Source organism: Rhodamnia argentea, chromosome 10 (genome assembly GCF_020921035.1).
Source record: "Rhodamnia argentea isolate NSW1041297 chromosome 10, ASM2092103v1, whole genome shotgun sequence".
In the NCBI taxonomy this organism is placed as follows: Eukaryota; Viridiplantae; Streptophyta; class Magnoliopsida; order Myrtales; family Myrtaceae; genus Rhodamnia; species Rhodamnia argentea.
The window spans coordinates 22,757,812-22,828,286 of NC_063159.1; the positions used below are offsets into that span (position 1 = coordinate 22,757,812).

A 70,475-nucleotide genomic window follows, 5' to 3' on the forward strand; every position below is an offset into this window, starting at 1 on the left:
CTAGAACACTTAGCTAGGAGATCGAAATAGGAAACCTTAAACTAGGAAATACCTAATTAGGAAACAACTCAAATTAGAAAACATCCTTTCAGCCTTTGATTTAGCTTAAGGAACCTTTATTCTTCAACTTTATAAAAATTCCATCTTCAATGCCTTCGTAGGACGACTAGATTACGGTGTGGCCAAAATTTCCCTTGGGTTGTATAAATATGAATAATCTTCAATGGAATTTGGTGCTTCCACATCATCCACCCAAAGTTGATGGAAATTTGTTCTCAAATTTGACAAGCTTTCATCTTCAAGATAGGGAGGAAGGTTTCCAACATTGAAAGTAGCTGAGACATCATAGTCACTAGGGTGATCAAGCTTCTAAGGATTGTCTTCAATTCTTTCAAGCACTTGAAACAGACCATCAGCTCTAGGTATGAGTTTGTTTTTCCTTCTAGAAGGACCTATCCTTCTGTAAATGTATCCATACAAGGTCAAATGGTTGAAAGTAAGTCTCTTTCCTATGTTTGTTAGCTTTTTTCTTGCAAGACCCATTGGCTTTCTTAAATTTAGAATGAATCTGCTTGGGAAGCTTCTTCAGCTTTATAGTTAACTTGAAGTTATATGGAATGAGAATCAAGTTGATAGGCATTGTTGGGGCTAACAATACAACTTAGAGGAGGTAAATAGGTTGAATGAGAACTACGAAGAACTTTTGCGGAATTTAACAAGTTCAACTTCACTAGCAATAGAAATAGATTAATGCAATCGGGTGCAGTGCTGATGAGCAGACACTTGCAATAATGAACATGTATGTAAAAATAAAGAAATAGAAGATCGTACAATGAGATTTATAATGGTTCGGCTCTATTCCCAAGCCTACGTCTACTTTCCATAGCTAATAGCCCAACAAGGCAGAAATCTATTAGTATTCTTCAATGCAGGTTACAACTAGTAAGTGTTGCTCCTATCAACTCATAGATCACACTATTAGGACAACCACTACTCTTACACTTGTGCACCTGACTTTATCACGATTACAACTCAGTAGCACCTCACACACATTACCAGCAGCACACAATCACTACTAACCAAAAATTAGAACAAAGAAGAACACTCAAAGTAATAGACTAGATTTGTTCATTTCCACCCAACCCTACTACTTCTTTTGGAATGAATATATAGCCATCCAACCTTAGATGCATTTTTTAGAAACAAACAAATCTAGCCACTTCTTCTCTTGAACAAAGAAGAACACTCAAAGCAATAGACTAGATTTGTTCGTTTCCACCCAAACCCATCGCTTCTTTTGGATTGGATATATAGGCATCCAACCTAAGCTTATAGAACTAGAAGATTATCAATAAAGTCCTAAACCTATTGAACTTGTGTCAATTTAGTCCTAAACTTTTCAATTTGACCAATTTAGTCCTAAACCTTTTGACGACTTACCGATGTAGTCCATCTTGTCGCTTTTAGCAGAAAATTAATGACATGGATGTCGGACGTCCTATATGGCACGGCCGGCGCTAACATGAATAATATTTGAAAATCTTATACAATTTTTATTTATTTTTTTCCAGTGGCCAATCACCAGCTGCAGGCTACCATGAGTTTGGGATGCGAAATTTTAGGTCATTTACTGATATACAACCGCCTTTTATAACACCCCTCATGTGACCCCGGAAGTTGGGGTGCTCATTCAAAGGACAACATATAGACATTCGGAAGAAATTCAAAGAAGCATCAATAGCTCTCAACAAATATGAAGACTCTTGATTTTTCAAATATTCAAAGAACTTGAAGTGAAGAAAGCAAAGAACTCGAAGATATTCAAAGAACGTAAAGAAAAGTTTTCGTCAAGGTTCATTGAATTTCTCTTGGATCAAGTTCCAAAAGGGAAAATTGTCAAAAAAATAAAATCTTAAATATCAGTCCTAAACTTTTTAATTTTGTCAATTGAGTTCTAAACCTTTCACGTTTGCCAATTGAGTTCATACGATAAATTTTGGCCGAAAATCGCTGACGTAGATGCCAATTGTCCTACGTGGTACCGCCGGCACTAATGTGGATTATTTTTTGAATTTTTTATTGATATTTTTATTTTTCCTTTTTTCTATTTTTGTTTTCTTTTTTACCTTCTTCTTTTTTTTTCCTTTTTCCCTTCAAGGGCCTTAAGGGTCGTGCTTGTCTAGGGGTGCAAGGGCCGTCCTTCATCAAATCGGGTGAGGGTTGCCCTCGCCAATCTAGGCAAGGGTAGCCCTTCACTAGATCAGGTGAAGGCGGCGAGGGCCGCCTAGGTGAGGGCCACCATCGCCCGAGGCTAGTGACCTCTATCAACCAATAGCGAGGCTCGACAATGGCCGGCAAAGGGAAAAAGATAAAATAAAAATAAAAATAAAAATAAAAAATGGACAAAAAAAGTAAAAAGGAAAATTGAAAAAGAAAAATAATAAATAATAATAAATTCAAAAAATTAATAAAAATTATCATCATCAATGCCGGTTGTGCCACATAGAATAGTCAATATCCACGTCAATGATTTCCGGCCAAAATTGGCCGAATGGATTCAATTGGCAAAACGTGAAAATATTTAGTGCTTAAATTGGCAAAATTAAAAGGTTTAGCATTGAATTGAAAGAAAGTACAACAAATTTAGAACTTTTTAGACAATTTTCCAATTTCGGAGCCCCATAGATTTCGAGAAATCAAGTTTTTCCATTATTTGATTTGAGATCAACCGTGAAAGCACTTGAATTAATGTTTCTAGGAAGTAAGGAATCATAGTTACTTGAGACTAAAGTTCAAAAATTAGAGATTACACTCACTACTCCGATACATGAAAAGTTTACACTTCAAATATATTTGTGTGAACGTACCTCACTAACAAAAGGTTCAAGCTACATTCTTGTTTTGATGCGGGAGCGTCCGACTAATTGGTACAATCCTTAAGTTTTGACTTGATTTCATTGGAAAGCTCAACACAATCGTCATTCATTAAAACCCAGGATGAGTTTAGTCACAACTTGCTTCAATGGTTGAAAATAAAATTACCAATGTGACGACCAATATGCCAACTAAAGAGTTGTTGATTAAGTTTTGTTTCACCAAGACTAGTTGCCGCTTTCGATGCTAACCAACAACATATTAATGGGAGACTTTTCTGAGCCATTTCCATTGTTATTTGGTGACCTCACAAGATAGTTATTTCTTGATCTAGGCTAGTGGATGAATTTTGGAAAATGAACCACAAGGCTGAAGAGTTAAGATTACAAGTTTCCATGTCTTTAATGTTTTTCTAGTTCCTAGGATTTTAATTGCTTTATGTTTCCCATGTCTTTAATATTTATAGAGTCCCCATGTCTCTTTAATATATGTCTAGTCCCCATGTCTTAGTCCCTCTATAGATAGAGGAAGATTTCTCTATTGTAACTCAGATTGGTGAATGAATGAGAATTCCTCTTCATGAGTAGAATTGTTTACCTTCGATTTCTTTAGCCTTGGAAAGTGGAGTCTTCCGTGATAGTGAGCCAAAAGCCATTTAGTCTCGATGGGTGGTTATCTTTAGACCTTGGCGATTATCCTTTAGACTTTGGAAGTGAGCTTCATATCCTAAATTACGATCTTTATTTTTAGCTGGTGGTGCGTGCCATATGCCAAGGTGGTGATCGTACTCTATCATTCCATATCCTTCGTGCTGTTCACATCATTCCATCTCGATCGATACACCCATCTACGCACTGTCCTTTTACGTCTTACTCCATCGCTATCTATTCCAATCACAGACACCCATCTATGCACTGTCCTTTTACGTCTTACTTCATCTCTATCTATTCCAATCACATAATCCACAGAGAAATCCCATCGACGAAATCACTTGCCCATGCACGCATCACAGTTTTCCACGAGTCATTGTCCAAAAATACAGAGATATAGAAAGTTTGCAATGCTGTACGTTCAATAATGAAATGGACAAACAGAGCGTCCGATGCCGCTTTCTTGTATACCTGGTCCAGGCTAAAGTGATTGCGATGTTTGGCCTTCAGTTGGAGACCCAAGGAATAATCCCTTGCGTGGGAATCAAAAGATACATCAAACTTATGTTATTCCATGACCCATGTCATGTTCTTATATAGAAAGTAGCGTGATAAAGTATAAGTAGAGAGTGAAACATTCGAGGAATATAACTATCACATGACACTCTTGGGTATCTCATCAAGCTTCTTTCCGTATCATGTTTATCGACCCAAAAAGAGCCTTTTATTATGAATAAATATGTTGAGTTTATCCCGCATCAGTTATGAAAATAGTTATAATCAATTTATAAATTTGAGGAAAAGTGTCACGCTTTAAGCTAGCTTTTGGTAGCAAAGCCAAACCCAACAGTCACTTCAAGAGGGTCATCACTACTCCGACCTAAGCCCGATGTATGAGGGGTAAATTGCTTGGGTTTATCCCACATCGATTGTGGAAATGGCTGGTAATCAGTTTATAGGTGTGATGGAAAGTCCCACCTTTTTTAGCAAATTTTTGGGGTAAGAAAGGTTCAAGACCATCCAATAGAATATATCAGGGCCATGTGATGGTAGAAAAAATAAGTAGCACCGAATATAGAGAGTCGAAGTGCATGTAATTCGTTGGATCATTTGGATCTCATGGGAGACCCAAAAGATCCAACGGATCACATGTTTTGGACCTACTTTTCATAAGTGCAAGTAATAATATCTCGTTATATGGAAGTGAATGGACAGGGGGACACGACTGAACATCAGTGCAATCGGGCGGGCGGCTTGTGGAAATGAATGGACAAATCTATTTGGATTCATGCTGGTGATGTCTTCCAAGATTGAAGTGGACGTGGCACAACTTGTCCGACACCACAACACCGACGGGACGAACTGGAATAATAATTGCTACGCTTGGCCCGACCAATTAAAGAAGACCGCGACCGGATGTGGTCGACCAGGAGCTCAGGTCATCGACGCAATCGAAATTTTGCAGATCGTGGCAAGATCTTCATGTGGTGTTATTAGTTAAAGCTTCTGAAGAGACGATCGTTGATTTTTCTTTTTTCATTCTTTTTCGTTTCTCATTTTAAATAGACTTACTTCGACTGGTGATGTCAAGCTATATCACTTTCATTGCAAAGATGGACAAAAAAGAAATCACGGCTAGAATTAGGCACATAAACATAATGAAATAAAGAGTATAGGTGAGAAAGATATATCGAAACACAAGGTTTATCTTAGTTTACTCTTAAACTAGAGCTACATCAAGCGGAGAATTTTAGTATAATTTGTTGTTGGAATACACATAACATGTATAGCCAAATAAATCATAAACACAGCAAAAATAAAACCCATACATGTATCTCTAAAAGCTCTGTTCATGTGTTTCAATCAAAAATCATATTAATCAAAGAGGGTTAACGGACTACCTATCGTAGCGTGCTTGAAACAAGTTGGTTAAGATGTTTTTTAGTTCGAGCCCAACAAGTGTCGGACCTATAATTCATGCACACCATCAATCATACGTCGAACGAAGAAATGAACTCGCGGATAGTCATCACAATTGTTTGTGCTAGCAATCTCGTGAAAATAACTATAAGCGCTCTTAATCTTTTGATCACAAGAGCAAGAATAAAGAAAACAATTTTCTGTTCTCTCGCTCGCCAAAACACACTTGAGACTGAATAACTTTATTTGTCTCTCGTACGCTGTCAAAATTAGCTCACTAAAAAAAACTCTGTCTCACAATTACCTGCGACCGCACATATGCACGATCAGCAACGGTTGCTAATCGTGCATGTGTGCTGCATGGTCAGCGGTTTTTGACCGTGTAGAATACGCACATGCACACAGTCTGACCGTGTGCATTTTGGGAACATCGGTATGTGTCCATTTTGAACGTACATATGCATCATATGTATATACGTCCATAACCAAAAAATAGAATTAAATTAAATCCCATTTAATTTAATTTCTGTTTGACTCAATTCTATAATTCGTAATTACAAACATATTTGCAATATTGTCTCTCCTGTTTAACGTCATCTTAAAATTAATTCCTTGTAATTTTCTTGTCATTTTTTCCCCTCTACCTAATAAAAATTAAATTAAATTAAAATTAATTTTTAAAAAAAAATAACAAAAAATTTAGAAAATCCTAAAAAAATAGAAAAAGCTTAGATTATGCTAGTTTGACCTTATTTTCATAAAGTTGGGCCTAAATTTCATAAATTTCATAGATTTCACTCTCCTACAAAGAATATTGCAGAGGATGAGGGCATCCAACATGCATACTAGTAGCCGTGCGTCACAAGATGTTTCTATGTGTTTAGAAAACGCAACATTTAAAGAACTTTAAACATCACGTATTAAAATTTGTATTTCATTCATGACATGCTAAAAAATAATGTATTTTAAATTATTTGAGTGTCCACTGAAAATTAGTCTTTAATTTAGAATGAAATTTTATAAATTAACTGCATAGTTATTTGACTTAAATGAAAAAAATAGGGAAAGAATCATTTTTTTTTAAACATAAATTTTGTGCAGTTATCAAACACGTTCTGATTCTCTAAAACTCATTCAGTAACAAAATCAAAAAATTCATTTGAACCAGAATCGGTTTTTCTGGATCAGAATGAGAATCGGAGAATGAGAATGGTTACCATGCAAGCCCTAGTACTCCCAAGTGAATTGATTGTCTCAATCAACCTCCAAGTCTTATAAGCCATGATTCATTTCTAGCAATATTTCATGGCTACCCGGACAATGTAAATGTTTTAAGAACATAATGAATTTGTCAGCTTTGATTACAGTATAATTCAACTCTTCTATCTTACTATGTCATAATCAAACAAAGACCATGAACTATTTATCAAGCCACCAACTCGATCATACATACAAATCTAATCGGCCTGCATTTTATCCAAGACATGAAAAGTTCATTCTCGGTTATAATCCTAGCCGAGGATTTCAATGCAGTGCCATGATTTGATCGCATAGGATATCATTATTTTATCTTGCTTGCAACAAGGAGACAATTCCATTTTACGCACACGCGTAGCTTCGTATATGAATGAACTATGACCATCAAGTACAGAGACAAATCATTGAACCGACAAAACGTACACATGTGAACCATAAACATCCAACACACAAGTCAACACTGTGCTTTAGGTCTAAGGATTATTCACACAAGACCAGAGCATGAATAATGAGACATTGGCCATGCTAAAAATCTTCCATGTTGTTAATCGTTCTATGCGTATCACATTCAGTGAACTTGTCTGATACAAGCACCTGTGTTCTAACTCGGGCATCACAATATCCAATTACTAGTGACTCATCATTCTCTTAAGTATCCATTACTTAAGGGTGAAGTTAAGAACACATCGGTCTTAACTGAAACATTAATATCTACTCAATGATCCATTGACTAGGAACAGTTTAAAGATTTAATTTAGCTGTGAACCTGTCACTCATATTCCCGATAACTAATCTTATGGAATCATTCATATATATATAATTGGATATATGAATAAACACGTCTTTGTCATTAACTAAAAGAGAAACTAAAAATATAATTGAAATTCCTAACATATAGCTTTTAGCACTTCCCGTATCTCTATTACAATTCTCAATTATAAAAGAAAGATTATATATAGACAGCACAAGAAAACCCAAGGGGCTGAGAAAGCTTTAACCCATTCAGTATTTATTCATGTGTTCAAACACAAATTACTAATAAAACATTGATCGAAACTATAAAGATTCTTTGGCGGCTTAAAGACTCTACCTCTTATGGTTCCGTCCAAGGCGGCCTTCTCGAACTCCCGCCCGCTTACCGGGGAGCGAGATCTCATATTTTCCAGTCAATGTGGATATGAACCACACCCAATAATCACATGATCTTGGAGAGGAGAAGCTCCAGAAGGGCATAAGCTTTCCGGTTGTTGGCGAGTGGTTCATACTCCCTAACAATAGAAAAACATGTGGGTCTCATAGGGTTTTTGGTTTAAGCCCATATTTTTTTTCAGTCGCCCACAGCCATTAATAAAGGATTCCTCGAAAAGTTAAGAATTAACTACTGCTATATATACTTTTTTTTCGTTTGTAATTGAGTAATGTAATAACAGATGCAATGTACTAATTACCGTAAAATCTTCTACTAGACATAACCTAGTTTAAGGGTGAATTAAGATAAAAGTCTGTTGTTTTGGTTTCTCTTTCTCATTACGTTTTACTTTATTGTGATTGAGTGTCGGATTCTAGAAATGACGATTGTTCTCTAGAGAGAGAGAGAGTGGGGGAGGATAAGGATGCTGGTGATTAAGCTGCTTTTATCTTCGCTTCCTAGGTCAATTTTTATTTGAGACGATGATGTTGACTGACCTTGATGATGGTGATTGAGCTCTGTGTCTTCTCGTACGAGGTTAGCTTTGCGAGAGGAGATAGACACGATCACCCCCACCTCCGAGCTGCTAGATACTGTTTGTGATTTGAGGCTCTTTTTGTCTTCTCTTCTTAAGAAAATGGTATGTTTTCCTCCGATCATGAATTACAAGTTATGCATCGTACCCACATCTAAACCTAATCAAAATCAAACTTGGTAATGTCTATGCACTTGTGATCTACACATCATAGACATGGTTAGAGAAATACTCCTCCCATGAAGATTTGAGGAAAATATAAATCACTAAAAGTACATGTTTCGATTAATTCTTGCCATGTGATTGATATGGCTCATCGGATTGCTCATTAGATAAAGAGAAAGGAGAAAGACGTAAAACAAGAAAAAGGCTCCAAAACTTTGATATATTGAACTTGAAATGGGAAGAATGTCAAAAAAGTCCTAAACTTATTGTGTTGACGCCAATTCAGTCAAAAACTTTTTCATTGTGTCGATTTAGTCATAAACCTTTTGTATTTGTGCCAATTGAGTCAATCCGGATAATTTTGATTGGAAATCGTTAATATGGACGCTAGTGGTCCTACGGGACGGGGCCGACGCAGACGTATATATTTTATATAATTTCTTAGTAATTGTTGATAATTTTTTATTTTCATTACTCTTTCTTTTTAATTTGAAGGCCAGCAACCCAGGCAAGGGCTTGCAAACCTTTGTTGTGGCTCACCAAATTTGGCCTAGACGAGGATGCCGCGGCCCTCACGGGGCCTAGGCGAGGGTAGGACACCCTCGACCGGGGCTAGGTGAGGCCATCAATTAAAAAAAAAGTAAAGAAAAGAAAAGGAAAGGAAAAAATTAAATATATATTAAAAATTAAATAAAAATATACACGTTGACGCAAACCGTACCACATAGAACAACCGACATCCACGTCGGTGATTCTCGATCGAAACCGGCTAGATGGACTCAATTAGTACAAATACGAATGGTTTAGGACTAAATTGACACAATTAAAATGTTTATGACTAAATTGGTACCAATTTAATAAATCTATCACTTTTTTTTACACTTTGCCCAACTTGAAACATCTTAGCAAATATACTCACCAAGTATCTTTTTCATTCTAGCACAAAATACAAGCTCGCTGATACTGAAGAGATCGATGCCAAGTCAAAATTAGAGCAGACACAAGATGCAAGACCTGGTGCGGTTGCATATATGAATCAAGCCCGAGATTTTTGTAACCTATTTATTAGTTAGATTAAATTTGAATTTCACTTAAGTTGATGTGCCCCTACAAAATAAAAACAAAAACTGAGAAACACCGGCCATGTTTTGTGAAACAAAAGTGGTCCGATATTTTGTTTGAAAGTGAAAGCAATCTTGAAAACACGCCATCCGTCGACCTAGTCACGGCCGGTTCCGGTTCAGGAACCGGTCGTTGGAAATTCCGGTTCCGGTTCCGATTCCGGTTCCGGGCCAGTTCCTGTTCCGATTCGGAACCGAAGATTCCGGTTCGGAACCGGCGGTTCATTACGGTTCCTTTTTTAATATTAATTTTTAAAATAATAAATAATAAAATAATAAATTATAAATTATAAATTATAAATTATAAAATACAATTAAATTGTACATTGTAATAAAATATGGGGGGGAAAAAAAAGAGGAGGAATGGGCTTGAACTTAATGAATTATCATTAAGCGCCTACATATCTTCTTGGGGATATAAGAATCAAAGCCCATGTCGTTCTTTTACCTTTGAGAACCCCACCTCATCGTCAATCGTCGCTACCCATTGTGGTACCCGTGGTGGTGGTATCTCTAATATCATCGCTAAAAAATTGGTATTCACGATCTAGCTCTTGGTGTCGATATTTCGCCCTCGTCCAATCGTCGACACAAGCTTGAGCTTCAATAGAGTCCGGGCTTAATCTTGAACGGCGAGAGTCCAAAATTAATCCTCCAGCACTAAATGCTTGTTCAACTGCAACCGTTGAAGAAGAGGTTGCTAATACGTGACGAGCGATGAGGGCGAGAACTGGATAATCGCTTTGGTGACTCTTCCACCACTTCGGGATTTCGAAATCTGTACTATGTTTCGCATCACGAAACTCAAATTGAGTGGTTAAATATTTTTCTAATTCGGAAATACTACCTGTTGCCCCTTTTTATTTTTTTTGCCTACTCTTAAGCATATTATACCCTCTACTAAGTGAACTACCACATTCGCTACGTGAGACAGTAGATTGTAAAGATCCGGAATCACTTAAACCATATCTACTACAAAATTCTCCATATAATGCCACTATAGATTCTTTAACACGTCCTAGTATATTTGAAATATCTATTGAATTTTCGAAATGTAAACAATCATGATAATACACGTTCAAATAATCTAGTAAACCGTCTAATTTAATACGTAGATCAAAAACAATACCGACTAAATAGACAAGAGGAATTTGCAAATAATAATACAACCATTTTTCTCGCATTACTAAAATAGTTCGAGCTAATTCGGTACCATTTTCATATTCACTAAAAACACTACCAATATTAACACACTCTATTAAAAATAAATGCGTAGTAGGATAATAAATACCAGATAAAATCTAAGTAGCATCATTAAAAATTTTCAAAAAATCTAAAAATTTTTTGCAAACGTCCCAATGTTGAGGAAGTAAAGTAATTTCGGGAATATTTTGTGAAATAAACATACATAATAAATCTTTATAATCAAAAGTTTGCCGAAGCAACTCAGACGTAGAATTCCAACGAGTTGGAATATCTTTTGGAAATCTTCTTGCCCTTCTCCCATTTTGTTTACAAAATTTTCCCCATGATTTCATAAAATGGGGACGACTCCATAAAAATTTAATTACACCCTTTATTGGGGCGAGAGAAGTGTCAAGAGTTCATAAACCATCTTGTACACATAAATTTAAAACATGACAAGCACATCTAATGTGAAAAAATTGTCCGCCAAAAGTGGGTTTGCAAATATTTTCTAATTCGGGAATAGAAGCGGTATTTGCGGCGGCATTATCAAAACCAATTGAAAATACTTTATTTATCAAATTATATTCTTCTAAAACTTGCCTAATTATTCTATAAATATTATGAGCCGAATGTCTTTCATCAAAAACTCGGAATGCAATAAGTCTTTTTTGCATCGTCCAATAGTCACCTATCCAATGACACGTGACACCCATATAAGAATGAATTTACCAAGGATCACTCCAAATATCGCTACCTATATGCACACGTCCATTGAATTCCGCAAAAAATTTTGCTAAAGATTTTTTTCCTTTTTTATAAAGATAAAAAAGTTCGCGTTTAAGAGTATTTTTTGGAATAGTTGGCGCTTGCGGAACCAACGCAGTATTTATCAAATATTTCATATTAAAATTTTCACCAGTATTAAACGGAGCATGATCAAGGGCAACATATTCAGCTAATGTTTGTTTATAAAGTGCATCAGTATAACGAAATATAGGATGAGGATTAGAAGTGGCGTACCCGGAAATTTGTTGTTGCGTATTGTCGATCCCCGCTTGCGTTGGATGTTTTTTCGTCAAATGCCGACGGAATGTTCCGTACCCGTCTCCTTTCGTAAATTTATATGTTTGCGACCAATATTTATATTTTATATTATTCTTACCTTCGCCTTCATCACGTACCTTGTCGAAGTGTAAGCACAAATCGGATGTGTTATCTTGGCCCTTCCGTTCCGGCTCATTTGCCGTTGACGTTTCTTCGACACCGGTGGGAGGATGAAGACTTTCTTGTATTTGGATGTGCTCGACGTTCGGAATCGGGACATAGTTGATATTATCGTCATTGTCTTCCCAACATGCATACTCACGAGGATCATATTCAGGAATGGGATGATCGGAATCTCCCATAGTCATCTTGCCATTGTCGGTATTTCTGCTTCCACTTGCCATTTTTTAAGAGAATTAATCGGAAATCCGATTGAGAGAATTGAGTCGGGATTGAGAGAATTGGGAGAATTTGAGCGATTTAGAGAATTTGAGAGAATTTGAGAGATTGTTCAGAGAATTTGTAACAAAAATGAAAGGGGGAGCATATGTATTTATAGGCAAGAATTATTTTTATTTTTATTTTTTTCCCAACAGCCAAATTGGCCGTGCAACGGCTAAAGAGTCGTTGGTGGGGGGGAGGGGAAGGGGGGGTGGGCCCGGGCCGTTGGGCTCTCTGCAGGTCTGCCCCACGGGCCACGGCCCCCCCTTTTTTTTCCCCCCGGTTCCCACGGTTATGGAACCGTGGGCCCCGTCAACGGGCCGGTTCCGGACCCACGGGCCCAAATGGCATTGTCTACGTCGACCTCTAATTTCTATTTTTTGAATTTTGAAATGACAAGTAGTGTTTTTGAGTTTTTCCCGAACATCGAAAGTTAGGTTAGGCCAAAAGTAAAAGACGAAGGAGGTCTCAACTGGACTAGGCACAAAAATCAAGCCGAGTGAACGGTTATTATTTAAAGGAAAAAAAAAACTTTTGACCTTTTCCGTTTCAATTTGTCGTCCGACACTGCATAGAAGGCCAACCCTAATTGCTCTAATTTTTACTAATCCAAGAAGACGCCGTTTGGACCGACGTGAAACTTCATCTCCAAAAAACTGTCTCCTTGGATATGAAATTTCAAAGAAAAACTAGAGCAATAATGTGATAATGCCGCATCACTAAGGGTAATTTTGGACGAACTTAACGGAGGCCGATATGAGACTCAAGTACAAGTTTGTGATTTTTTTATGAGATAAATATAAATTTATGATAGAATTGAGACTAAACTAATTAAAAGTTGAGAATTTTTTATGAGATTAAAAAAGAAAATTAAGATTGGCTTTTTGTATTAGACTTAAAGTTGGGGATTTTCTTAAGGTCTAGCTTTTAAAAAAGACTGACAGCACGTGCCCGGCACCGTTGACTGAATCACGGAAAAATGTCATCACCCTTTTCACTTCTACTCCACGGCCGACGGGACACTTAAAACGTCTGGATTCATTCCATTTTTTACCTATTGGTCCTAGTATCATAGGCAACTGAGCGGCCGCATCCTAATTATTAGACCGGCCTACTGTAATAGTTCCATAAACACTTAGCGAAGATATGGCAAACAAATAAAGTAGTAGGTGACTATAACCTTTTACCTATACAATGAGACAACCCAAAATCGAACTCGAAGAAGACGACTTCTTACTAGTTTCAAGAAATCAAGCTATAATGACAATACTTGATATTTCCTCGTGACGAGATAGAAATGAAATCAACACGAAAGTTTCAAAGTTGAAGTTTGACTTCTAAGACTTGGAAGTGAATTAATTACTTTTTAAGTAGAAGATGGAAGAGAGACTATTAGGCTTCTTGAGATCCATTGTTTGTTGGCAGCAATCTTAACCTTCACATCACTGATGAAATCATTCAAGTTCTTCTCCGACGACCCATTGGGGCCCAATGCATCATCCAGAGCCTTCCTCACCTCTCCCACCTTCCTCCGCAGCTCGTCGGCCGAGCCACCGATCATCAACCGCCTAATCTTCTGACCGACCTCCTCTCTCGTGACCGCCTTCTTGTCCCTCAGGTTGACCCCGATTCCCCAGTCGTCGACCACCAATTTCCGATTCGTGAATTGGTCGGTCAACAGGGGGAAGCACAACATCGGTAAGCAGCACCATATGCTCTCCAATATCGAGTTCCACCCGCAATGCGTCAAGAAACCCCCGATCGCTGAGTGCGACAATACTTCGATTTGGCAACACCATGGTACGACCAGTCCTTTGCCCTTGATCTGGTCACCGAACCCGGGAGGCAACGGCTCCGATTCGTCTGAGCTCACTATGTCCGGACGAAGCACCCAAATGAAGCTCACTTCGCTAAGCAAAAGCCCAGAAGCTATCTCCCAAATGTCCTGCTTACTAGCATGAGCGTAGCTTCCAAATGAGACGTACAGAACCGACCCGCTTGGCTTGGCGCTGAGCCACTCGGTGCAATCCGACTCGGACCAGAGGCTCGTGGCCACAGGGCTCTTGGCGAACCCGGTCGGGAATATGGGGCCGATTGCATAAACCGGTTGTTTCTTTTGCAAGGCCGATAGGGTATCCGGCTCTAGCTCTTGGACCGTGTTACAAATGATCACGTCCGCTTTCTTCACGTCCTGGAAGGCCTTGTATATAATCCTGTGGACCACCGTCCATGTATTGGCGGCTTGGAGGTACGATGTTAAGTCCTTCGGTTCGATCGACCGGACGCCCGGCACATAATCGATGGTGTCTTCACGATTATCTAATGATCAAATCTGATTAATAATATATGAAAGAATACTTAAAATTCGTTTTCATCTGATAGCTTCAACTTTTAGAACATGTGACAATAATCTCTTAAAATCTCGCATGGTATCAGAGCAAAAGGTTTTGAGTTTAAATTTTTTACCTCCCCAATTAAATATGTCTACGTATAGTACTAGACAAAATACTAGACTAAGCATGAAAGGAACAGATAAAATACTTAAAACTGGCAAAAGATCAAAATAAACGTGAGGGGGGAACTCATAACTTGACCAATGTGGGGAGTGCATCCTTACCATCATCACCAGTCGAGGTACACAAAAGTCAACCTAAACAACTCCTGACCGTTATACCAAAATAATACTTGCGTTAGTATGTACCTTGAGCACCAAAATGACCGTTAACTCGTAGAAGGTCCAAATGATAATAAAGACTGAGCACCAAAGCTGGTTCGGTCCAAAAGGAGATATTCACAAGATTGTACTTCTCGCAGATCATTGACGACCACACATAGAAGGTGTCGACTATCAAGCAGCTCACCGGCCGCTCTGATGCGGCCAATCTCCCGACGAGTTCATCCACGTGGGCCGACATCACGTGTAGGACACCCTCCATGAATTGGTCGTGGTGGAGCGACCGGTCGAACCCTAGGGGAAAGCCGTCGCTGACCGTCGCGTACTGTATGTCGAGGCCGGATTCCCGGGCTCCCACGAAGATGTCCTCGGCTTCAGGGTCGTGGTCGTGGTGGTGGGATTTGGCTATTTGGTGGTGAACGTATTGGGTGTTGACGAAGGTGATGGCGAAGCCCTTTGATGCAAGTTTCATGGCGAGATGGACGAAAGGGATGACGTGGCCTTGGAGAGGGTAGGGCATCATGAGGGCATGAGGCTTTTGGTGATTATTCTCCATTTCTAGTTCTCTGTAGAGAGAGAGAGGGAGGGAGGGAAAGGGAGGATGTGCTAATACATAGCTGAGAAGTGAGGGATGAGGGTCATATATAATAAAGGAAATTACAACTCTGTAGAGAAGTCACAGATAAGAACAGGATGGGATCTTAGACGTTGGGAGCTAATAAGCTGATGGGATAATAACGCAAATAGTTTCTAAACTTTTAGCTTAATATGTAATATGGTCATCGAACTTTTAATTTGCTCAATATGATCTATGAACTTTAATTCAATACATAATTTCGTCCCTCAATTTTTAACTATGGAAATCGATCTTTTAACTTTTGATAAATATTCAAACTAGTCTCTAGATAATATGAAAATAAATAATATTATCCTTTCATTAATTTATATTTAAAGATAATATTATATATTTTTATATAGTTTAGGTATTAGTTTCAATTAAAAATTACATAACGAACAAATTAAAAGTTAAGTAAGGACAGGATAAAGTTCTTTGTCATTTTTTTCAAGTGAATTGATGATGATGATGATGATGATGATGAAAGGAGGAGGAGGAGGTGCTTTGGTATTCTGACCTTATCCTCAACGTTTCTTGGGGACGGTCCCCAATCAACACGTAAGAACGTTACTTTTCTACCGACTAAGTCAATTCTACGTGGGTTGCCTTCAAAGCAGAAGGCGCACTAGACCCTACTAGACAATACAAACTTGTCTTCAATGATTGATTTTGTCCATTATATTATTCACAGAATTAGAAAAAACAAAAAAGATTGGGCCAAGAGATATGGACGTACAGTTACTATTTATAGTTTCAGATTTTCACTAAGATGGTGAGTTTCCGGGCATGCCCATCATCTTCCCGTCTTCCTTGCTTTTTTTTTTTTTTCCCCTTCTTCTTTTTTGGGGCCTACCTACTCTTCCTACTTGAGGTGCCCATAAATTCTAGATCATGAATTTACCATCGCAAGCATGTAATATATGACAAAGGAGATAATTAAGCATAATACTTAAACTTTAACTCAATATGTAATGTGATGCTCGAACTTTAAATTTATTTAAATAAGGCTCCTGAAAATTTTATTTAAATAAGGTTCCTGAATTTTAGCCCAATGTGCAATGTCATCCGGAAAATTTTAATTTGCTCAATGTGGTCTATGGGTACATGTTTAATTTTGTCTCTGGACCGTATGAAAATATTCAATGTTGTCCTAAATACAAATGATGGCTTCCCGAGAGAGCTTCGCCATTTTCTCTCGCCTTTATTCTCCCAATACATGCTCCCTTTCAACTGTTCGAAAAAAAAAAAAAAAAATGTGTGGGTCGTGTTTAGAAATTTTATAGTAGGATTATTTTCAATAAGCGAGACCAAGGGAGAGTAAGGAAGAGTAGAGAGAGACATAAAGGTTTTTCGCATTTTATGTTTTTATCTTAGTGAGTAAGAATCTAAGATTTTGTTTGTTTTGTGAAAAATATTCTTTTTATCATTTTCATTTAGTAAAATGAGTCGACTGAAAAACTCTTCATAGTCAACAGAAAATCAATACTTAAATTCTAGCAATATATGGCTACATATTGGCATTTGAACCAGAGATCTCGATGTTTGGATATGTGAACCTTAACGCCCATGTACGAATCCTCGATGGCCGAACCCGGGTCCATAGAGACCGGGCTCAAGTCCATAGAGGCCGAGCTTAAGTCCATAGAAGCCAAGCTCGAGACTCTAGTATCTATACCCAGGTCCTCAAGACCATGCCCGAGATGCTGGTGCCTATGTCCGAGTCCATGGCAGCTATTCTTGACTACCCGATTGTTGGCCTAGGTCCATTAAGATTGGGATTGGTTCCTCGTTGGCAAGGCCCGAGTCCACAATGAATGGGCCCGAGTCCCTTGAGGTCGGGCCTAAGACCCCGGTACCCATGACCAAGTACCCAATTATAGGGCCCAAGTCACCATCACTCGGACTCGGGTCCATAGAGGGCATGCCCTAGAACTTCGTCCGACACCCGGGCTTGGGACCTAGTTTGGCGCTTAGGTTTGGGTCCACAGAGGCCTCGGTGCTCGTGCCTGGATCCTTGACAACCATGCTCAAGTACACAACTCTCGCACCAAAGTTGCTGATGCCCGAGCTCAAGTCTAGGTCAAGGTTGGTTCCTAAGCGATCGGACCAAAGTCCCTCAAGGTCGGGCCAAGACCTCGATGTCTATGTCGGGGTTCCCGGTGCCCATGTGTAGGCCCTCGGCACCCATGCTTGGATACCTAGCTCCCCCGTACAAGTCACCGGCTCCCGAGCCTAGTTCTACAAAGGCCGGGCTTAGATCTCTTGAGGTTGGACCCAAGACCGCATGTGCTCGAGTCCTCGACAACTGGTATCCATAATATCACACAAAAAAGTGTTGATCTCTATAGAAAAATAAACTCAAGTCTTCCTATTTAAACCACAAACAATAATTTCCAATTCATTTTTAGATTATGGTCAAATACTAGAAAATATTGTCATTTCCTTGTAAAACGATTGCTTGCCAATTATTTGGTGAAACAAGCCTAAAAGTTGATCGGGACCCGTCGCTAGTGAATGGGGAGGAGGGAAGTTTTCTGTGAAATGAATTAGAAGCAAATACAGCCCTTATGGCCTTACCTTAATGGTCTTGATTATGAAAGGTTGGATGCAACTAATACCGGAAAAAGTGAGGGGCCCAAATCCTAAGGAGGCCAAGATCCAACATACGACTAAATTGGAAAAGAAAAAAACAAAGAAAAAAGCCCATGAAATTAGTAACCATAGCAAATTAGGAAAGAACATTGAATGGTAATAGAACATCGAACGAGACTCCTGCAATTGATGATTTCAATTGGGCTGTGTAGTTACGACCATCTTCTAATAATCAAATTATTTCTCTTTCCCTTGTGAAAGGGAAAGAGAAGAAATCCATCTTTTCAGGAAGGCAATAACTCTTGCCATCATGGACAGATTCCTCGTTTGCCACCATTGACATTATCCACAAAGTGGCAATGGAGACGACCGCATTACTTCAAAAAAGCAACCACCAAATCATGGTCTCTAAAATCTTGTCTGTCGGCATTGCAAATTTGCTTGAAACAGTTCTCATCCTTTAGTTACACCAGTTACAGGAACACGGAACGAAGCAAAACTAACAATTGTCCACATTGGTTGAGATTAACAATGTACAGAGAACGCTGCCAAAAAAAAATTAATAGTTAGATACAGAGGTCACGAACATTCGCTCGTGTCTATTTTTGTACAACTGAGCGAGTCATCTGTGAGGAAAATTTCTGCACATCGCTTAACTTCTCAAGACTAGCATCAGCACCTCGAGTCAGTTAATTGGGAAGACAACTAAATAAGGGTACAGTCTTATTCCCCTCGTGCCCCTCCGAGATACATCCGGGTAAAATGTCAGTGTAACCACAAGATTGGGCGCTTTCTCAAGCTTCAACTGTAGATCCAGATTCTTTCTTGTCCATTCCAAAGAAAGAGCAATTTTGAAAAGCATCCAAACTGCTAGCCATCAGACGATTCAAGCTACTGAGACTGTCACTTAAAATTAGATCTTCCGCATGGTACTTTGAAGATGGTACATCCAAATCCAAAGGTCCTAACGAGTCCGGCTGCAATGGGATCAGTAGAATATTAAGGTTACTAAAAAGAGCTTGTCAATGCTACTAGCTACCAAAAGAAACGATTCTGTGTCACTGTACAGGCAAAATGACATTTTGTATCGGTAGAATTTCCTTTCCTACACAATAACGCATTGTTGGAACTCCCGAAAGAAGAAGAAAAAGAAAAAAAGCTGGCAAAGTGGAGCAACTTCTGCCTTGCTGTGTGTGCTGCTGTGGGTTATTTTGCAGCTGAGAGAGAGAGAGAGAGAGAGAGAGAGAGAGAGTATACCCAATAAATGTCTGTCAGCCCGAAACCATCCTTCGCTGTATTCTCCACAATATCTTGATCTTGTGGCTGACAGTCATCCATAGGGTCAGCAAGATCAACATCATTAGGAGCTCTTTCCGCTTGCTGGCATTCCTGCAGGCAAATACAATGAGTAGTACGTCAATCTTCTTCTTTCTGTCTTTTTCCGTTGGAGAGAAATACATCAATCTTCACTTTAGGAAGCAGAGGTCCTTTAATAAATCCCACAAGTATTACCTCAACAGAGCCGTCCAAGCCCACAGGACATGTTCTTATCTGTGCACTGGCTTCACTGTGAGTGGCAGACATAGAAGAGACCGCCTTACGAACAGCAGCATTCTTTTGGAATGAAAAGGCATCACAAGTTTCCTCAGCATCCCAAATGGATGTTTCATGGGACAATAAGGTCGACTCAGAGCCTATCTTGTTTTGATATCTAGAAATATGAGCAGCTATAGCAGCATCAAATGAATCACAGCTAAATGATATTTGTGGTATGCACTGAGGACTTTTGGCAGCTACTCCTTCATCGTCACTGTTGACATGCAAGTCATAAGATGCTTCAAGTAAATCTCCTATGCTTATATTGGTGAGGCTATCAGCCCACTCACAAGCTGACACTGATATATTGTTGCCAGATCTCAGTTCGTCCTGCCAAGTTTACAGGGATTAGTTCACTGAAAACATGGACACAAATTGCAAATTCCAACAGCATGGTCCTATGGTCAGATAAAGTAAACAGATTGTGTTAGAATGAACTAACAGTATGTCATGTGTACAAAGCTGTGACAAATCAAAAGACACATTCAACTAACTAAGATAAACATTAAATCCAACACAAAATTTTCTCATGTCAGAGGAGTGGAGACAGTGACTCTGCATTTAAACTAGGGCCAAATATGCCAACACTATCCCATCCGTGCGCGTGGTCATCTACATTTTGGTGACAGAATGTGAAATGTGCATGAGAGAGGAAAGGGAAGAAACAACCCAGTGGGACCCCAAATATTAGAATAAAGAATAGCATAAACCCTGAAGATAAAATTGAGTGCATTAGCCCAAGTTAGGCAAAAACTTAAGCTTCCAATGTACAGGGTTAGCACCCGAGAACTATCCTAGTGCATAATGCAATGAGGTTGATGTGGATATTTGCACTGGGTGAAGGCCACTTTGTTAGACTAAAATTGATGTGCTAGGCCTTATTTTCTACCAGCCTGTCATTTATATGAGTTGCAGCTATATTAGACAAATACCGATAACCCCAAAGGGGCACTAAATGCAAAGCTCAAAATTGCTAGAAGCATCTTATAAAACAGAGAGCGTAAGAACAGGGAAGATTTTTTACCCCATCATTCAATTGTCTCATAATCCCACCACCTGTCTCATTTGCATAGCACATTCCATCAGCACCGGTAGCAGATGGTTTCATAAGATCACTCTTTGAACCCCCAGCAACATAACCACTTCTCTCTTCCGAAACAATAGAGGGACATGCAAGACCAGTGGTATCACTCACTGAAAGCAGTTGATCCTTATAGGTATGCCCAACCTTCTCAGACTGATGATTAGCTGATGGAGGAATTTGTTCAGAGTCCACAGTGCTATCACACGCCATAACAGACTCCCTGGGGAGGCATGGTGCTTGACGTTCCTGAACTGTTATTGAAGTTAACTCATCCTTGGAAAACCAGCCATACCTTCAAGCAGTACTATATGTTAACCACAAGTTAAAAAAAAAAAATAAATGTGAACTAGCATCTTGCAATCAAATTTAAGGGAAGGACCTTAAGCGGAAAACCGAGGGATTCTCCAGAACTGTGTAAACATCTGCAGCACTCATAGCGGTATCGAGGGTCCATCTCTGACAACCTACCAGTTTGTCCCTTTCAACACCATATGGACAAAGCATTAGCTCTCCACATGCTACACTCGAACTTCCCCATTTGCGATTCAGATGCTCCATGACTGATGATATTTTCTTACGGTTACTGAGAGTAAGCTCAAGGAAGGGATTATGATTATCCTACGAAAATGGAAATACATTTTTCATCAAACATCTAGAAGAAAAGATGATAGCAGACGAGTTAACAAAGATTCCAAAGATACAAACCTTCTCCAAGCTTCTTCTTGTGGCATCATCAATTGGGAATAATTGTAGTTTTAGTTTCATTGAAGCTTGTAAACTGCTTTCTACAAATTGGTTCTTTGAGAAACAAGGAAGAGGTGGAAGATCTTCTCCAATATGATCAGAACCCTTTTGCTCTAGCAGAAGACAGAACCAGAGTCAGAAAATTAGGTCTTCTTCTTTGATTAATATTCTGCCAACTGAATTAACCAGGAATAACTCACTTGGAATACATTGATCATTTTCAACCTCCTTACAAACGGCAGTTCGTTCCAAATGCTCTGCAGCATCAGCAACCAATGAAACCCCAGCTATGGCAGCCTTTTCCCACTTTTTATATGCAGCAGAAGAGAGAGCACCACCTGAAATTAATAGCAAAAATCAGCATATGTTTTCATTTAAGCACTGAAGATACGTAGGCGGACTGATCAATAAAAAAAGAATGCTGTGCTATTATTTTGGCAAGAATCACTCTCAAGCTACCGCATTTTCATTGTCCAAAAAAATACAGGGACTCGGAAGCCCCCCCTCCCTCCCTCTCCCCTGGGGGGGATCAGTCATGAGTCTGCTCATACTAATTTGTTGAGGAACCGACTTTGTCGTGTCTCTAATTTTATTTTACCTGATGATGTCAAATTCAATGGAAGCAATTATTCGACTGGTTGAACTGTAAATCACTAGCCTGACATTTTTTCAGAGATGTTTGGTTTTGTAAACACGGGTCAGAACTGCCACCGTCCATCAAGGTGCTGGAACATGGATTGCCTACTTAGTAGAACCTGAGGGCATTTGAAACAAGCATCGCCAACCATAGCACTACTACTTACAGCAGCAGGCTCAAAGATGGCATCTTAAAGGATTTTTTATATATTGAACAATAGATGTCAAAACTCCATATTCATGAATTTGCTTATAGCACCATAATATTACCCATCAGACAGGACAGAGTTGAAGAGAGTACAATCTAGGACCCAAACTTGCCCTGAATCACCTAAATTTTTTAGCCATACACCTTAAAGGAGCTAAGTATGTGATCACACATGTATAACTCGTCTTAATGAATGAAAATCATAATCCATGAACTAGATTGAAAAGCCAGCACATAAGTGCGTAAGAGGAAGTCATCTAAAAGGTCATTCTGCCAAAAAATATAGATGCAATTTACAACTGAATGCAACAAAAACGTGACAGACAACATATTTTGCAAATAAATGATTCTCCTCCGTGCGAAACAATAAGAGCCAGATATAATCTGTGGAAGAACGAAGACACATACCCGGTTTTCGTCGCTGTCTAGCCGGCTTCATTGTTGTGGATTCCACTTTGCCATTGCCACGGTGGACACCAACATTCAAGGGACGCTTCAATGGTGGCTTTCCAGATCCCACTTTCTGTATATTCTGACTGTCAACTAGAACCAGTCTGACTGAACGGTTGTCATGTCCAGATGATCGACCATGACTTGAAATAGTGCTTGGAGAAGAACAATTCTCTCCTTGAGATCTTTTCCTCACATTCTTCTTCCTGTCTTTCAGCAGTTGATGTTCCTTGCGAGGAAAATCACATAGATCCGGTAAGCAAGTGAAGAAACTGATGCCTTTCAAACTCATAGTAAGTTAGCAGACACAATGAACATAGCATATCCAGAAGTAACTAACCAAGGCTTCTACAAATATCTTGAACCTCCGGGGCTTCAAGTGAAGCTTTGATGCTTTACAACTATACTTCTCCAGCAAAGACCACCTATTTAAACAAACCCCAAAGTAATTTTCATGAATCAACTCATCAGCGATACCATTTCAATTCAGCAATGATATATAGTACACACAAGTTAATTATCATGAATGCAAATTACGTAGTAGAAGCAGACACCAGTACCATTTAGTCACATGCTCTTGAAAAGATTTTCTAACGTGCAGGCTCTTAAAACTGCAGTTGCCCAAGAACATTATAACCGACAATTTAAGCAAGGCTGAAACTTTCCATCCTTTCCATCTTGAAAAGGTCATTTCATGGAAAAGATAAGATTTGCGAAATAATTGAATTATGCACTGCTTCCCAGCTAGCATTTAAAGAACTGATTCACATTCAAAAAGATATCATAGAATGGTCAACCTGCCTATTCACAGATTCATCGTACAAGTCTCCATTGAAAAGCAAGGAACAGGTAGCAGTTTAAGTTTACCATCTAAGCATTGCAGCATTAGTGTCCTTAGAGTTCTTGGCATCAAGACAGAATCCTGGACCCAGTAGTTTGTTCATTCGCCTAACAAGGCGATAATAATAATGTCTGACCTGCATACATCAAAAGAAGGGATATATTTTCTAAATACTACAGCAGAGAGTTGCACTTTTAAATTGTCCAACGTCATCAGAATTAATTAGTCAAGCAGGTACCTGATCCTTGTTTTTACTTTGCACACGGCAAGTGATCTTCTCAAAATTCTGCAAACATGATATATTAACGAAACAAGGAAAGCAATAATTAGGAAATAGGAAAAACTAAAAAAATCACGTTCTAAAAGGTATAGACTGCAACATACCTTGCCAACTTGACGTAATGCAGCAAAGAAACTTTCCTCCTCTTGACGCGTCCAAGCAGCCCATTGCCGTGTAGGTCTTTTTGCTGCACAGCCAGTAGGCACTATCACTAAAGGGAGAAGTTCCTGCTTTCCATCAGGCAGGGTTTTTTCAAAATTACAACAATGAACAAGAAGTGCAGTCAAACATACCAGGTTGCTGAGTCAGGACAGGATCCATGGTGGAAGCTGTTAGACCTGCACCTCCATCCTGAGTTATTGCATGACTCTCTGGATGAAGGTTGGTCTCAGAGTCAAAGGGAATCTGCGCCTCTGACTGCATGATTAAGTCATCAAAAGAAAGACTTAATTCTCTTCAGCTTCCATCTACTCTCTCAGGATGCTTTATTGGCCCTTCGACTAGTGAAGAGTCCAAACTCAGCAACTCTATACAGCCAGCTATAAAAGAAGCTCAGCACTAACAGATCGCAGGAGATCACTGAGGCAAAACAAAGAAAAACAAAATAAGATTCCAAGGAACTCTAAAATCATGCATACCAAACAAGTAAAAGGACAACTTTTAGCAAGCACAATCACCTCCTCAATACTTCTCTTTCAGTGCCAATTCAGGCCAAGAGTGAAAAGAAAGAAGAGGTCGTGACTAATTTAAACTAGGAATAATTTCACCTTTTTTGCAGTCCTCACAGATGAATGAATCCCCTAATGTTAATACACCACATATTTCACCGATCTATCTAGTAGCTCCACTTCGATCATTAGTTCAATTAGCAAGCGTATTTTAAGACGGATTCAAGAAAATGCTGCGGAGATCAAAAGGTCCAGGAGATCAAGTTACTCTGTCAATCTTAGGTTTCTCCTCCTTCTCCTAGTATGCCATGGATGCAGTTTTCTTCAGACACTCCTCAAACCCATTAGAGTTCTAGGTGTGAATTTCAAAAACCTAAGAAATGCTCAACTCATTTTGATGGTGAGTCAATGATCTTAGCAACACAGTGCTTCCATGAGCCCCAATTTCACCACATGCTAAAAGAAACCCTAATTACGTGGAATTAATCTACAATCATGCATTGACCACGAGATCAAATGAATCCATCCTAGAGAAGAAGCAACCAACCAAGCCCCAAATAATTAACCCATCTCCATCCTGATCCATTTTCCAAGAGAACACAAGATGAGAACTGGATCCCTTTATACCGTCGTCGCTTCGAAAAAAATTCCAGATCTAACAGCAACACAGCTACGACCCCACGAAACCGCTTCGCTCAATTTCACACAATATCTAAAAAATTTCAAAAATTTCTAGATATTCGCAGCAGCCAAACAGAAGCTAGGGCTCAGAAACGAGGAATTAACAGCACGAGAAGTCAACTCTTGAATCAGACAAAAACGGACAAAAAACTCGACGAATTCAAGTCAAAAACATTACCTGAGAGCGAGATCGAGAGGCTTCAAAGACCCCAGAAAGATCAGCAACCGCAGGAACGAGCTCCGAAATCGCGAAGAAAAAAACGATTGGGAAGCGGATATGATCCTCCGGCGACCGCTACAGTGGGGGAAGAAGATGGAAGAAGAAGCAAGCACCCTTTTTTTTCCCCACTTTTTACTTTGCCAGAAAATTAAAAAATAAAAAGCAGTGAAAAAGAAGAGACCTTGTTTGAATTAAATTCTCTCTTTTTTTCTGGGTAAAAGCTGGGTTTATTGAAGAAGAAGATGATGATGATGATGATGAGGACATGGGGACTTTGGTTTGGCTTTTGGTAAGTATTTCCTTCCTACCCAGGTAAAACATAACCCCCAAAGCACAAACATGACAAGCAACTCAAAAATGCCCACAATTGGCTTTTTTGTTTTTCAATTTCCTTAAAATAATATCAAGTGAATTCAATAAATGCCATTGGAAAAAAATCAACAGATGTCATTTGTTTTTGACCTAATTGTGTCAGGAGCCCAGTTTGGTAATTGGGTGTTATTACTTTTCATGTTTTGAGTGCTGTGTGGTACAAAATGAGTGGTATGATGAAGGAAGGGGGGGGGTGGGTAACACAACAGGTGGGTACTCTTTTGCAGGCGGGGTGACATTAGCATTGCTCATATTTTGAAATTCAAATGGCATGAAAGGGTAGTTTGGGAACAAAATGGATAATTTGCTGTGTGCTTAAATAATGAAACCTGATGTGAAAGTGAAACCGCAGAAGCCATTGAGGTTGGAAGTGGATCAAACCAGAGAGAAAAAAATAGTTAGATTGATGATTGTGAAAGGAAGTTTTGTGGTGGAGAGAATTGCAGATTGGATTAGAAGCAGAAGGAACCTTTCAAAAAAGAAAAAGGAAAAAAGAAGAAGAATAAAGTTGGCAAAATTGCAGAAGGGGCATAATGGGAAATGCAGGAAATTATGCCCAGAAGAAGAGCAAATAAAATATAAAATAAAAGAGTTGCTGTAGTGAGGAATATGGCATGGAGAATACAAGGCCGCAAAAGGTTTCATGTTTCTCGATAAGGTACCGTCGCTCACTGGGGCGAACAATCAAAAACAAGTCACTCAACCAATGGCCCAGCTCCTCTTGAGTGAATTGACTCAAGCCTTGTGCATGGAGGGACTTCTTCTCTTCTAAGCTGACTTTGTGAAGTGCTACAACTGTTCAACATAAGTTGCTGCATGGAGAGGCAACTTTTACTTATTAAACCAGAAAATGAGGGACCATGTGGGGTATATTTAGCTTTTCTAAGAAGCGTTCTCTGTCACTTTCAAAGCCTTCTGGAATTCCCTCCCCTTCGACTGAATTTTGCAGAGACTTGACTTTGACATCAAAAGGTATCATACAAGAAGGCTCTCCATCACCCACCTACCCACCGTCTTCCAATTCCCAAAATTTTAACTGGGATTCTACTATTTGTGTTCAACATGTAAAGCATTTATGATTGGTAGCAGCAGATTCAGCAAATCTTGATCGGACTATCCTCAATTGGTTTACCGGAATAGTCAGGATTGTACATTATAAAAGAGAGGACGATATCGATAAAAAAAAGTAATCATTGTCATGAAAAAAAAAAATTCCCGATAAGTTATGGTCATGACATTAATATGAGATGAAAGAAAAAGTCAAAATCACAAACTCTTATCTGCAGGATAAAAGAGGAAGCCGTTCATTTTGAATACTTACAATGGTTGCATAATCTAAACACTTGAAGTACTACTTTAAGAGGTTCTATCCATAATGAGTAAAAGGTCGATTACAGCTTAACTGCCTCAACTTATGGCAGAGGGTGAAAAATCAATGAAAGAATATCAAGAAATGTGGAATGATAGACAGCCTTTAACCAGTGTTCTACCCTTCCAAACAGCCACTAACCGCAGCTGACTATTAGTAGTCGCCCTGATTTCTTTGCCCAGATTCCAAAACTATCCTCTTCTCTTGCATGCTTTGGCTGCTCAATCCCATTTCCAGAAGATGATGCATTACCATCCCTGCAAATATGCATTTCTTCCGAGAAATCCTTGCTGATAATGCATTTCAATCGCCACTATCCCAATGGCTCCAATCCAATGATCTGAACAATTCTTTTGAGATTGAGCACAATGCCATTTTCACGGCATTTCCATAGCAAACATTTTCATGCTTCATCGCTTGGTTGGAATATGAAAACTGCAGTAATGGGAGGGTGCCTTCTCGTTGCTCCAGATTCCATCCTTTGCAGACTAGCCTCTGAAATCAAACCACTTTCACTTGGACAAACTCACTCAGCAGCTGTATAGCAGTCAATCCCACATCTTTAATGCACAATGTTTGATTTCAAGAGCATCAGCCTATACATAGGGGCCCCACGATCTAGAACATGCTGTTCCCAATCTGATCTTATTCCAAACGGGTTCTCCTCGAGCCACCCTCTATATTTGGTGGTATCTTGTGCCTGCAAAATTGAAAGCTTCCCCTTGCCATATCTCAGAAATTGCTCTTTCATCCTTACAGCAACCGCTTCAATGTCAGATTGAAGAAATACCTAGAGTTAAGCAAAAATTGTTAGATAAAAGTTTGAAATATTGAAATATTTGTGGAAGAGATCAAGAAACTTTTAGTGAAAGAGATCGAGTGTTCTTTTAGCATTCAATGTGACCGAAAAGAACAAACAAGAATTTCTCAAGCTGGTTTTTCAGAAGATAGGGCAAAACTGTATGATCTGACTCCTAATGAAAACAAATATGTCCCAATATTTGTGTACACTTCAAGAGCTTAAAGTTGAAGCAGAGCTCCGGTTACCAAAGTGAGCAACTAGATATCAATCACGTGTCAATATCCAAAGTCATATTTAGAGCAGTGCACATTGTACTTCTTCATATGGAGACAATTTGAGTTTCAAATACAATGCAACAGCACTTTTTTTGGGCCAATGCATCTTTTATTTAATGTACTAACAGGAATTAAAAAGAAAGAGCCAAAGCTTCTATTTGAAAGCCCATCGAAATCTATGATTTTTACTAATTTTATCAGCAGCAATTGTTACCTTTCCATTAGGGATGAGGAGATCAGCAACTGCTTCAACTAATGATTTTTGAAGCATCCTCCACCGATGTTCTGGTTTGTTAAAGTCAGGGTTTGGGCACTAGATAGAACAAACGCATACCAGATAAAACAAACAAAGAATGACTCAAGAAAAATTGAACGATAAATTGATGTCATTGCAGTTGCTTTTAACTAGGGGGAAAAATCTAGATCAGTGTGGTTTAACCACTACCTGTATCGACACAAGAATTACTTCTCCAGGATAACAGGACACGATTGACCGAAATGTGGACGTTGCATTGGTTGCAATGAAGTATCTGAGATTACCAGAAAATTTGAGCAACAATCATGTACTTGAATGAGCAAATAAAGCAGTTAGCATTTTCAAGATTAAACTACATTTCGGGAAAAGATGAATGTGACACTTTGACATTACTAAATGGCCCTATTGGTTTGAAGACAACGTGACTTGTGTCTCCACTGATTATAAATATTCGTGCGTTTGACAGCTGCAAGCTGATACTGTGGATCAACAGGCTATGGTCTTTCTAAACAAGATGTTGATAAAGGCAAATACATTCACTTTGAAAGTTTACTATTCAGGCATCTCAGAGCTTTTTCCTTATTTAATACATAATAATTTCCCAATTAAGTCACAGACAAATAAAGTCGGTAATCAGAGATTCACTTTGTCCATTCCCCTGTTGACATCTTTTTAACCAATATTATCCAGGAAATCAACAAACTTATATCAGCAGACTCAGTAACTACAGCACATGAAATAAAACAGGCAAATGCAATGAGATTATTAGCATTCTTCCAGGATAGACGGACCAACATGCTGCATAAAGCTTGAGATAGGCCATCCAAATCTACGGATAATATTATCACAGGAAGAAAGCAATTATTCACCCACAAGGTCAAATAGTCATACATATTTTGAGGACTAATCACCAGGAAAATACAGAAAAGAGAAGTAGAGAGGAACGATGATCAGTAAGACCTGAATTATATATGTAGCTGCCTAAGAGAAAAGAAACCGTATACAGTCAAACAATTTTTTTTTTTTTTTTTTTTGTGTCCCAGGTGAATAAAATTAGCCCAAACCCACAGAGCAATAGTACGTACCCATTCGTCAAGTCTGACTGATGGACAGCAATTAAGCAGCGCCGCACAAGCTGAAAGATTTGAATCGAGTATATTATATGAGAGAAGCAAAAGCGCCAAAGCATCTGAAATCATGTAGACTACCTTCTCATTGATCTCTAAACCAAGAAAATTAAGATGCTTCCACCTTTTAGCCATTCCCAACAAAAATACTCCGTTACCTGTAATTGATGTTCCACACATAAGCAAGAAAGAGAATAATGAAGCAGTTATTGCAGTATATATTTCCTGGTCTCCAGATAATTGCGGCATAGAAAGCCATTGGCATTGATTAATTTCCTAGGTCAAAGAATTGGAACATCACAGTGAAAGAACTCATTTGATGTTGATTCAAAAACGAACATCACATCACAAGGTTAATTTTTGGGGATCTAAGTCCTTGTCCTCTAAATAGAGATAAATCCGCAGGAAAAGTCAGTACAGCTAAAAGTACATGGTGACAAAATGTGCTGTTAACTTTAGTCCTCATCCTTCTTTCTAGGGTAATCATTGAGCATGAAGTGTGTTAATAACAGTTAATCGCATGCAATCGTCTGACCAGTCATATGGAAAACAAATGGATGACCTCTCAAAGCATGTACAAGTCAGTCTCAGACCACATGCATACAAGAGACCAATACAAATTCGTTTCACATATACATCATATGAATGTATGAGATTGTCCTTACTTATTTGCGCGATAGAAGAACTTCTTATATGTCCACAGAATATATTCAGTCGCAAAGCGATTGTATACCACCACTGATAAGCACCGCATGAATACAGCATCTATAAGACAACTTCCATCGCAAAATTACTTTTTCATAACTCCCCATTCCCTTCTGCATTAAAGATTTTCATCCTAGTTCACTTGATAGCAAGCAAATGAAGAACTACTCTTCCAAGTATTCAGAGTTCCCAAACCAACCGAATCTTGATAATTTCTTTAGGGACAATTACAGTGGAAGTCCTAAAACTTGTCACGATAATGCATTTGAGTCCTAAAACTTTCACTTCATCCATCTGAGTCCTAAAACTTGCAAAGTCCATGCTGGGAAAATCTATGGAAATTTTCTTAATTGGTCCTTTCTTAGACATGCGGTGCTAATATTACATGCCTTGAACCGGCTCTATTTCTCTTGAAGTCTCCTAGCATTAGTGAGGCGATTTTCAAGTCTTTGCCTCTACTTGTTTCTATTGTCAAAATCCAACTCCTTCAAACCAAACGTTGCATGGTGATCTCATCACATATCACCACAGGAATAGGTAACCTCAAATGGATGCTGAGTCACCAGACAGAGCAACCAACTGCTCAAGGAGAGCAGATGGCTGCTCCCTTGGCAAAGCCGATAGATTCTTCATCTATTCCAGTTAACTCTCCACTCTCAGATTCTTTTTCGTCTGAGCTTGAGTGACCTATTGCCCACAAAAAGGTACACGTTCTACTACTAATCCTCACCCAATCTATAATATTTCTGAGTTATAGTCACGTATCTTCTGACTACATGGAATTCCCCTAAATGTGTCACAAAAGCATTGTCTCATCCAAGGAGGAAATGTCTGCTTTGCCTGCCAATCACACGGGAGCTTGCACCTTTACCACCTGGTACGACTACAGTTGGGTGTAATTGGGTGTATGTTGCGAACATGACTGCTGATGGTCATGCTGAACAGCTAAAGGCCAAGGTAGTGGCCAAAGGTTATACACAGATTCTAGGGCTGATTGCAATACTTTTTCTCAGGTTGCATAGATTACATCCATGCGTATGTTGATTTCAAAGAAGAAAAGTAGTTTCTTCAATTCCTTATTGTCTTATTGTTACGGAGAACATTACACATAAATAGAGTCTAGGACAACTATGCTATAGAAAGGAAACAAAAGCAGAAAAGAAAAAGATTTCCTACTTCCTAATCTTGAGTATTCAAAAATAAAGGAAATAAAATAAATAGAAACAAAAAAATCATATCCCAAGATTTTCCCCTGATTTCCCAAGATCTTCTCTCGATTCTTCGACCCCTCCCCCCCTAAAAGTTGGTGCGTAAATATCTATCATGCCCAACTTGCTGATGAGAGACTCGAAGTTAGGTCTGAACAGTCACTTCGTAAGAATGTCAGCTATTTGTTGTGTTGTTGGCACAAATGGCATACAAATAGCTCCTGCATCATTCTTCTCCTTGATAAAGTGTATTTTGATCTCAACATGCTTAGTTCTTTCATGTTGCACTGGATTATGTGCAATGTTGATTGCAGCCTTCTTGTTACAGTACAGCTTCATAGGCATTTTCACTGGCACTCGAAGTTCTTCTAGTACTCGTGTTAGCCACAACATCTCACAAACCCCATGGGCCATTGTTCGGTACTTTGCTTCCGCACTACTTCGTGCCACCACATTCTGCTTCTTACTTCGCTAAGTAACCAAGTTCCCCCAGACATATGTATAATATCCTGAAGTCAACCTTCTGTCAATAATTAACCCTGCCCAGTCTGCATCTGTGTATGCTTCAATTTCCGGTTGAGTAAACTTTTTGAATAGCAGACCTTTTCCAGGTGTGCTCTCTAGGTATCTCGGGATCCCATACACAACCTTAAGATGCCTTTCATAGGGAGAATGAATAAATTGGCTTACCATACTCACAACAAAAGCAATATCCGGCCGAGTATGCGATAAATAGATCGGTTTCCCTACGAGCTTATGGTATCTCGATGTATCAACAGGAACCTCATCTTTGTCATCTCCAAGTTTTTGATTTGGATGTATTGGAGTATCTCCCGATCTACAACCACTCATTTCAGTCTCCTTTAGAAGATCCAGCACATATTTCCTTTGTGAAACTACAATTCCCTATTTTGACCGAGCCACCTCCATTCCAAGGAAATACCTTAAAGATCCCAAGTCCTTGATCTCAAATTCATAAGCTAGACATTCTTTCAACCTGTTCATCTCGGCAATATCATTCCCGGTGAGAATGATGCCATCCACATACACTATCAGAATTGCAATCTTCCCATCACGAGAATGCTTTACAAACATGGTATGATCAGCTTGTCTTTGAACATACCCTTGTTTCTTCACAGACTGAGTGAACTTCTCAAACCAGGCCCTTGGTGACCGTTTCAGTCCATATAGTGACTTCTTCAATTTACAAACCTTCGATCCAAACCTTCTATCAAAGCCCGAGGGGAAATCCATGTATACTTCTTCCTCCAAATCTCCATTCAAAAATGCATTCTTCACATCTAGCTATTGCAGAGGCCAATCAAGGTTGGCTGCAAGTGATAAGAGCACTCTGACAGTGTTTCGCATTGCAACTAGAGCGAAGTTCTCAAAGTAATCGATGCCGTAAGTCCGGGTGAATCCTTTGGCAACCAATCTAACTTCAGAGAAAACCTCACAGATGGATGGCAAAGGTTTTTGACCAAGGATTATGCCTCTCACCTCATCCAAGCTTCGATTAAGGCCTGCTAGAAACATGTATACTCTATCATTCTCTTCTCTCTTCATTTGTCTCTTGCAATCAGCCAGGCTTTCCCATGTATCATCATAGCATTGATATAATTCCTGACATAAGGTCACCATTTCATTGAAGAAAACAATGACCTCGGGATCTCCTTGCCTTGATTGCCATAGCTTTGTCTTCAATTCAAAAATCTGGGAAGAGTTCTCCAAATCAGAATGTGTTTCTCTCACAACGTCCCACACATCTTTAGCTGTCATAAGGAATAGGTGCGGTTTTCCAATTGCTGGCTCCATAGAATTGATCAGCTAGGCAATCACTAACGAGTTCTCCGATCTCCAAGTCTTCCATTTTGGATTGCTTTTTGCTGGTTCCGGTTTTCCAATTGCTGGCTCCATAGAATTGATTAGCTAGGCAATCACTAACGAGTTCTCCAATCTCCAAGTTTTCCATTTCGGATTGCTTTTTGCTGGTTCCTTTTCCTCGCCTATCAAGTGGCCAAGCTTCCCTCTACCATCGATTGCTAGTTTCACCGATTGAGCCCACCCCAAATAATTTCAGCCATTTAATCGGTGAACTGTTAATAGCAGGCTGGAGTTCTGGGAGAATTGCTCTCCATTATTGCTCGATTTTCCAGAGAGATCAGTCGAATTTCTCTCTGGCATGACACCTGAACAGCATCCCTACGAGCTCCAGTCATCACTGTTTTCACCATAGTAGGAGCTGGATTCAAAATGTCCGCTCTAATACCACGTTGATTTCAAAGAAGAAAAGTAGTTTTTTCTATTTCTTATTGTCTTATTGTTACAAAGAACATTACACATAAATGGAGTCTAGGACAACTATGCTAGAGGAAGGAAATAAAAGCAGAAAAGGAAAAGATTTCCTACTTCCTAATCTTGAGGATTCAGAAATAAAGGAAACAAAATAAATGGAAACAAAAAAATCATATCCCAAGATTTTTTCCTGATTTCCCGAGATCTTCTCCCGATTCCTCTACATATTTCTCTGTTCTTGCAGATATTTATCATTGGCCTCTGCATCAACTTGATATTGAAAATGCATTCGAGCATGGTGAATTCAAAGAAGAGATTTATATAGAACAACCACCTAGGTTTGCTTCTGAGAAGGAGTACTTAGGTATAGTGCAATTCAGAATATCTTTCTTCGGCCACGAGCAATCCCCTCAAGCATTAGCCGATTTACTTCAGCAGTTCCTGGATTTGGTCTCACACGTTGTCATTCGGATTTTTTTTGGGGCGGGAGGGTGGGAGGGGGGGAGGGGGGTATAGGATTGAACACACTCAATCTCAGGGTGGTATTAATATATCTCAAAGGAAGTATGTGTTGGGTATTTAGCAGGAAACCAGTTTACTCAATGCGAAGCCTATTGTTACCTCAATGGATCCGGATGTCAACTTATTAGTTATTACCAAGGTGATGGGAGGCCTTTTCCTTATCCTGGGAGATAAAGAAGATTGGTTGGTAAGCTGAACTATCTCAAGATTCACCAAACATATCTCTTGCTGTTGGTGTCATGAGTCAGTTTTTTAAATGCACTAACGAAAACACGCTGGAATGCAGTCGTATGAATTGTGAAGTATGTTAAAGGTGCACCCGGCAGAGGACTGTTATATAGGAATAGATGCCATACTCAGATAGTTGGCTACACTGATGCTGACTGGGCTAGTTGTCCCTTCGATCGCAGATCCATGACTGGTTACTACGTGCTCATTGGAGGAAATCTGATCTCAGGAAGAGCAAGAAACAGAATTTTGTAGCTCGTTCTAGCTCAGAAGCTGAATAGAGAGCTCTAGCCATAACTACTTGTGATCTGATCTGGCTGAAAATTTTGTTGAAGAACTTGGGTAAGACACAATAGCAACTGCTGAAGTTATTTTGTGGTAATCAAGCAACCATACAATATTTTTTGAAGCCTATTTACATGAAAAGACGAAACATTTTGAGGTTGATTGTCACTTTGTTTAAGAAAAATTAGAGTCTTCGGAAATTAGGAGTGCATTTGTTAGACTTATTGAACAATTAGTTTATGTAGTCACTAAGGCTCTTAGCAGTCTCAGATCTAGTATATATGTAACAAGCTGGCCATAATGATATATATGCTCCAGCTGAGGGGAACCGTTGGAAATCATGAAAGTAGATGTGTCTATCAATTGTACACCATTCTTCATTCTTTGGTTTCCTATCTTGTAATACTTGAATATGGTATAAATACAACTGTGTGATCTCGACAAGACACAGTTTTTCTCTTATACATCTGTGTGATCTCCACAAGACAGTTTTTCCTTTCAATCCTTTATCTCATCATTACATAAATGAACATAGTATAAGTTATAGGACTCTAGTACATGGACGCTACAAGCCTTAGGCTTGCGCTATCGCAAGAATCTAGAATGTGAGTCTAAATTTTGGTGCTTAATAATAGAAAATGCCAATTGAAATAGCATTTTCAGATGGAAATGAGATAATCTATCTGAGCAGGTCTTACAAAAAAAAAATATATCACAAAGCTGTTTAGAGAACTTGCGGTAAATAGGAAAGAGAGAAGAAGGAAAAGAGGAGAAAACGAGGAGAACAAGAAAGAAAGAGAGGAAGAAAGAAACGTAAAATCAAAAGAACGGCACTCAATTTCTGTGTTCTTTTCCCTATACCTACTGCTATTTAATATATAACTTGTACAATGACCATAATGCCCCCATGTAAGTAGAAAGGAATAAAACCTAGAAAACACAAGTAACATAACAAAAAACATTTACTCAAGAAAGTGCCTCTACCCATTATATAATGGACTTATCTTTTCTTTTGCTATTGCAACTCCCCTATCACAGATTCAATAACCAAGAATTCAAGGTTTGTCAAAGCTGGTAGGAAAATTAGAATAATTTAGAGAAGCTCCATTGGCTTCCAGGATTGAAAAGAGTAAATGAGAGCATTGATTGTCTGGAAAAGCTCCAAAAGGTTTTTTGTCCACTTTTCCCCCTGTTATCCCGATGGGATTTAAAGTGGCTAAGCATAAGTAGGGTAACTTATATTAAGTCATTAAGTAAATCCTGTACTAAGAAGCATAAGGGGTTTACCACTTCCAATATCGACTACCAAAGGTTGAGCAGGTTCCCTATATACAGACTTCCAATCAATCTTGAATGGGTATGCCTGCAAATAAAGGTAATTTCTCCAAATGAGTCTAATACTATACAATCACAACTTGACCACACGCAGCATTTTGTAGGGCCTCAATAAGTAAAAGCAATCATGGTTACTGATTGGGTGTTCCATGAATATTGACAGTTGAACCTATCGTATTGCTTTTTCTTTTCTACATATGGGTGTATTGACAATTGGCCACTGCCAAAAGGACTTCATTCATCTGAGACATATAAGGCCCTGCATGTTTGTAACCTCTTCATTCAGATTTATCTTAGACATAATCGGAGAGTCACCCACATCCTATCGTAACCATTGCACTAATTCTAAATAAACAGAATTCGACAGTAACTGCAAAGTTCTTGGGCCGCAAGGCATCATCAGGATGTGTTTCAATTGTTTTTCATGATACTTAACACCAGTTAATAAAGTCTCCTCATGCCTGATGATCCATCTCGACATGATAAGATTAGCTTCTGCAAGAGGTTTACAAGCATCACGTGGAATAGAAGGATCCAACATGAGATAGGCGGTTTTTTGCAATTTAAGATTGGCATTATTTCAGAAAGGCTCTTATGTGATCACATGAAAGAAAGTATAAGCAATGAAAAAGTTAAGAAACTTACCCTATCTAATGCCATGACACCAGGAAGTTTTCTTCCTTTGAGGAAATCCCACCATATGGAAGCGTTTTCAATCACAGAAAAAGCAGGGATAGAGCTAGACTCATCTGTCATTGTTTTGCATGCCACAGAGCCAACAATGGTTACATCACAATCACCTTGACTTAACGCATTAAGTATACACGCCAATTTACTTGCTCCAACTGCAGATGCATGGCGTGACTTGAATTTCACTGGACCAATCCATGTGGCTTTCTGCTGATCATGAGGAAACAAGTGAAAAAGGTCATCCCATGAGGAGAGATGGAGATTCTTATTGAGGCAATAAAGAGCAGCAATCTAGCAGGAAAAAAATGGTTAAATGTAAGGGCAGCAATCATCTAAACAGTCAAGAGTTCCAAGAATTAACTTGGGAGACTGTAAGGGGGAAAAGAGCTCTCTTCAAGTTTTCAACCAAAAGTGGCAAGGGATATCGCACTGTAAGAACCGCCATCAAATACCTTTCCTAAGGATAAAATCATCATACTCAGCACCTAGCTAAATCAACTCTTTGTTGGCAGCAAAATAACTTTTTACCAAGGATAAAGAAAAGGCATAAGTGTTTGAATAAGTAAACAAGAATATCAAATTAAGACTTCCATTATCAATTAAAGTTACGAAAACTTCACCTTTGACTTTTTAAGCAGGGCCTTTATTTCATCCAGTGTGCTGGGTCCAATATCAACAGGCATCCAGCCTAAAAATATAAGAAGGGAAAGATGCACCAGGTGAACAATTTAGGTCACTGAAGGAGGATGATGAAGATAAAACAACTATTGCCAACAGCAGATAATTGTGACTTGTGATCCGAGAAAACCAATTGAGATTGGGTAAAATGATGTCAGGTGAATAAGTAACAAGCATTAAATAACAGTAGATTCTTTAACCCACTAAAATTAAAACAAAGTTTCCATTCCTATAACTCCAAAATGGCGCACGAATGGCACTTACCACTTTGCCTTTATTAGATTAATTCCTCTGAGTTATGTGAAACACAAGAGATAAAGACTGTAATTAGAGATGACAATCATAATGAAAATAGGGTGACACGACTTCTAGTGAGAAATGCAAAACCAGCTTTCTTGAAGAGCATTTATGGACACAAATTACCCGTTTTTGCAGTACACAAGCATACTAGATCTAAAATAACACTTCAGGAGAAACAAATTCCAAAAATGCAAAGAGACCTATCCACTATGTTAGAAACATAATTGGAAGATAAGCAGACATTCAACTTAGGGAAGAAAACCAGCGATGTTTATAAACCATGCAAAGCAAGGATTTGAAGACTAACGAAATAAAGTTTGTTTCCCAGATGCAGTTTGAGTGGAACGACATAGTGACATCCCCACATAACAAGGATAGGGATGGACACCAGTTAAATTTTTGTAGGACAATCTCTATGGTGTACATGTAGAATGAAATCTATCTCCACACAAAACAACATTCTTAATGCCCACAGAATCTGATGGTGCATTTGGAATGCTGTTTTGGCATGGTGAAACATATAATCTTTAATGCTTCATTGTAACCATGGATCCTCGGCCAGAAGAATCAGAAAATGCCACGTAGAGGAAGATGACTAATAATGTGTTTAGCATATGATGCATCTCTTTCTCTGATGACTGATACCACAGTCATCTTATTGACATGGAATCCCTGCTCAATTCTGTTCTCCTTTCAGAAAGAGAAGTCCCTCACCTTATGAATAGTGAACCAAACCTCTTAGGAAATGATAATGGTGACACCAAGCCCAGGTTCTGAGTTGAAGACTAAGAAGGTTTCCTACAGTTATCTTCCTCTGGAAGCCCAATTGAAGGAGTAGAAAATTTTGGAACCTCACTGTTACGGGGGTTAAAGATGGATCTCTAGATAGCCTTCTAGTTTCTAGGCAATGACCCATTTGTCATGGATTTTGTCCCCTCAATGCCCTTGAAATGATAATACTTTCCTTGTGAAACAATGAAAAAATCATCAATTCAATAAAAAAATATGCAACTGAACAGGAAGAATTTTCAGCAATTTATTTGTGTGAATACAAGCAAAGCAGTTATATGCTAGACAAGTCTAGACACTTCTGTCCTCATCTAGCAAGAACAAGTTACACCACAAATTTCATATACTAAAGCCCATCTGTGATCACCATCTTAAATGATTTGTGTGTTGCAGCCCAATCACGATATACTAATTAAAGCAACGTATATACTGCAACAGAGGAAGCGATGGCTTAAAAGGCCGCAAGTTCCAACAGAAATGAATATGAAGATTGACGAGCATTAAAACTTTAAGCTTCCTGTGCTGCAGTCATCAATGTAAGTAGCCTCATGACCATTGTATGAAGTGTATCAGCTTAATGCATTTGACTCAACAAGTCAGAAACCTTACCACCATAATCCAGCAGGGGAAAAAGGTTATTATGAGCTTAACTATTGCCCACAAGATTCAAGAAGCCAGACAACTTAACATTTATTGGATGTCACAGAATACACACAAACACATGCATGCACGAATATATAGACAAACATGAACCCACATGGGCCGTGAAAATCTTCTGAAAAATTTATGACAATGTAGAAGGAAGTTAAATAAGTGAAAAGGGATTGTTAAGCTTCTTCAATTAGTATAAGAGAAACGAGATGAAATAAAGCTGCTCCCGTGCATGACCTATGGAGAGGCTTGGGACAGTTAGCGTCTATTTGGCAACGATTTTGATTCTCCGATTATGTTCCCAGAACAAAAAAGGATGAGAAACATGTTTGGTAACGTAAATGATTCTGATTCTAATTCCGTTCCCAGGAATAGTTTTGGAGCAAAAACAAAAATCAAAAATAAGTTGATTCCGGAAAAAAGAATCACTTTTGAGAATCACAAAAAAATCAAAATTTCATTTCTTTTAAAAAGATTAAGTCCATGTGGGCTTCTGAACTTAAAATAAAATTGAAATTAAATTTGAAAATATACTAAAAACTAATTTTTTAAAATATTTTTTATAAAAAATTAAATTTAAAACTAAGATATAAAATTTTACAAAAAAATTTAAAAATTTAAAAAGGGGAGAAATTAAAAAAATTTTAAAAGTTCAAAAAACTGAAAAAAAATTAAAAAAAAAAGATGAAAATTTATTATAAAAAAAAAAAGGAGAAAAAAAGAATTTTCCCCACCTGGTTGTTTCCGGAAACAAAAATTTTGTGCGATTACCAAACACGTTCTGATTCTCTAAAAACCATTTAGGGAACAGAATCGGAAAATATAATTCTAATCGGAATCACCTTTTTGGATTAGAATCGTTGTCAAACAGGCCCTTAGCCTAATTAAAAAGGTGCACTCCTATTTCTTACGAAGTTTGGCGGGTTTTTATAGGTTAAGGGATAATTTTTATTGAAGTGTAAACAAGGGCTGCCAACACATGGTTAAAAAAGATAGAATGAGAGATCGGGTAACAACAATTTCTTTTCCAATCCTAGGGCATAATTCCTTATTCCTTGCCATGCCAATATCTCCAGCTCAATAGTAATTCAAGTGATTATAATCTCCTTAGGGGTCTAGTAACGGCATCACACAGATCCAAAGACCACGAATTCCAAAACGAAAGCAGGACAAGGAAATTGCCACTGGTAATATTGGGGAGGGAGAGGGGGAGAGAGAGAGAGAGAGAGAGAGAGAGAGAGAGATGGAGATGGAGATGGAGACGGAGCATCCTGCAACAATAAGTCACCAAAGAGAAAAGCTGAGAAATTCTGTGACCTAAGAGGTTGAATCTCACCTTTTGAAATTGCGTGAGCAGGAAATAGTTCCAACTGATTTGGAACCTTTTCATTCAGGCACCAAAAATCTTTTGGATATAAAATAGGGATGTTCCTATCTTGCGCAACCTGGACTAACTCTGAAGCTTCTTTAGTAGCCCCTAATTCCAATTGGTTTAAAGGAACTAAGAAACCCAACACATGCATAATCTGAAAAGACATCATTCCCACGAAGACCAGCCCATCACAAACAGAAGCCAAGGAGCACAATGCAGCTGCTTTGTTGGAGAGATTAGTTCCTCCAATCTGTATCAGACATTAAATTACATGTGAGAGAGGAGCAACAAAATAATCTACTAGCAAATCCATATCATTTTCGAGTAACAGCAGAGCGTACAATTGCTATATGTGGCCTTTTGCCACTTCCCACAGCATTCTTCAGTTTTCTCAGGCTCTCCTCAAATTGGAACCCAGCAATAGAGGAATAGCAAAAGCTAGTAACGCCAACAGTGGATGCAAGAACTTTATGTGACTGGGAAAACGAGTCATTGACGAAAATATCGACCCCAGATGATAGAGTCTCCGCAAATTCTAATGAATTACAAACTTCCCCCTTAAACTCAGAAAGGTTCTCAAGAAGTAGCACCTTCATCTTCTCAAGAGCTTCTGAAGGTGGACTATAATGAGAAAGGCACTGTGATGGCACAACATTGACCCCGAGGACTAGTGAGAGGTGCTCTGAAATATAGATACAGCACATAATGATCAGCCATAGCATGAAAAACACCATCCCTAATCAGACTTGTTAAGGACTTTCTGAGCTAATGATTCAAGTCATAAGACTGATACCAGTTCCCATACTTCATCAAGTTACTAATTCTCACTGAAATATAGTTAAGTGCAGGATAATTATCACTTAGGCCCATATTGTTAACAATGATAATTAGCAATAATGTACCTGCAACAGACTGAAGATCAGGAAATCTTGAATTGATTCCATCACTCCAATCACTCACTAGAACGATCCTAGCCCTGGCTTCCAATAGATATTTAATGGTTAGATGTGCATATAAGATTGACTGAACTGTATGGTCCTGTTCTTCCCGAAGCAATATGGAAGAATCAAATCTGACCATGACTACTTTATCCTCAAGCTCCTCCTTCGGAAACTTCCCAAGTGTTTGTATGTATGGGAGAGCATCTGATTCTCCTCGCTTCCAAAAAAAGGCCTGAAAGACAAAAATGAAGCATTGAGAAATTATCACATTTTACCACTATATATAAACTATTGAGACAAGAGTGCATGACATGAAGAAATTAACTACTAAAAAGTTAAGCCAATTATATAAGGAAGTAAGCAGACATTACTGGTCCTGACGAAAAGTTTCATAGACCCCATAGATTGTGCATGGAATGCATTGAATTGAAATTATCTTTCCCATTGTGTAAACTATAAGCATACAGGAAAGAGAAGTCGGATGACATTAAAAGAATCCAGCTTTTTCTTTCATAACATACTTAATGAGGAAGATTTTGGTTTTTCAAAACACATAATATGCATATCACAAGAACAATAATGCCTAGAAGATTGAAAATTTTCCTTATTGAATTACTTGACAAGCACCCTACAGGCATTCACTCACAGCATCTTTCCTAAGAATGAGGTTATGTATTTAGCAACGTGCCAATGTTATTCCTTCCTTAACCTGTATTGTGTACATATACCTTCATATGGCATGTTTAAAGAGAATGGACGTACTGTGAGTCATTGATGAGAGACCATAGCTAAATATAAATGAATAGAAGGAAGGATAAATCCTCATGCTCATCAAGGGTAAAGTCAATGACAGAAACTAGCAAGCCCGGCATTTTGCCACCTTACACTTCCATCCTTAAAAACTCCACCTCACACTTCCTTCCCAAAACTGGAAGTTTATACAGTTTATGGGTTCAACAATTGTCATCTATTTTCATCCAAGGGAATGGGACCTTCTGAACATGAAACATATAGTTGACCATTGTCCTTGAATGTTGCCTGTCAATACATGGAACGGAAGGTTAAAATGCACTAACACTATCTGTTATCCTCAAATTTACTATTTCTTTACTCAGGATAAGCAAGCCATTAATCTTTACAAGCATTCCCAACAAACTGTGACATCACAAATTCATTTGCTAGAATAAGCAAAGGTGGAGGCAGGATGCATCCTCTATGAACATGATCTAAGACAAGGGCAATTCTATTCAGGAAAATGATGATAAATCTATAGAAGAAATAAATCTCTTTTGTCAAGATTCTACCAAGAAGGTAGTAGTAATTTTACACTTCTGTTTCCCTCTTATGCAAGGGTCCTGGTCATGTTCAATATCAAGATAGTTCTGTCATGCAGCCTATATTCTTCACAATGCCAAGGGGGTCTGTAACATGTAAAAATTATTCCATTAATGGAACAGACAGCTTTCAACAGCCAAACTTGTGGCACAGTGTGACTTCCCAGTATCAGCAACAATTTCGTAAAAGCCAGAGAGATAAGATATACCATTTCTAACTCTTCTATTTTGTCTGTCAGAAAAAACACATCGAGCAACAGGGAGCAGCAGTTAAGTCTCTGACCAAGAAACATCTCTTTATTAAATGGGGAGAAGGAGCAGAGCTACTTGATGTTTCACGGTCCTCCATTTTATGTACAGATCATGAGATGAACCAATACCAATGTGACCAATGCATGCTCTTTAACAATGTAGAAACATCACTTGTGTGCTCAGATGACTACATATGGATAGCGCAGGCAAAGGCAAGGGCAATCTTTGTCAAAGAGAAAACTTGCACTTTGCAGACAAAAAAAGAAAATGAAGTGGATCACCATAAGAATGCACATAAGAATATAAATTCATACTGGCACGTACCTCGTGAAACAGTAACATTTTACCACCTAACTGTAAAACTAACCTAAGAAGGAATTCAAAGAAATAAGGGATAAGCACATTGGAATTCATAAAACTTGCCATGAAAGTGCAATTTAATTCTAAAACTTTCGAACAGTGCAATTAAGTCCTCAAAATTGTCATGAAAATGCAATTGAGCCCTTCAATTTATCAAAGTGCAATCAGGTCTTAAAATTCGTCAATTTCCGTTGATTGCACTTTTTTAAAACTTTAGGACTCAAATTACCTTTAAAAAAGTTTTAGAACTCGATTGTACTTTTCTGACAAGTTCTGGAACTTTTGGTACATTTGTCCCAAGAAACAACTAGAGATAGTCTCAGATCCAGCTGCCGCACCTTGTGTTTAGCAGAAGTCTCGTTAGAACCTGCGGGCGGTAAATTACCTGCCCAAGATTCAATCCCAAAGATGAGTACGCTTTCAACGGACAACGAACAGTGGAGGACAGCCATCGGCAACCAACTTTAAATCAAACAATCTATATCATAACGTTTACCTTGCCGAGATGATTGAGCTCCAACGAAGAATCCAGAAAATTCAGCATTTCCGCCGACATAAGTGCCTGATATGGGGGGAACGGATTTGAATATGCGGCTCCGAGGATGACGGGCATTGTTGAAGAAGAGTGTGGCTCCAAGCGGATGCAGAAGTTGGCTCATGCTCATCAATCTCCCGCTACCTTCTAGACCTTCAGATGAGTCTCAGCCGCATTTAATCGAACACAGAGTGATCATCGCGACGACCCAGTACAAGAACCAGCAGCGAAACAAAGCATTTCAAAGATTAAGGCCATAACCAACGTAGACGAACGAGTCTCAAGCACAATCGCCGCCGAGAAATCGTTCTTGTTCGCGCCAAAAGAAAATAATTGGAAAAAGCAGTTCTTCGACTCGGAACTACGAGCTCAAAGTACGCTCTAGACTACGGTAAGCATTTGTCACGTACGGCTTCGTCACTCAGCTCTTAAGCTTCGTCAGGAGATAAATGGCGGAAACAAGAACAGAGAAGGAAGAGTGGGCGAGCACGGACAGAGTTAGGCTCGGATAAGTTTTTGCGGGGAAAAAGTCAAAAGAACGTCTAAAAAGAACATCTAAATTTGAGAAAACGGGAAAATTATAAAATAAAATAAAAAATCCCAAACCTTTCACATTTTTACCGATACAATCTTAAATTTTTATAATCTAAGTGCTCAAATAAAAGTTGTGCTTTCACATATTAATTTCTTGGTGTTGCAACGGTTGCTTTTAACCCTAGACTACAGTTGTGTGTAGAGCGTTCAAATAAACGGACTTTTTTTAAGTTAATTATGATTATACAAATTTGAGGTCATGTCAAAGCGTTTTTACTTAAGCATATGAACTTGTAAGGGCTAAGAACACCTTATAGAACCTTGACTTTCGAGTGAGACTCTTTCAAGGTTTGCCAATATATGTTTACCTTGTCTTTGTGCATTCAATCTTTATTAACATGAATGCAAGCCAACTGCGTGGGATTTTTTAGGACTGTAAAGTTGAAATTCAGAAAAGCAATACAACATCCTAATTCAAAAAAAAAAATTTGCTTGAATTGCGAAAGAATTCTGTTGAACGTGAGACGTGCAACTATATATAAGAGGTGTAAGAACAAGAAGGAAAGTGGAACCCGCAATGGAAAAAAAAGAAACAATATAACAAAGAGTTGATCAAATAAAATAAGTAGATCAATTTTATAGAATTGTAATTGAAGTGGTGGGCTACATAAGGGATAATATCGTCAAAATATTAAAATAAAGAGTGTCAAACCCAAAAGAGGATAATATCGTCAAAACATTAAAATAAAGAGTGTCAAAGCCAAAGAAGGAGCCGAAAAAACGCTTCCCTTATCAATTTTACAAATAACTAGTCTAAGAGCATGTGCAAGGCACGTGCCTATAAGTTCTTCCTCTTTAATTGAAACTAGAATATTAATTACCCCGTGCAATGCGCCGGATGGATTAGGCTTTAAAGTAGGTCCAATACTATCGTCCTCGTAAAAAAAAAAAACCATATTACATGTCTACAGAATAGCAAATCCATCTTATGTCTCTCCAATTTTATGTTTGATCAAAGGAAAGTTCACCTAAAGCAACCAAACGAAATTCGGACATCCGATTTATATCTTCGTAACCCAAGTTAATAAGAAGACGTGACGTCTTTTATTGTTTAAAATTTGTTTAAATTATCGTTCATAAAATCATCCCAATTTTCACGCAGACGTATTGTTATTTCTTTTATTTATCTTACCTACTCAACAGCAGAAGCCGAGTAATTCTCGTAGACACGGCACTTTTTGACTTCAATTATGTCGAATGCATTCAAATTACCTTCGAGTAAACTATTTTTTCCATCTTCATCTCGGCGAAAATAAACTATCGACGTCTAATTTATCATGTTGTTCAATTTCCACGTCACCAGGCTATCATCATGTCGGGGTTTTTTTTTTTTTTTGCTCGTTTAATTTCTTTTAAGAATTTCGATTCACGAAACTACCACAAAAGAAAGTCTAAACAAAGCTCAGCTTGTGTATACCAACGTGTGTATAATTATCCCTACGACATTAGCCAAAAGCAAATTCTCTGCCACTTCAACCTTCGACTTTCCCTTCAAAATTTGAAAATGAAAAATGTTGTTCGGATTCTAAAGAAGTACGAAAGTCTTATATACGACCTTACATAATATTTGAGTATCGCGAAAAGTTTCGTGTGTTGTGATTAAATGGGTATCATGATTCTCATAGGTTGCCCGGAATTTAAAACAAAATAAATAAATAAATAAAAATCATTCGAAAACCATGTGCTTATGGAAAGCCACGTGGCACGTGTCGGTCCAATTTGGTATTTGAAATTTAAGTTGACAATGAGAAATTCATATGCGTTTTCTTTTTTTTTTTTTATGAAAACGGAGGTCGGCTCAATGGAAGATTCACAATGTTCGGAATCATCTTTATAGCTTTGAGTGCACGAAAAATTATCTCATAATCTGCAAGTCAACTCCACGAGCGACATTTCGTATTAGAATGACCGACGCTTACTTGAACATTTGTGAATGCATGTCATGTAGTTAGGGAAATGAGGAAAACCGTGGGCCTTGGTCAAAGGTAAGTATGCAAAGTCAAACTTGTGTTTACCCCTTGTGATATCGTACATCGCTGTAGCACTTATCATTCCTCGCCCGCTCATTTTAACTATCGTAGAAATAAATCTGTCAAACGGGTAGGTCGGATCAGATTTGGATCAATTCATAAATGGTCCAACTTGTTTCTTATAAATTTTTAAAAAATAAATGTCACTACAACATTAGACGATTTTTATTCTTTTATTTCGAAGATTGGGCGAGGGTCGGACTCGCCGGCGACCGGCGAAGGCTTCACGGCCTTCGCCTTGTGGCCGGCGAGGGTCGATCGGCCCTCACCTGTGACCGGCATTGCCGGATCTCGGATTTTAAAAAAATAAAAGAAAAGAAAATAAGAAAATAAATATAAGTTATTGGAAAACTAGAAATATTATAAAAAAGTATTCAAAAGGGATGATACATCATGAATGGATCGACTCAACTAATAAACTTGATAAGCTAAATGGATTGTAAGTGGGTTGAAAAACAAACCCATATACAATTAAGCTTACGATTCAAACCCATTAACAATCCAATTATTAGAACTTGACTAACCTATTTAGGACCCATCTCATTGAATACGGATTAAAACGGGATTTTCAACCAATTTTGACGCCTCCACGTAAAATGTACTAGAGCATTAGAAACTCTAGTCTCAAAGTCAAACTTCAATTGTTCTCATGCAGAGTTCTAGCTCGAGCTAAATTGAAACGACAATCATGCGTCAAACTCATTCGTGACAAAATTAACGCATACATGACGTATGAATCACACATAGTCCTGCTGCTCGTGCTCAATTCGTAAGTTGCGCGAATTCGACTCTATTGCTTTTCAAGTTCAAGCTAATTGAGTAGCTTTGATTGTTTCATTAAGTCCGGCTCGAACCTAAAATGTAATACATACTCAAATATCTTGTGACTCTAGCAGGACAGTTGCATGTAAACATATTTGTTAATTTGAGGGAAAATTGCAAAAAAAAAAGCCCTAAATTTATTGCACTTGTGCCAATTCGGCCATAAACCTTTTAACAATTTGTTGATATAGTCCTTTTGGCCAATTTTAATTGGAAAATGATGACATGACGATCTAATCAGCGGTGACCGCCCTATGTGGTGTATCGGTGCTGATGTGGACAATTTTTATAAACAAAAGTTTTTTTTTTTTTTTTTTTCTTTTCTTTTTTCTGGTGGCTAATCTCGGGCGATGGCTAGCCACGGGCAAGGGGCCTTGCACGGGCGAGGGTCTTGACCGTTACCCGCAGCCGGTGAGGGTCGTGACCCTCGCCGGCGGCTAGCGAGGGCTTCGAGGCCCTCGTCTAGTGGCCAACAAGGGCTTGCACAACCAACAAAAAAAATAAATTAAGTAAATAATTTAAAATGTTTAAAAACTAACAAAATTGTAAAAATTGTTCAAGTCAACACTGATGGTACTACGTGGGACAACCAATGTTCATGTCAGCGATTTTCGGTCAAAATTAATCGGATGAACTAGACGGATAATTTATCAAAAGGTTTATGACTAAATTGGTCAAATTAAAAAGGTTTATAAATGGATTGAAACTAGTACAATAGGATTATGGTTTTACTGTTAATTTTTATTTAATTTTTTATAGAAAATTGTAAACATCATAAAAAGATAAAACTTTCAAGTCGAATCTCGAACTTAAAAAGATGAATATTAAGTCGAGTTGGAGCATTAAACGGTGTCGGATCGACTGTGCTCACAGATGAACCGGATCTGGATCTGGGCCTTACGAGAAGGCCCAGACCCGGATCGGTTCTTGTTGGTTAGACCGTACGTCGTCCCACTTCAGCCTCCAGCCCATAAGTCTGAGAGTCTCCGAGCAAAGCAGCGATTTTTCCATTCTTGTTCGTCATCAATCGATCAGAGCTCTTGGCCGGCCTCCAATCGGCGAGTCGTTGGCGGAAGGAGGAGGAAAGAAAGCAACGATGAGGTTCGGCTTCGCCATTGGCCTTTTCGGAGTTGTGATTCTGTCGCACGCCGCTTATTCCACCGTCCAATGTGAGCTCAATTTGTGTGAATTTTCTCGTTCTTTCACGCGCTCGCAGTGGCGAGTGCAGCGCTTGGGATTTTCATTTTTCATGTTCTGAACTTGGGTTTGCAGATAGGGGCTTGTTGAAGATCATGGAGGAGGAATTCTCTGGGCCACCGCTTAACGTAAGCATCTAACTGTGGCTTCGCGGTTCAGGATTCGGTCTGCTTTTGTTGTTCTGCATCTAATTTGGAGTGGAATTGCAGGTGGTTGCTGAATTGCTTGTAGGGCTCGTTCTCTGTACGTGGGCTGCTCTCACTGTGCCTGGGAAATTCCTCTCGATCCATCCTGATTCCGAAGAAAACAGGTGAGATTATTGGCCTCATGTTTAGTTGGTTCTCTACTGTTTGAATTGGGGAAAATTTTCTTTTGGGTTTGTCTTAGCGCCAAGTTGCTATGTTGCTAGTTTTCTCACTTGTGATCTTTAAGTAGAGTAGTTAATCAAGGGACACAGCAGGGAAGCTGAGAAGCCACAAACGTTGTGCATGATTTTGCGCTTTAACTGCGGATCATGTTGGATAGTAAGCATTTAGAGTATCTGGTTAGAAGTTCGAGATTTTGCCGGAGTCCAACTTAATGAGGTGTTCTCGTAGTACTTTTTGTATTCTATTTTCCCCAAACGTTGAAAATGATTCAGAGAAAGCTCCTAAGTACAGTCCGATAGCCACTATAGCCATATGTCGTAAAGGTTTACAAAACATCAGCCGGTCTCCTGTGGTTGATATGATTGTTTATGCCAAAGACCTTTCTAGATTAACTGTTTAAGTTTTAAGTGTCTATTTTTCTCCATCCTTTAATTGTAAGGAAGAGAAAGCGGTCTCTTGTCCCATCGGGGTAGGAATGTAGATCCCATTATGTCCTTGCACTATCTTATTCAGTGTCCTGCTTTAGCCCCCATATATTTTTCCCTAGAGTTTCTTCCAGGTCTAAATTAGGATTCCCAACGTCATTATAAACCAACCACAGAGTCGCATCGTATCACAAAATCCTCTTTAGAAAATATTTTGAGTGCCCAAATCATTTTAATTCCTCTTCTATGAAAGTCTGTCATGTTGAGGAATATATCATGTCTTTTTTTCTGATATATAATGTCAATGTAAAATTTCATCTAGCGTTAAGGTACACAATCTCATAATTTGTGGAAATGGTTGGATTAGGGTGGTATTTGATTCAGTTTGGGGTATATTCTTCTGACACAGTTCAGTGATGTCAAGTTGAAGAATTTCAAAAAATGGATGCTTGGTATAAAAATCTTCCAGATTAAACTTTGGCTACTATGTATTGGTTGGAATTAACAGAAAATGCACGTTGGCGTAACACATCTCCACATTGTCTTAAGAGTTTGTATCTCAATATCACATAAGAAGCTACCTCAAAGAAATTGATAAGATTTGTAAGTGGCCGTTATATTAAACCATCAATAGGTATTAACACATCTCCACTTACAAATCAATAGATTTGTAAGTGGCCGTCACATAAGAAGCTACCTCAAAGAAGCTACCTCAAACCTGTTCATAGTATAAACAGGTTTGATATCTGAATGGCAAAACCATGTAAAAAGATTGTCAAACAAAAGTACAAAGTATGTTTTGAAAATGGCCCAGCTCAAATACACGACTTCCTATCTCGATAACACAGTGAATTTTCAAGCTAAAAAAGAGAATTATCTTATATGTTTACTTGGATAAATGGTTACGGTTTGAATGACCTGCTTTCGAAACCGAAACCAATGTATATACGAATAATCCATAGGTGGCAGTTTGGTCCAATGTATCAACGCCTAACGAATACGTTTTCCTGCCTGATATTTTGTCTTTACATAATTGAAATTCCTTAGAATTACTCCTTGCTGTCAGTACTCAGTAGCAATTGGAAACTCTCATCCAGCAATGGTGAATTTTTCCAATAACACGTTTGAAAGTGACTTCACTGTTACTTAAAGGTTGTGCATAATCGTTTGATGGATGTTCCTAAATTTAACGTCAACTTTTACAATTTCTTATATAGACATACTCTCAATCAGCACTTTGACTTACCCTTGTGGATGACTTTTTGCCTATTTGTTCCACATTGGTTGAGGCTTCCATGTTAGAGATTAAAAGTAGAAACGAATCATAGGAAATTTCTCTTAATGAATAACTAATTTTTTATTATCTGTGTTAAAATGTCCAACACAAATGCTAGTTATTAAGTGGAGGGAGATTACACTTATACACCCTATAGACATGCGATGTGAAATGCTTCAGAATTCCCTTTCATGTGCAAACTGGATGAAGCACTACATGGGAATTGATAAACAGCAAACGAGACAAACAAGAACGGTATAGGAAATGAAATAACTAATGGGAATGAATAATTTAGACTGACTCTGATTCTATGTTAAAAAGTCCAATAAAAAAGCTTTAGTTGTTAGATAGAGAGGGACTGCATGATGTAACACCAAAATAGACTTATAAGCAATATGGGATATTTCAACAATTAGCTGTCGTGGATGTATTCTTTTGTTTACCTGTTGATGCTTAAGAGGTTTTTTCTTTTTCTTTTCTTTTTGTAAGATTTCTTTGGTAGATTAATTCAAAGTGTGATTAAGTGGCCATATAAAGTCTAGACTGTCTAACTAGAATGAAGAAATAGGTAAGCTGCACCTCTAACATGTTCTTGCGGTGTTGATGCATGTGCTACATATCTGACAAGCAACTTAGAGTAGCTTAGCTTGCTGCCCTCGATGATGATGCCTCTCTAATTACGGCTATGTTGTTCATGATGATTAAGTACGAACAATATGAGATATTGATCACTTTTTTTTTTATGGTTAAAAATGACATTCAGTACAGTCATCTTCATGCTTTATGATGATGCTAAAGTTCTCAACTGATTGTGTTATTATGTGCTCTCATGTTTCTCAGAATGGGCAATTAGCTTTTCTCTTTTCGGTTTGTTTACATGCGCCTGATTTTATAGCTTGTGCACTTAATTTTAATATCGTGTATGTATTTCTAGATGTATTTCGTACATGTTTTTCATTACAACTTATCGAACTCCTTGAATAAACGAGATTTAGAAGATTTTTCAAAGGTACCAATTATCTTGTAAACTCAATACTTAAGATAGTTACGGACCGCCAATTGTGTATATCAACTAGGTTTAAAGAAAGATGAAGCTGCCTTTTGACTCGTTAAATAGACATATATTCTAGTCATGGTGCCCATTAGCATGTGCAGACTATTGCACAGAAAGAAGTCTAATTGAGTGTAGATTTTTGTGAGTGACGCATTTGAGCTATATGCTGCATTGAAATGCCCTGTAACTTGAATTAAAAGAGAGGAATCCCCTTTTGCGACTTTTTTTCACGACTCTTTTGGTGGGAAATATTACTCAATACAATTTGTGACCAATTTGATGATTTCAAGTGTCCCAAGTTTCTTGTTTACTATGTTTCATTGATTTCCAAGAATCTTTGTGAAGCTATCTATTCTCTGGCCTTGTTTGACATGATCACTAGAAGATGATGTGTAGGTAACGTGGTTGAAACGTAATAATCCTAAGAGTTGGTTTGTTGAGAATATGTTTAGGTTTGTTCTGATATTTGTACCTTCAGCATATACATTTTTATTCTCCCATACATAAGCCATAATAAGGCCCATAAGGGCGCTCAAGATTTCTACATATACATATTTACACTGCAATGTACATTTTCTTGGTTTTGCAGGATAGTCTCTCTCCCAGACAACATGGACTTCATGATTTTCAACCACCGCGGTAGAGTGCTTCCTTCTCAACTGGATCTGAAGTTGAAGCATTGAAACTTCTGACGTAATGAATGCCCTGATGGCTTTATGAGCTTTCTTTCCCTCCATTTTGAACTCGAGACACGTAGAAGTCTTATAATCCAAGCTTCACTAAAATTCCAAAAGCGTTCACTCTGTATAATTGCTGGAACTGTAGGAAAAACTGGAGATTTGCATTTATTGGAGTACTTGCTGATTTTATCGTGCAAACAGAAAGATTGAATTTGATCGAGAAGCACAACATCACGTGTATGTTTAGTGTGTGTTTGACGTTTGGAGCTCTAGTGTGGTGAAAATGAGATCCATCTAGATTTTCCCTTTTGATGTTTCGAGCTCTATATGCAAAGCCTCCTTTATCTTCTTGTGAGCTTTATTTTATTGATGTCCGGTGGCTTTATACTCCGTCTAATCCATAAAAAAGATCTGCTACCTACCAAAAAGAGCACCCGTTCTCACTTTGTCATGGAAAAGGGGGACTTCCTCTTAGATTGACTGCAATACACGACGGCTCTACCATAACACCTCAAGTTCTGGTACGGTAGTAACTTCAACGAAGAAAATAGGCATTAAGGCCTCTGGCAGTTTTAGGGTCACTGGAGCCGAGATTTCATCAAGAAAATAGGTGCATGATGTTTTGACGTGTCAACGCGTCAAGACGGGAAAAAGTTGCATGTACTTTTAGTGCGAAGAAACACACCTTAAGGTATCGAGAGAGCCCCTGGGATGAACATTGATTAAAAAACAGAGCCTGCCCGAAGGCACCCTACCATGGCAAAGTACAGATTGATTCAAGAGTCGTCAAGGCAGTTTTTATGTGTGTGAGAGAGAGAGAGAGAGAGAGAGAGGATGAGGTTGAAGTCTAATCATATGCTTGTCCAAGTAAGCCGATCTTCACCTCATGCTTGTCTTCTGAATTGCAGTTTTTTCAGAATTAGGACTCCAACTAGCAAAAGAGTACACGAGCCAGATGCATGCACCGCTACAATGGGCTGTACGTAGATACATGAATCTTCCCATATGTCAAACACTAGGTTCTAATTCTTCCACAGCCTAACATCAAATCCTGCCAGTCCTTTTCTTTTCCCTTTAGTATGGCCTAGGCCAATGCCCTGCCAAATACTCGAGAACCAAAACCCTGTAATTTATCTTCTTCCACATCGCATTTAATACGTAAGTATGGGCACCTCAGATAAGGAACGGCGCACCGAATAAATTTCTATATCAATAGAAGGAAAAGGTATGATTGCTCTTTACAATCCATTTCTCTGCCTCAAGTTCTCCTGAAAGAGGCCAAGTGGATTGTCAAGTTGAATAACCACAAGGAGATCACATGCACAGTTGCAGTCATTCAATGAGGAAAGGCCGAAACTTCCAAGTATAAATCCGCCAGTGTTTCTATTTCCATTACAGAGAAAGAACATGTACAGGATCTAGCATTGTTGGTGAAAGTCGCGAAAAAAATGCACATCAAGCACAAGGATGAGAGCAACGAGAAATGGAGGAAAAATAGCTCATTTCTCAGTCTAGGAAAGGCAATGAAACAGTTCCAGAAGGTTGTCCTCTATCTCTGCAGACGGCCCGTGAGATACTGCAACATCATCAAGGGAAACGATAGAATGGCCAAAATGAAAGACGGATACTTCTCTGTCGTCACGATAGGGCGTGGCGAGCCCAGGAAGTTCATTGTTGCATTAAGATATCTCAGCCATCCTCCATTTCTCAAGTTATTAGATGCAGCAGAACGGGAATTTGGATTTAATCAAGAAGGTGTTCTTGTAATCCCCTGCGAACCAAGTGAGCTCCAAAGAATCCTATCATGAAGTGTGCAGATCAGGATTGACAAGTGCAGGTCAAATTCCAACAAGCAGGAGAGCAAATCCAACAAAATTACTTGTACTTGTCGAAAATATATGTATACAATGTCTAGTAACATATCATTTCAACAGTCTCATTGGCATACATAAAAGAGTTTCAGGAAAATATATGTAGATATCCAAAGGTCACATCGGACTCCTTACTAGTTCTGAAGAAATAGTGTAATTAAATCAGAACAAATCATGCTGGACATTGCCCTGTTTCCAATCAGTTACATAATAATTCCAAACTCATGGCAGTCCTGAAGTATCACGGGTAATGTCAAGGATATCTCCCTTTTAGGACATTATCTCGGAGATAGGATTGACATACGTTATTTCCTTTTCAGTAAAAATTAGTTCCAATTACATTAAGGGGATTGAGTACTTTGCAGCACCAACTGAAGGTAGAAGAGGTACTGTTTGTCCGGGTCCTACTGTACAAGACACAGTTGATTATGTCTCATGAATTCCAGAGAATGGACGGGTTGTCTCATCAAGCATCAGCAGAATCAAGTATTTGTGAGGTACTAGATAACACGGCACAAGAAAATTCTACATTTTGAATGAGGAATGCTGCATGGTGTTAACATTACACCAAGTATCCAAGAAATAGAAAGTCGTCAGTTCAGTATGAGAAGTAAAAATTGTCCTTCCATTAAGACGTCATACAAGCAACCAGGACAATTTAGTTTCAACTGTGTGGTACAAACAATGCACTGCAGAGTGACTTCAAGAGGAACAGATATGCCCCAGCCTACTTAGCTCATATTTTACCAGGATAACCCAGTAAAAGTTTACTCAAAAAACCTTCCTTGACCATATATATGCAGTTATGCACTTCCTCGAATGTGAAACACGCTATATAAATATGAGAAGGTGCAATGTCATCTAAATGTCAATTCAGGGTCATCAAATAGCTATGATATAGTAAAGCATTGAAGAAGAGTAGACTCAATAGGTATCGCTCAACAGTTCGCAAACTTAATCAACTAATGGTTTTTGGACACTTCTCATATATTTCACACATATAAGAACAAATATCTAGAAACTGCTGCTGTAACGTATAAATGTGTTTCATTTTAAAAGTTGCTCTCAACACACGAGTTTACTGTCAAAAATCACTTGTGAGTAATCAACAATTAACTTTACACACTCCAGTCCAGTTCAACCTAGGAAGCGGCTGCAACTGGCCTGATTGGTGCAGTTCGAAGAATCGGGAACTGGCCCAAGACACGGTAGATTCATGGTTATAGCTTGGGAACTGCACAATCCAGGTTGGTTCCAGGTTTGAACCGCGTTTTTTAAACAAATTTCTGCCTTTATTGAAAATGAAGAACATAGGTCTAGTGGCTGGTGAAGATTCAAACTTTGGTCCCAAAGAGAGAAAGTCATTAATGCTAATTCACAGAATATTCAAAATCCTTTGACCATTTTAGGTTTTTTACAGCCACCACAAATACATCCCTCTATGTTGTACCTTCCTCTCATCCTTCAACCTAAGTTCTGATGCTAATCTACAATAATCTCTCATGTCTTGGATCTCGTGCTTTCATCCCTTTCTAATTACCATCTCCATAGTCCCCCTTTATTAGAATGGTCCTACTCACGAACAGGCTTGGGATCAGCCCATTCAGTTCCCAACAAGTTCTAGAATCGTCCGGGCTGATTCCCAGTTCCAGAAGTTTTAAAAATGACCCAGCCGGACCATGCTTTGTCCTAGTCAGTAATCCCGTTCTAGTTAAAATTCAACCGAATGGTATTTGTAAGTCAAAATAACCTGCTATATGTCAGACCACCGTATCTTGACGTTCTTTACAACGAAAGTGAATTGGTAGCAATTACAAGAAAATGGTATCCTTGTATAGCGACGTAAATTGGAAACTATTTACTCAAATTTACTTTCCAAATCGAATTAATATTCCCAAGACAAGTAACTAAGTGGCCTTGATGCTCAAGTGCTAAGCCAACTTTATTCTCAATGAAGTACTTAAATCGGAGTACAAGAAAGCAATATCCTCGAAGTAATATCCTCGGATAGCGCCTTAAATCGAAAACTATTTACGCAAGGTTACTTTCCCAATCGAATTCATATTCCCAATTCGAGTAATGCGCGTGTATCTGCTTCTTGCCTCCAATAGGCATATGCATCCGCAAAAGTACTTTGGGAGCAGAAATAATGTCATTTCATACAGTAATGGTAAGACGCTCATATATTGGATAAGAACACAAGAAAATGTAATTAAAAGAATTGTTTACAAAGTAGAGTCAGAGCATTAAAAGAGACACTCACATACCTCAGAGTATAGTTAGCCGAACTACAAGAATTCCTGCCTAAACTGCCCTAAAATTTCCACCAGAAGCAACACTGTGGCCTCAGCGGTCAACCAATTTGGTGCACCTTGCAAATCATAGTGCTACTCTCTATCAATTTACATCTGAGTGAGCTCCTGCGGATTTTCCATGGCTTGCCTAAGGATGTATTCAGCTCTTCTCTTCTTGTCGTCTCTCTCCTCTTCACGCCCAATCAGAGAGACAGGTCTACTGAGATATTTGTTATGAAGATTTAGATCCGAAGACTGACCAAAAACTTTTTTCCCAGTCTTGAACTTGAAATGAATAGCAGGTCTCTTATCAGGAAGGACCTTATTATCATCACCGTCACCATCTTCACAAAATCGATCTTTCACGGCTTCAATTGCAGGGGCAAATGTCTCCAGGACAGATAAACTATTCTCCTTTGTAGGTCCATTGGAAAGCATAACAGGCAAATTAACAGATGCGACTTCCTTCTCACCAGGTGGCAAAGGTGTGGTGAGATAAGGATTGCCTTCGTCTGCCTTCAATTCTTTCGGCTGGTGATGTTGAGCAATATTCGAGGTTGAAGCTCCCGCGGAACCAAACTGGGCTAGCCTTTGCTGCAAATTCAACAAAGACCTCTCCGCATTTCTCCTTTGCCTCGCTTGCTCAATCTTATCAGCACGCAGATCCGACTTCCGCTCATTCCACACGGGTGTCTGCTTATAAGTGTGAGGATCTGGCAAAGCCGGCAACCAAGCCGGTACATGCTTGCCAGGTGGAGTCTCACCCATTTGTGTGAAACTTGGGATCAGACGCCTATCTCTGGCTACTGGAAATCGAGCTATGGACTGATTGAAGGGAACCTCCTCGGCGGATTGCGCATAATCCAGAATTTCCATTACTGTGCCAGAACTGGCAAGGCAGTGACTAACTCCCGAAGCCCCCGAAAAACCTTGAAAATTCCCTAAATCTTCTAGAGCTCTAATAATGTCAAAAACATTACAGTGAGTCCTACCAGAGATATTAGCATAAAAGCTTGCAGCCTTGCCAATATCGTGAAGATAACGAATTGCTATATCCGAAAGAGAGTCCAAACCGGAGTCCCTGACACTCTCAAAGCCAACACCCTCACAAATCTGTGCTACCGCAACCCTCGATACCGCACGAGCAAAGTCGTCAGCTTTAGCTCTTCCACCTGGAGCATCAGCCTTAGTTTCGTTACCAGTTGTTGTATTTACACCTCCATTGTTCATATTCGATGACTCATATCAATTGAAGATAACCGGAGGACAAAATTTCCTTCATTCGACCCAGAATCTCTCAGCTCAGCTCAGCCCGGCCTGAGATCTGCTCCATCAAGGCAATCATTTCTCCTCCATTTCCACTCCTTTGATACAGCAGAGTGAGGAGAGCGTTCGAAATGGAGGAGAAACAAAAGGCTTCAAAGACAAGCAGAGAATTCCGACAATTAGGTATCAAGGAAAACGGGAAAGCTCCATAACTGGGCCAAGTTCAGTAGATAACTTAATCGACCAGCTTATAGCAAGAGGAAAAAGAAATGGACGAGCTCCAAAAGTGCAATCCGCGAGCCCCAGATCCAGCTCGGTCTCCGCGAAACCCTAGAGGCTGAAATCACACTCAGAAGCGACTGACACTCGCGAGCGACGGAAATTCCAAGAAGCTCGGTCCGGATCAAGAATCCGCAGTGCCCACCAGCAGCTCGCGAGCTCAGGGACCGAATCAAAACCCCACTGATCGGTCGCGGAACCAGCGGAATCCGGGCCGAAGCTGCGTGACCCCACCCCGAGCTCTCACAGAAACCCTAGAGGGACGACGGATTCTTTCTAGGGCTTGCGCGAGAGGCGAGATTGGGGTCGGCGAACGAAGCGGGAAAGTTCTGGGTGGGGGGGGAGGAATTTCGAAAAGTGGATAAACCCTGGCAAGACCCTCGGAGCTTGAACAGAGACGACCACGAAGGGTGAAGAAGATCCAAAGCAGGTGAAGAGAGAGAGAGAGAGAGAGAGAGAGGGGAGCGAGGTCGATGAAAAGGCATGAGAGTGGCGAGTTTATTTATAGGGCTTTGGTTCCATCTCGCAGGTTTGACCAATGAGAGAAGAGGACGCACGAGCCTCACGCGCCTCGTCGCTGGAAAAGATCTGTACTCGCCCACTTCTTTGAGCGAGTCCGTCCGTGGCCAGTAGTAAGTAGCGCGGAGGAAAATGTCGTAAACTACGAGTCTGGATTTAAATTTGGGTAAAATGACAAAATATTATGTCCGGTGTTTAGCAATGTCTTTTAAGCTAGATAAACTCGAATATATCTGAATAAAATGGCGGATAAGAAATCCGAATCAGGGGTGAAATAAATTCGGATTGGGTAACTTTATTTTAAATAATGCAACGAATTTATTCCAACGATAGAGAGTGAGTTTCGCCGCCCACAGTGCACCTCCATGACGGTCGATTATCGTTTCTTCCGACCACCGTGCAATCGTGATCGCCTCCGACCACTGCCCATCGTCATTGTCGTCCAGCCGATCGTACTCCAACGACTAAGGGTGTAAAGAAGAAGTTAAACATCACATGGCCGTCACCATCTAGGAACTCAAATCTCGTCCTTCGCGTCATCATCCATGACAAAGGCGTGTCCGTCCTCATTACTCACTACCCTAGTGATGTCCACTAGTGGATCTCCATCCGGTCATCCACCTCCTACCGCCCTTCACTACCCAAATCATCGGCTTCAATGTCAAGTGGCAACCGAGCTTTGCGCTTGGCATTAACGTCGATCGCCTCATCTACTAGATTGTCGCTGCTACTACCTCCTCCGGTCACTCGGCATCCCAAGGCTCGTTTTTGTCGTTGTTCGAATCGCCTTTGATATAATGAAACCGAGAAAAGATTACGGGGTTGGAGGTAAAAAGGAGATGGCGGTTGATATAGCGAAATTGGCGACGAACAAGATGAACCGAATGGAGTTGAATAGAACGGGTTTCGGATGCTGGATAGGGAGCTCAAGTGGTGATATCGCAGGAGATTGCACTAGGCACGTGAGATTTTCAAAATATTTTCAAAGATTTTTTATCCTATTTTGGATCGCACCATATATGTAAGGGGGTTTTTCGAAATCCGAAGGATGTAAGGAGGATTTATAATCCCACCTTATCCTACCCAATCCAAATCCAAATCTGAACAACTAAACACGGCCCAAGATTTATGGGAAGAGCGAAGAAGAAGCTCAAGAGTGGCACACTATGAAGAGAGCTAGGCAATGAAACTAGACGAAAGGATCATCAATCTCTCTATCAACTTATGGGCCTGCTGCTGGAAGGTAGACTCAAGTCAACTTTGGTTGGCGACTACTAGATAGGCAAGTATCGTAGCCTCCCGTGCTTGAAGTCATGTACGGGAGGATTCGGCTTCCTACAAGTGGACATGTGCTTCGCACGGTGTCTAGTAACCGACATGTCCACTAGTACCCCTAGTTACTAAACACTATTTTTATCCTATATTAGATTGCACCAATATGTGAGGGGATTTTTTGAAATTCGAAGCATATATGGAGGATTTCTAATTACATTTTTTCCTATCCAATCCCCATCCAAATCCAAATCCGAACGACTAAAAGCAGCCCAAGAGTTATGGTAAGAGCGAAGAAGAAGCTCAGGAGTTGCTCGCTATGAAAGAGCTAGGCAATGATACTAGACAAAGGGATCGCCAATTTCGACTCAATCAAACAACTGAGCCAGGCAGGTGAGCCAACTTGGATACTTGATTTCCTAAATTGAAGCTTAATTGGAAGAATTTTCGATCCCTAAATGTGAGCCATTTGGCTCGACAAAATTTGAAGTTGAATCAACAGCTGAATAAGCAAATTCAGAATATCACGGCATGATGCAAACCATACAGAGACTTTCTTTTAGCAAATTTTAGGCTTGGTGCACGAGCCAGAAGGTCTAGTCTCCTGAAAAGTGTAATAATATACTATCATAATAGATAAATGGCTGAAGACTCTCTCTCTCTCTCTCTCTCTCTCTCTCTCTCTCTCTTCTCCATTTTTTATAGCCTCATAAATAACGAGATGTCAAGAATGGTGACCAACTAATTTGAGAATAAATTGAATGAAATGCATAGAATAAAGGCCTATTCGGTAACACTTCAAATTCTCTTATTTTTGTTCTTTCGTTACCCGAAACAAAAAAAGAACAGAAATATGTTCGGTAGCGTTAGTATTTATGCTTTCGAGAACAAAAATTGTTCTCGATGACAGATTTGGAACAAAAACAAATAAAAAAGATTATTTCTTTGTTAAGGGAACAAAAAAGAACAAGTCACGTCCCACTCTCTCACTCTCTCACCACGCTCGACCGAGAGAGATCTCCCCTTGCTCGCCCGGTTACTCATCGTCCGACATCCTCGTCGCACGACTCCGTAGTTCATTCGATGAGTTTCTATTTTCGGTTCCGCCGCCCTCATCGTTGAACCCTCTCCACTCATCGCCTTAAGGGAGGGTCATTCTCGCTGATCCGGGTGATGATGAAGAACCAAGTCTTGCTCGAGGGCGACGAGGGCCCTCATCCAGATCGATGAGGGCCGCTTGAGCAAGAGTGGCCCTTGCCCAAATCAAATTGAATCATTGCTTCTGAAATTAGATTTGTGAGGGATTGATGGGTCGTAAGCTACATTGTTGTTTTCCATGAAAAGAATACAAGCATATATGGGAAGCTATCCCTTGACCCTTTTCCTCTATTTCCCTTTTTGTAATCCCGCTTTGCACAACAATTAACTCATGGTCAATTATAAGATTTGGAGGTGGATTCTTTTCCATTTGCTAGGGGTTCCTCAGGAGCTTAGAAGAACAAGGAAAGTGAACCTGTCTTTGAGAGTTGCCATCTTAAGCAATTTGGTGATATCAGTAATAACAAGGCTTCTATAATCCTCTCAGAACCCGTACTCCAAAATATTAGCGGGGTTGTATCAAATGAAAATAAATCTCATTCTCGTAAGTTCTTCAATTATTTTTTATGTGAGGAGAAAATATTAGGTACCGTCGGGGAACCACATCAACAATACTCATCTCCACTCATCGTGCGACACGTGCTACACGGGCCCACCTTTTAGAAAAAGAAAATCTCTCTCTTCTCTCTTCATCCCCTCTCTCTTGAAGCCTGGTCCTAAGGATGAGCATGGTTCCGGGGTAGAACCGAGAACCGAAGAACCGAACCTATGGTTCCGGTTCAGGTTCAGGTTCTAGTAAACCGGGGTCCGGTTCTCGGTTCTTCCTTTTCGAGAACCGTTGGCTCCGGTTCCCAGTTCTCTATGGAACCAAACCGGAACCGGATCCGGAACCTATGAATATATAAACCCTAATTTAGGCTTTCTAGTTTCTATTTCTCTTTTCTCCCTACTCTGGGAAGATCTCCCATGCCCTTGAGTGGCCATCCCTCACCGTCAACAGCCTTGTCCGGCCCTTCGATGACGACCCTTCTCTTGCCATCAACCGCCTTGTCCTCAGCACCCACACCTCCGACAGCGTCCCCAACTTCCTCGTGCTTGGCAACATCCTCCTCCCCACCAAATCTGTTCATTCCAGCGAGATTTTACCAAGTTGGGTTTATCAGTTAATCTATAGCCTTGATTTCCTTTATATACGTGTCTCTGCTTCTTTGTTTCTATGCATTGTGTTTTTGCTGAGTTGAGCATAGCTTCTGCACTTGTGGGTATTTGGAAACTCCCTTAAATATTTTGATAAATACCAAGTTTGTGATTTTGCCTATTTTGCTAGCAATTGGTTCATCTCTATTCCAAGTCAACTAAAAAGTCCTAGGAGCTGCACTTACTTTGTTGTTTCGTTTGACCCTTTTCCAATTCTAGCCTTTTTCCTCTAGCTTTTGGTTCAATATTATTATGATTGTCTATCATTTTTTGGGATTTTTTTTGTTCTTTTCGGGTGCGCAGAAAATGTAAATGGTCATTTTGCTGATGGGTGGAATCGTCCTATCTGTAAATTCTGAACTTGTTTGGAAGATGCTGAATGAAAAGGAAATATCAATGTTCTTTGTTCCGGCAATGTCCCTCAATTGATGACGGCTTTTGACAATAAAGCAGAGTGTCCGATCTGATTGTCTTGCTTCCGGAGATTAACTCCAATAAACTTTGTACATCCGCAGCAACTTTTCTGCGGTGGAACGAAAAGTTTAAGAGAACTCCAGATACGCTTCCATGGCATGGCAGAGACAATTGACTGGTTTGTTTGATCGTTATGTACGAGTCCTCTCTTGAAACTAGGTTATGGGTTTGCTAGAAAGTCCCAACAGGCCGACGGCTTATTGATGTAGTAATGTACTGGCTTTTCTTTATCAACTGCTAATCACTCTACGATTAAAAATGATTATGTGGATGTTGGAGCTGTTTTTCTTAAGTGTTTTTGGTGAAATTGGCGGGTTTCCGGGTATCCTGCAACTGGACCTAGAACCCGTGACATGGTAGGTTCCGGGTTCCATAGTATTTATGGTAGATTCTAAGTTCCGAAAAATAAGGAACTTGTACTAGCTGATAGGTTTCGGGTTCTAGGTGGAACCTACCCATAACCTGGAATCGCTCACCTTTATTTGATCCCTTTTCCTTTCTTCGACCTCAAGCCCGAGCGATCGCCATTATGGGCCGCGGCGGAGAGCATGATTCGGAGTCTTCGGCAATGGGCTCGCCGCCGATTGATCCTTATCCCTTCATGCGCCTCACGAATATGGCCAAAGCCGAGCTCGAGTGGCCATGGTCGTGATGGCTATGAGTTGAGCTCAACCAACCAAGGCCGAGGCAACATAGCCGGTGGTTGGTGAATTGAAAGCTAAAGCTTGAGTGCAAGAGGTCATGGCACCAGCAAACTCGAGAGCCCTCGTCCCTCCCCCTTGTCGTCACCCTCAACTTCATCAAGGACTCGAGCAGTCCTCATCGCCGACATCGCCGAACGGATGGATGAACGATGCCGACGATGGCCATGGATGAGCCGTGAGTCGCTCGTCCCGAGCCGTGTGCCGATCGTCCATGGAAAGAGGGGTCGGGCGGAGGAGAGATGGGGGAGAGAGAGAAAGGGGGGTTGTGAAGAGAAAAATTTTTCTTGTTTTTTATTGGTGGGCCCCGTGCGACAAGTGTCACACGATGGTGGAGACGAGGATGACGTCGCCTTTACCCATTAGGTCCTCAATATTTTCTCGTGGTTAGAGAACTATCGGAGCCCCTCAGAAATAACAAGAGAAAAAGTCACAAAAACCTTAAACTATGCTCATTGTAATATATTTATCTCAATTTTTTATGACACAAAAAATTCCAAGCTTTTATCCACGTGACATATACAAAAAAACCCCAAAATTGTAGGCATGTGATACATTTCATATGTATACAAGTTTAGGGTTCTTGGGGTAAATGTGCACTTGTATAAATTTAAGGTAAATGTGTCATATTGGTAAAAGCTTGAAATTTTTTTCTATAAAAAAATTGAAGGTAAATGTGTGACAAAAGGCATAGTCTAGGATTTTTGGTGATTTTTTACAAAATGATGATAGATCAAAGGGCTTGATTGCAAAAAAGCGAAAGTTAGGGTACTCCATCGCAAGAATGTGAGTGAGATATGAATATTTACGCTTTTTCCGCCGAGAGGAGTGTCTTCGAGAAGAAGAAGATAAAGAGTGTCTGTCCACTCTCTGCCTCGGCGGCTCAGTTGCACCTAGAGAGAGAGAGAGAGGAAATGGAGAAGTACTTCGGGAATGCGTACCGGGGCGACCCGGGAGTGCCGCACGCCGACCCGGACAGGTTCGTGAACATATGGATCGGGTCCGCCGCTTTCTCCGCCCTCACCTGGTTCAACCCTTACATGTGGCAGCTCTCCAATCAATTCAAGTACCCTTCTCCTTCGCTTCTGCCTAGGGTTTGTCGTTGGTTGCCGGACTTATGTTTCTCATTACATCAACAGCTATTTTACCTCTGGAAGTGCTTGCAATGCGTCCCTTTTCTTCGTGTCCCGTTCTTTGTTGAATTGAGTCCACAAGCCGGAGAACCACTCTAGCTTAGGAATTCGATTGTTGAATGGGCGCTTCTGGTGTATGATTTCGTCGCGAGGAACTCTAGAAATGGTTGGGTCTCCAAGTTACCCTGCCCTGAAGGTCCCGTGTGTGTGTGTGTGTGTGTGTCGGAATTCAGCCCACAGGCATGAATATTTTTGGTTTAAAGAGAATTGGGCTCGTGTGGAACTGTCGAGATGGCGTCAGCAATTTGAGTGTTGGTCTGGATTTTGGGCAGCTCCTTAACTGCATAAATACTGGCTTCTACTACCTTTGCAGCCAAAGTTTTTGGAATTTGATCGAGCAAATAGTTACCTGGATGTGTCTTGTTGAGAGTGGAAACTGCATATCCGTGTTTCATTTCACGGCGTGGGACTATAGGTGGTTTGTGTCAGTGTTGCATATCTCCATTTGAATTTGTCATCTGCGCATGAAGATTGTGGTGAAGAGAACAAACTTGTTGCAATTAATGAGATAACAATTGTTGGCTTGATATTTTTTTCTGTTAGCGGCATTAGTATTAGACTGGCAGAGCTGAATTCAGAACTGCATCAAAATAGTAGTTACCACAAATCTTTGACGCGTCTTTCAATGCTAGTACTTCCTTAGTTTGCTTCCTTTGATGCTTGTATGTTTGGACCAAATTACAGTCGAAGGCAATGTGCATTGGTGTAGGGAAGAACCGACTTGCTTGACATGTTGGAGATCATAGTTTCAGCATTTGTTAGATGTAGATGCTGGTGGGTCATGGGTCATGACTCACGACGTCTAGCCACTTCCAATCTTTATTTGCCACATTTTTGTTTTAGTTATCTTTTCTCCATGCTCCAATGATGTCTTTTTTTTTTTTTTTTTGGAGTACCATTGCTGCTTGAGGAATTTGAGCTTCTATGTTCTGATAATAAACATGATTAATCACAATTTTTTTATAATTTTGACTATCATAGGTGGCGCATTGTTGCAGCTTCACTTGATTGAACGTACTTTTTAACTGCTGCTTATTCAGCGTAAGGTTCCTGAAGCAGTGTGCATTGAAAAATTGAATGGACATCAGCTGTCATCCAGAGTTTCCTAGGCTATCTAATAATTGATGTACTTTAGCAACCTTTACAATGACTCAACAAGTTTATTAAGTTAAACGGAGCACCATCAAGCATTCTAAACAGATGTTGAGGTCTGCGTCCTAGCTTGGCACGGTGGAGTTGAACCCCAGCATTGAGCCAAAATGGGGGATAAAATTAAACAGTCGTTAAGGTCTGCGTCCTAGCTTTCTATGCAGACTTATGTTTGACCTTCCTGAGTCACTTGTCTGCTTTTAGGCTCATACAATTCTCAATCATTGATCTGGCTGAGTTGTGCACTATATCATAGTACCGTTAAACCATGATAGCTGGTTGTTGATTTTCTATATACATTCATGTATCATGGTGGAGAGCATCTAGTTTTAACCTTTTAACACCTTCTTCATACACAATCAATTCTGTTTGGCATAGCCAAAGTGTTGAACCTGCTTTGTTCAAAACTGATCCCAATCTGGTGCTGAGTTATCTACACTCGCTGATTTATGTCATACTTAATCCTGAAATGACTGAGCATGATCTATCTTTTAGTCTAACTGCACTGCAGAAGACCATGGTGTATGAGTTTGTGCATGTTACTGCCTTCTTGTACCATGCAAGGTTATTCCAGATTATTTAGGTTATTGAAAGTCAGCTTCAAGAAATGCTCGTCTCTCATCAATGGATATCTCTTTTAATCTTCATTACTGTGTTTGGTGATTCACGCCACATGTTTTATGGATTTTATTGTGCAGCTGGCATGACAAAGCCATGATGTTCGAGCACTATCACTGGAAGAAAGCCAAGGCTAAGAATCAGCCATATAAATTCAAGGTACACCCCTATAATTTCAAGCAGCATATAAATCTTATTTTCCTTTTGTCTATGAGGCCTCTTCAATTCAGGGTGCTGATGGTTTTTTCTCTTCTCTTGATTAAAGCGCCTTTTGGATATTGTAACTGGTAATGAATGTTTCTGTTGTTGCAGTGGAATGAGTACATGGACAAGGACCACAGGGACTCATACTATTTCAACTGGCCTGTTTACTTCCCATAGGATTTATCACTCTATGCGGTAGCCTTTGGGTACTGACCTTACTCAAATGACTTGAGTTTGTACAAGAGTTTGCTCTTGTTTCTCATGGTTCTCTTCCTTTTACCTTGTCTATTCCGGGTTCGAATGTTTCAGCAAAAACAAAACGTTGGCTTCTTATGATGCCATGAATTGGATGGATGCACATGAATTGGCAGCTTTAAGCAACTTTTGCGATGTCCGGAGTGCTTCTCATCTTAGAGTGCTTGCGCCGTTTGCCCTATAAGTACTATTTTGGCCATTTCATTTGGTCCATGGAACACTTGTCCTTTTGTATTGCTCGTACTGATTCCGTATTTTAGGAAACTTAAAAGTTATTCAACCGCAATAACCATGCCAAGTACAATTTTTACTCAAGACTTTGCTACTTTAGGACTTTTAGTTGAAATGCATCATTCCGAAATAGTAGTACTTGCTCTCCAATCTCAATAGTTAGTGATGCATTTAAGTATGATGATATTGAGCTACGCAACTCTTTATGTGGATCATTATTATCATTAGCTTTCTTAGTCATTACATTGCGATGAGCCATAAGGATTTTTGGTAAAGCAAACAATAGCAAATTGGCTAATATTGATGTACTTGTACATGGTCCATTGTTGCCCATGGTCGTCGTCACCACCCGCTAGCTCTTACCAAGCCCTCCTGGAAGGATTGTTGGACGAGGAGGAGGGGATGGTCGACGGAGGGTGGTGGCGACGAAGCAGCATGCTACGTCCTAAGGAGGGGAAGAGTGAGTATGTTAGGGTTTAGATTTTTTGCGAGATTTCCCACAAGAGTATGAGAGCATTTTTATGGTACAGTCTCTCATGGTCGACCCCTTTACTTGGAGTACTACAAGCTCGGACTTCAATCGCTTGTACACATTTTTCAAATGTCCCAAACATTATTGAAAAATCCAAAATTTTCATTCAAGAAAAGGGTTTAGTGCGAATTTTTCCGACCATGGAGAGGAACTCTTACAAGAGTGTTTTGGCGATGACTTTATATTGTTGAGGTGAAATAAATGAGATAGGGAGGTTGTCTTTGTAGGTACACGAGCTCTAACTTACAACCGCATCTCGATGTGACTGGAGAATTCGTTTCCTAATCTTCCTAACTTGTCTCCTTAAATATAAGATGCTTTATAATGTAAGCGTACAATTTTTCATATCATATCCTTGAATAGATTTTATTGCATATTAGGTTTTTTTTTTTATTATTATCGGGCTAAGGTTTTTAATATGTTATTACAGTTTTATTCCAAAATTACCAGCTTACAATCTGTTTGCTTACATGGTAATTCCTATTATCGTCGAAAGACTTGACTAAAATATTGCATGACCCTACTTCATGTAATAATATCTATTACTGCTAAGCTGTCAAAACTGTTCTCGGGATGTTTTCGGGATGATTGCCAAAAAAAGTCCTTATTCATTTGCAATTGCACAAATTCAATTCTAAATTTTTTTTTGTTAATTCAGTCTTAAATCTTTTGCATGTGTGTCAATTCAGTCATTCTGGCCAATTTTAGCTGAAAATCGGCGACGTGGTATGACCAGTGCTGACGTGGCAATTTTTGATATTGTTTTAATTTTTTAATTTTATTTAATTTTATTTTTTCTTTCTCTTTCTTTTATTATCGCTCTTCTTTCTTAGCCAGTCACCATTGGCCAAAGGTGTGGGCCGACGAGGTCCGGCCTTGCCCAGCCACTAGCGAGGTTGACCTCGCCTAATGCTAGGGGTAGCGAGGTCAGCTCGCAAATGGTCGGGTAAAAAATTTAAAAAATATTTAAATATTATTGAAAATTGCTATGTCAAGATCAATCGTGTCACGTCGGCGATTTTTGGTCAAATTGGCCGAGAGGACAGAGGTGACACAAATGCAAAACGTTTAAGATTTAATTGGCACAAATGCAGAAGGTTTATGGCTGAATTAGAAAAAAAAAGGTCAAGATTAAGTTAACGCAATTACAATAGGTTTATGATTTTTTTGATAATTTTTTTGATATTTTTTTACCTTGTTTGAGAAAAAGGAGCCCAGTGTTTACGCCCGACTTGGTAAGTTAGAAAGGGTCGGGATAGAACTAAATTGGTCCAATTTGGGCTCGAGCTCGGATTCTTTTACTTTATATTGAACAAACAAAGTAACGTATTAGTTTTGTTTTATTTTGTGATGTTATTAAAATATTAACACTTTATAATCTACAAATTGCATTGAGACCCCATTTATTTCGCGGAAAACAACTTTCAAGAATATGTTTTGCGGATTTTTTGGGATTTGTTTCTCAAAAAATAAGCTAGTTAAGGAAAATATTTTCTACCATAAAAAAATCTCCTTCAAAAAAGGGGAAATATTTTTCCTCTTTTTGATAAGAGGAAAAGATTTTCCCTCATATTTCTTTCCTTCACTCCTTCACATACCTTTTCCTTTTCATTATTTATAATTTTATTTTTGATTTTTCTTATTTCGTATAGTTTGTTTAGTTTTCTTTATTTTCTCTCTTTTTTTACTTCCTCTGCTAGTTGCCGACCACAAGCGAGGCTCGATCGAGGCCGAGCCTCACCCGTAGCTAGTCGTAAGCAGCCGCCATGGTCGGCGACCGGTTGATGAAGAAAATAAAGAAGAAAGAAGAAAACAAGAAGAGAACAAAAATAAAAAAATAAGATTAATAAAAAAGTCATAAATAAAAAATGATAAAAAAAAATTGGACTCTTTCTTCAAAGAAAAATTATCCAAATTACAAACGATCGTGCAACTAGGATGAGCGGGTCCATGTCAACAATTTTTTACCATAAGATGATGTAGAAAGTCAAATTAGATTTTTCGCACCAAATGATGGAAAATATTTTTTAATTCATTTTCGGGTCTCAACCATACACTAGAAAATATAGTCATTTTTTTTTTCTAAAAATTCACTTCTTGAATAACATTTTCTAGAATGACTCATTTTTTGTGAAACAAACGGAGCCTAAAATAAATGAATTTTGTGCACCTTTACTTCAATAGGATGGAGTTACGGAGGTCATAACTCATAAGTATAATCCTTAGAACTCTTTCAACTTCGATCCAAAGGAGGCCATTTCCAGTTTGAAAAATTGTCTTTACATGTTTTCTGTCACTTTAGATAATTCGACTCTTTCCACCACATCTTTTCTCATTTATTTAAAATATTATCTATTTATCTCGAATAAATGACTTATCTGTTATAATTCATAATTTGTATTTTTCTATGCAAAATTTCAAATAAAGGTCCGAAGTGCTTTAATTTTCTCAAATAATGGCCCGAAATGAACTTTGTTTTAAATAAGAGCCTGAATTATCATAGCATGTTGCAAATAAGGGT

General features: G+C 39.2%; 6 protein-coding genes across 13 annotated transcripts; 2 read left to right on the forward strand and 4 right to left on the reverse strand.

The window, feature by feature from the left end:
- Positions 1 to 13,602: 13,602 nt before the first annotated feature.
- On the reverse strand, positions 13,603 to 15,667 carry LOC115735195 (UDP-glycosyltransferase 86A1). Its single transcript, XM_030666320.2, has 2 exons — positions 15,086 to 15,667; positions 13,603 to 14,703 (listed from the first exon to the last, which is right to left on the reverse strand). The coding sequence occupies exons 1-2, from the start codon at positions 15,612 to 15,614 to the stop codon at positions 13,751 to 13,753; spliced, it is 1,482 nt and encodes a 493-aa protein (XP_030522180.1). The 5' UTR covers positions 15,615 to 15,667; the 3' UTR covers positions 13,603 to 13,750.
- Positions 15,668 to 18,757: 3,090 nt separating this feature from the next.
- LOC115735091 (TSL-kinase interacting protein 1) lies at positions 18,758 to 26,791 on the reverse strand. 2 transcript variants are annotated; one of them, XM_048271263.1, is made up of 14 exons: positions 25,633 to 26,791; positions 24,399 to 24,644; positions 24,210 to 24,316; positions 24,064 to 24,111; positions 23,852 to 23,961; positions 23,325 to 23,409; positions 22,943 to 23,213; positions 21,891 to 22,028; positions 21,652 to 21,803; positions 21,326 to 21,564; positions 20,887 to 21,238; positions 19,779 to 20,192; positions 19,524 to 19,655; positions 18,758 to 19,243 (listed from the first exon to the last, which is right to left on the reverse strand). In XM_048271263.1, the coding sequence occupies exons 2-14, from the start codon at positions 24,526 to 24,528 to the stop codon at positions 19,061 to 19,063; spliced, it is 2,361 nt and encodes a 786-aa protein (XP_048127220.1). In that variant the 5' UTR covers positions 24,529 to 24,644; positions 25,633 to 26,791; the 3' UTR covers positions 18,758 to 19,060. The 2 variants fall into 2 exon arrangements, with proteins under 2 accessions (XP_048127220.1, XP_048127221.1); XM_048271264.1 differs by having other exon boundaries at positions 24,210 to 24,292; positions 25,633 to 26,789.
- A 503-nt stretch (positions 26,792 to 27,294) lies between these two features.
- LOC115735102 (phosphoglycerate kinase, cytosolic-like) lies at positions 27,295 to 44,852 on the reverse strand. 7 transcript variants are annotated; one of them, XM_030666184.2, is made up of 15 exons: positions 44,317 to 44,846; positions 44,159 to 44,205; positions 43,418 to 43,484; positions 43,179 to 43,295; positions 41,836 to 42,106; positions 41,275 to 41,615; positions 40,898 to 41,183; positions 37,764 to 37,831; positions 37,099 to 37,353; positions 36,406 to 36,481; positions 29,957 to 30,033; positions 29,834 to 29,883; positions 28,938 to 29,022; positions 28,707 to 28,805; positions 27,295 to 28,205 (listed from the first exon to the last, which is right to left on the reverse strand). In XM_030666184.2, exons 5-15 carry the CDS (start codon positions 42,011 to 42,013, stop codon positions 27,978 to 27,980), a joined length of 1,743 nt encoding a protein of 580 aa, XP_030522044.1. In that variant the 5' UTR covers positions 42,014 to 42,106; positions 43,179 to 43,295; positions 43,418 to 43,484; positions 44,159 to 44,205; positions 44,317 to 44,846; the 3' UTR covers positions 27,295 to 27,977. The 7 variants fall into 7 exon arrangements, 6 of the variants coding, with proteins under 6 accessions (XP_030522044.1, XP_048127194.1, XP_030522043.1 ...); XM_048271237.1 differs by lacking the exon at positions 43,418 to 43,484; XM_030666183.2 differs by lacking the exons at positions 43,179 to 43,295; positions 43,418 to 43,484 and having other exon boundaries at positions 41,524 to 41,615.
- Positions 44,853 to 48,771: 3,919 nt separating this feature from the next.
- On the forward strand, positions 48,772 to 52,999 carry LOC115735107 (membrane magnesium transporter). Its single transcript, XM_030666195.2, has 4 exons — positions 48,772 to 48,970; positions 49,074 to 49,126; positions 49,208 to 49,308; positions 52,711 to 52,999. Exons 1-4 carry the CDS (start codon positions 48,898 to 48,900, stop codon positions 52,802 to 52,804), a joined length of 321 nt encoding a protein of 106 aa, XP_030522055.1. The 5' UTR covers positions 48,772 to 48,897; the 3' UTR covers positions 52,805 to 52,999.
- A 1,137-nt stretch (positions 53,000 to 54,136) lies between these two features.
- On the reverse strand, positions 54,137 to 58,986 carry LOC115735103 (transcription initiation factor TFIID subunit 8). The gene is made up of 2 exons (XM_030666186.2): positions 56,940 to 58,986; positions 54,137 to 54,600 (listed from the first exon to the last, which is right to left on the reverse strand). The coding sequence occupies exon 1, from the start codon at positions 58,194 to 58,196 to the stop codon at positions 57,075 to 57,077; it is 1,122 nt and encodes a 373-aa protein (XP_030522046.1). The 5' UTR covers positions 58,197 to 58,986; the 3' UTR covers positions 54,137 to 54,600; positions 56,940 to 57,074.
- Positions 58,987 to 64,575: 5,589 nt separating this feature from the next.
- On the forward strand, positions 64,576 to 67,324 carry LOC115735108. Its single transcript, XM_030666196.2, has 3 exons — positions 64,576 to 64,838; positions 66,813 to 66,891; positions 67,045 to 67,324. Exons 1-3 carry the CDS (start codon positions 64,687 to 64,689, stop codon positions 67,111 to 67,113), a joined length of 300 nt encoding a protein of 99 aa, XP_030522056.1. The 5' UTR covers positions 64,576 to 64,686; the 3' UTR covers positions 67,114 to 67,324.
- Positions 67,325 to 70,475: the final 3,151 nt, after the last annotated feature.

Bases quoted from the DNA above. Each gene is read 5' to 3' on its own strand.
- LOC115735195 (XM_030666320.2), bottom strand. From the start codon at position 15,614: ATGGAGAATAATCACCAAAAGCCTCATGCCCTCATGATGCCCTACCCT. The intron at 14,704-15,085 runs GTACATACTAAC...TTTGATCATTAG, and splicing joins CGGTCATTTTGGTGCTCAAG to ATAATCGTGAAGACACCATC.
- LOC115735091 (XM_048271263.1), bottom strand. From the start codon at position 24,528: ATGCAGTCAGAGGCGCAGATTCCCTTTGACTCTGAGACCAACCTTCAT. The intron at 24,112-24,209 runs GTATGTTGCAGT...TCATGTTTGCAG, and splicing joins CATTACGTCAAGTTGGCAAG to AATTTTGAGAAGATCACTTG. The intron at 19,656-19,778 runs GTAATACTTGTG...ATTTGCCTGCAG, and splicing joins GCTTGGACGGCTCTGTTGAG to GAATGCCAGCAAGCGGAAAG.
- LOC115735102 (XM_030666181.2), bottom strand. From the start codon at position 44,485: ATGAGCATGAGCCAACTTCTGCATCCGCTTGGAGCCACACTCTTCTTC. The intron at 37,354-37,763 runs GTGAAGTTTTCG...CCTCATGATCAG, and splicing joins CCCTGCTTAAAAAGTCAAAG to CAGAAAGCCACATGGATTGG. The intron at 30,034-36,405 runs GTAAACCCCTTA...CATCAATTACAG, and splicing joins GGTAGTCGATATTGGAAGTG to GTAACGGAGTATTTTTGTTG.
- LOC115735107 (XM_030666195.2), top strand. From the start codon at position 48,898: ATGAGGTTCGGCTTCGCCATTGGCCTTTTCGGAGTTGTGATTCTGTCG. The intron at 48,971-49,073 runs GTGAGCTCAATT...TTGGGTTTGCAG, and splicing joins CGCTTATTCCACCGTCCAAT to ATAGGGGCTTGTTGAAGATC. The intron at 49,309-52,710 runs GTGAGATTATTG...TTGGTTTTGCAG, and splicing joins CCTGATTCCGAAGAAAACAG to GATAGTCTCTCTCCCAGACA.
- LOC115735103 (XM_030666186.2), bottom strand. From the start codon at position 58,196: ATGAACAATGGAGGTGTAAATACAACAACTGGTAACGAAACTAAGGCT.
- LOC115735108 (XM_030666196.2), top strand. From the start codon at position 64,687: ATGGAGAAGTACTTCGGGAATGCGTACCGGGGCGACCCGGGAGTGCCG. The intron at 64,839-66,812 runs GTACCCTTCTCC...TTTATTGTGCAG, and splicing joins CAGCTCTCCAATCAATTCAA to CTGGCATGACAAAGCCATGA. The intron at 66,892-67,044 runs GTACACCCCTAT...CTGTTGTTGCAG, and splicing joins ATCAGCCATATAAATTCAAG to TGGAATGAGTACATGGACAA.